General features: G+C 39.7%; 1 protein-coding gene across 1 annotated transcript; it reads left to right on the top strand.

Annotated features, from left to right (window-relative positions):
• The first annotated feature begins 22,172 nt into the window (after positions 1-22,172).
• ADAMTS5 (ADAM metallopeptidase with thrombospondin type 1 motif 5) lies at positions 22,173-66,636 on the top strand. The gene is made up of 8 exons (XM_015881917.3): positions 22,173-23,865; positions 34,866-34,998; positions 50,370-50,537; positions 55,680-55,963; positions 57,420-57,603; positions 58,012-58,187; positions 59,039-59,214; positions 62,652-66,636. Exons 1-8 carry the CDS (start codon positions 22,912-22,914, stop codon positions 63,220-63,222), a joined length of 2,646 nt encoding a protein of 881 aa, XP_015737403.2. The 5' UTR covers positions 22,173-22,911; the 3' UTR covers positions 63,223-66,636.
• Positions 66,637-72,089: the final 5,453 nt, after the last annotated feature.

The raw sequence follows: 72,089 nt of genomic DNA, 5'->3' as shown, positions 1-72,089 counted from the left end.
TTGAACTGACAAAGCTACTCTGCCATACTCCAGCACTAGGAGGTTAACATGAATCCAGAAGGATTGATTATTTTAGTTCTCACAGTAAAATCCAGTTGCTGAATGGTTGTACCCTATATTTTTCATTTACTTTTCAGGATAAATGTTCTCAGAAGTTGTACCTATTCTATGCACATCCTGTCTTCTCACAAAGTCTCCTCTTTCATCCATATCAGAAAAACCTGTTGTGCATAAAACCAAGGATATGAGAGGCTTACAGGAGATTGGAGATATTTGGTTATTTTCATTTTGTTGGGTTTTAAATTCAATTGACACTTGCTCAGTAAAGCAATAGGGCCTGTGTTTTCTTGAATTAGGGATTTAAGAATGAATGTTCTTTTAGTCAGCTACATCTTTTCTGAGTAAACTTTACCCAAGTGCTCTGAGTCCTTCCAAAAGATCAGACACTGGTTATGTGGGATTTCATCCTGATTCTTGACAGATATTCTTGGTACAGTGTAATAATATCTGCAGGAATTTTCAAACCTCTACCTCCTGATGTCTGTCAACAAGTAGCCTGTGCACAAAAGCCCCTTGGCACATGCAAACTCGGAACAAAATAGGGAGCCTGAATGCCTGAATTTCAGTCATGCCTGTGTATGCAGCTGTGTTCTTTCTGCCCATAGACAATGCAGGGAAATTCTGAGGGGAAAAAATGCTAATAAAAGGAAAAAAAATTCTCTGACATACTCCTTTGAAGGTGAGAATGAATGAGAACTAGCAGCAAGTCTACATTACTTATGCCAAGCTGAATACAAAGAGAGAGTATTATATCACCAAAGCAGAGCACAGCCATGTATCTGGTTAATAGGCAGATAACAGAGGAACAGGGGAAGTTCAAGATTTCCTGACTTTTATCAGTACATAGGAGAAGATTGTTCCTTGTGCAATTAACTGAGTGAAGAATACTCTCTTGAGCACACCTACAATCTCAGCTTGAAACAAGCAGCCTTGAAAGAGAATCCTCTTAAAGAGAATTTGCTGAGAGGAGTTTGTATTAGCTCCCACTTGAATTGAAATCTATTCCACCTGCTATCTGGCAGAAAGGCAATGTGCATAATTAAAAGCAGACATTTCCAATACTCTGGGTACTAACCAGGGTTTTGAATACCAAGAGTAGAGAAGGGATCTATCTCATCTATGCACTGTTTCCACTCTTTACAGACTCTGGAGAGATTAAATAGCAATATTTGGTTATTATTAATCCATTTTACTATGGAAAGAGCATCTCGAATAATTTTTGGTGCCAAGAATCTGTTGTTTCAAGCAATTCACTAAGAAGGCTCAGACACTGTGAGCCCTCCCTAGTTAAGCTTCCATGGTTTAATTTATTCCAGACTGGACCAGGAATGGCGGGAAAGAGAAAATTCAGCATTTTGTTATTCAGTTTAGTGGTAGTAAGAAATTGTTCTTCTTTTCCGTTTCAGAAAAGAAGCTGATTGCTACAGAGTAAGCTCTTCTTATGGAAAAGGTTTGGTTGGTATCACACCCAAATTTGTATTTCAGGTAACTACTTCCATAATACATTTTCTTCAACAAAACCATGAAATTAGAAACTACAGATTTATAGATATTTCACCAAAAATGTAGTCCATGTTTGCTTCTAATTTGTCTGTTCTGAATAACTGATAATGTTACTGAGCAGGAGAGATTAATGTATTCAAATATATATTTTAATAGGATAAATAGCAGCAATTGAAAGCAAATGAAAATATAATTGCTGGCCCACTTTAAGTTTTACATATTAGAATAACCATTCAACAAAATTTATCTTTGGATCAGAAATGGAAAAGCACTTTATACATTGAAAAATGCAAAATATTTGAAGAAATCATTCTTAAGATGGTTGCTTACTGGCTATACGGTAACAGAATCCTTTTTTTTTCCTAAGAATGCAAGAGCTAATCACCAAGTAATAAAACTGTATAAAACTAAAACTGTATAAAACTGTGTAAAACTACTATAAAATTGAACTTTTTTTTTTTTTAAAGTATTCTCCTCTCACCTTAGAAACATTATATTTCCACTATTTTCTCCGTATGAAAGAAATTCATGCGTAATCTTCTACTTAGTTATTTGATTTTTCTGTCTTGCTTATTTTAACCACAAAAAATACTGTCTTTTTGTTAGAGGGTCTGACTCTGAAATTCATAAACCCTATAATAAAACAGCATTGATTTTAAACAGTTATTCATATGAGCATATGTCTTTTCACATGAACAGGGTTGTCGAATCAGGCCAGAATCTTTCAGGTCACCTGTAGGACTGGAGATGGATAAATGCATGAACCAGTAAACCTTGTTGCATTATTGCCTTCATTTTTAATCTCCTTTTGTGCTATAAGTTTACAAGGTATAAAGACACCCTATGAGAACTTACAGACAGTGTTTCAATAAACATAGATCCTGACTGACCAATCCTTCTACATATGCGTAAATCCAGTTCATTTCCTCTAGTATCTGATTTCAACTGAGCTTAAAATCTGTCAAGGAACTAGCTAGCCCTCTGTACAACCAGGCCAAGAGAAGCGAAGCAGATTTGAGTTACTCTGTAAATGAGTAACTATAATTATACAGATAATAATAGAGGCTTAAATATGTGAAATATCAGAGAGAAACTGTCCTACTTACTCCTCTTTTGCTCCACCATTGTGGGTCACTTTCTTCTACAGCCTCATTTTTCTCCACACTGACAACTTGGAAATTTCACATACCCAAATGCTATCCAAAAGCAGCACAATTTTAAAACTCACAGTGGTTCATTCCCTGCTCAAATACTAGGGAGCTGTGAAAAAGTGGTCAGTGACAATAAAGAGAAGAGTGTTTCTTCTGGCAATTTGGGACTGCACTGAGCACTGCAAACATTTGTAACATTTGTCTTCTGACCTCACTGCCACTGCTGCAATAGCACTGGGCAGTCAACAAGCAGAGCAACCTTTGGCAGCCCAGATGCTCTTAGACGTATCCAAACAAGAGTCAAGGTTTATGTAGCTGCACAAGTGGGGAGAATGCTGATGTTTCTTTTATGGTGTATTTTAAATGCTGGGACTTATTGCAAGACTGTGCTATGTCTCTATGTATGTGAACTGTAAATTAGTTGTCTGTATATGAGACTCAAAAATAAGTGGCTGGCTAACAGAAGAGTTCCTGAGTTTTATGAGATCAATAAAACTTGTTGTTGTACAGAGCACTTGGCTTTCACTGGTAGCCTCTTACATCAGCTTTAATCAGGTTTCTCCCTGCATCATGGTGTGGGAGGCAGTACTGTAAGTTTTTTCAACAGCTGTAACAGAAAGTCCAGTGTGAGCCCAGACTTAGCAGCCCATTGGAGTAAATGGAGTTCATGGATGTGCGTGAGTGCTTTGCTGAACCAGGGCAAGCATGGGTGACACTACCCTAGAAGCCATGCACTCAGTCTCACTTGCTTTGATGAGATTTTCACAGTATGAGGCTTTTTTACCTTTCGTGTTCATTTTTTGTTTTTCAATGAAGAATAAGCTATCCAAAACAAAAATGTGTGATATCCTCTTGTATATGGAAAAGTTCATAAGTAAGAACAGATGCTTCTAATGCAGAAGCATTAGAAAGGCATTTTGAAAGCAGCAGTTAGAGACTCTTCATAGTTCTCTCCTTTTCCTGGATGATGAAATTGTTGAGCACTGAGACCTGAAGCAGGAAGGCCCACTAACGAGTTCCTTTCTTTATAAAGTAGAAACTAAAGGGGAATGTGATCCAGATCCTCTCTTTGGCACATTCCACCACACACCTTGAGCTTGAGCTCAAAACCACCAAGGTCAGCTGGATGACTCCTCTGGAGCTGAGGGAATATTGTATCTGGTGCAGACTTGGAAATGTCAAGGAGGCATTCCCAGTTTTTTAAGGACGTGGGTTACTCTCATTAATCATGGCCTCAGAAACAGAAGAGAGAAGCTACATTTAAATTAAAAATTTCAAGAAAACTGGAAAAGAGGGATAGAACAAACAGTGGGTCCTTTTGAATTCACTTTCCAACCAATTGGACAATGGGATACATAAGTTCCATTTTAAAGGGGGGAAAAAAAGGAGATCCAGGACTACGGGCCAGTCAGTGTCAACTCTGTGCCTGACAAGATGATGGAGCAGATCCTCCTGAAAGCCCTACTAAGGCACATGGGAAAAAAAGATGAGGTAATTGGTGGTAATCAACATGGCTGCACCAAAGGAAAGTCACACTTGACAAACTTGGCGGCCTTTTATGATGGAGTTACAGCATCAGTGGATGAAGGAAAAGCAACTGACATCATCTACCTGAATTTGTGCAAAGTATTTGATTCTGTCCCACATGACATCCTGGTCACCAAATTGGAGAAAAATTGATTTGATGAATAGACCACTTGCTGGATGAGGAATTGGCTGGGTGGTCACACTCACAGAGTTGTAGTCAATGATTCAGTGTCCAAGTGGAGACCATTGACAACTGGTGATCTTCAGGGATCAGTGTTGGGACCAGTGTTATTTAACATCCTTGTAGGCACCCTCAAGTGCACACTCAGCAAGTTTGACAACAACACCAAGCTGAGGGGTGCAGTTGACATGCTAGAGGAAGGGGATACCATCCAGAAGGACCTGAACAGGCTTGAGAGGTAGGCCCAAGACAAACTTATGAAGTTCAACAAGGCTAAGTGCAAGGTCCTGCAGATGGGTTAGGCCAGTCCCAAGCACAGATACAAGTTGGGTGGAAAATGGCTTGAGAGCAGCCTTGAGGAAGAGGGCTGTCAGCTAACGAAAGACTGAACATGAACTGGCAATGTCTGCTTGCAGCCCAGAAGACATGCCATATCCTGGATTGCATTAAGAGAAGTGTGACCATCATGTCAAGGGCGATGATTCTGCCTCTCTACTCTGCTCCAGTGAGACTCCACCTGAAATACTATGTCTAGTTCTGGGGCCCCCAACACAAGAAGGACATGGAGTTGTCAGAGCAGGACCAGAGGAGGGCCACAAAGATGATCAGAGGGCTGAAGCGCCTCCCTACAGGGACAGACTGAGAGATCTGAAATTTTTCAACCTGGAGAACAGAAGGCTCTGGAGGAACTTTATAGCAGCCTTCCAGTTGCTATAGGGAAGGGAGCCTATAGGAAAGCTGGAGAGGGACTTTTTAGATGGGAAAGTAGAGACAGGACAAGGTGAAATGGCTTTAAACTGGAAGAGGGTAGATTTAGACTAAATATTACAAAGAAATTCTTTACTTTGAATGTGATGAGACACGGGAACAGGTTGCCCAGTGAGACTCTGGATGCCCCCTCCCTGGAAGCATTCAAGGCCAGGCTGGATGGGGCTTTGAGCAACCTGATCTAGAGGGAGGAATCCCTGCCTATAGCATGGGGGATTGGAAGTACATGATCTTAAAAGGTCCCTTCCAGCCAAAATTGTCCTATGAGTCTATGATTCTATCTATCTCATTTTTCATTTCATCAAAATGTAAAGCAGGGCCTAAGATGAAGAAGGATATAGTGCTAGCTTCCTTCTTACTGTGAATAATGGTATTATATCTTTATATTTCATTTTTTTAAAGCAAAACTAAAATGAGAGAACAGGGAGAAAAGATCCTTACAAGTAGCACTCACGTGCTCATGGTCTCTCAGACAGCTAGCACAGTGGGTGCCTCCCTTGTCCTGTGGGATGGATCTCCTCCAATTTCTCTACCAAAACAAAAAAAAAAACAGAATAAGGTTCTGGACAGGCTGACCATATACCAAAGTCAGTGTAGTTGGGTTTGAGTTGATAGCTAGTGAGATAGATTTATTTACTGCATTATAAAATAAAACATGGTTCAAGATGGAATGTGACAAATTGCTCTCCCTTTTACTAAAAGTAAAACTTATATTTTGAGGTATGTGAAAATTCTTCTTTTTAATATTATATGGCCATTTAAATTACCCTATTTAGCTGGATAAAAACTGTTTTAGCTGAAACTCCAGGTTAGGTGAGTCAGTAAATATTTGTAAGACTAACATCAGCAAAGGAAAAATTATGCAGGGCAAGTTTGCTTTTGTTTGGGCAAACAGAATGATAAAAATAAAATTGTGTCACATAAAATTAATGCTTAGTGAAATCTTACTTTTTCAGTTACTGTTATTAGGCAAAGCTGTATATTTGTCTGCAAAGTCCTAATATCAAATGCACAAAACAATATAACTTTTTTCAGTAGCATACAATAATATCAATAGATTCAATAGGCACATGTTTTTAGATGAGTACCTGCATAACTAAGAAAACCTGTGCTTGAAGTTTCTTGGGTACCAAAGAGTTCTTTTGTTCCAAGACGCAAACAAAGAATAGTAGGAGGCATGAAAAGATAAAATACTCTATCTGAGGTCTTCCAAAAGATCTAAAAAGTCTGTCTTTTTCATAGGTTTTCCAAAGTCATCTCTGATTTGGAACAATAAATCCACATCGCTGGAATTTTCCAAAGTATACCAATCCAAAGTATTGCTGGACGTATTCCTAAATTATTTGGGATTTTAGAAAACACCACAGCCATTTCTCAATGACTTTCAATGGCATTTAGAATTTTCAGAAAGGCCTCAGGCACTTATTTGGAATGTGAGCATGGAAACCTGTGAAAAAGGTTTTGTTGCAATTTCCCAAAAGCTGTCATATGCATAATTTGCAGGCACTCCAACTCCCACTTATTTCAAGCTTGGACACTTCTGGAGTTTGGATCATCTTCTGTCACAATCAGCAAATCCTCAATAAATCCAAGAACTAAAACAAAAGAAAAGACAATTGGAGTTCTGCAAGATTCCTCGTTTCTCCCAGCTTTGAAGCCCAGGATGTCCAGCCAGGATGTCTAGCTGAAATTCTGCTGGCCTGCCTGCTCATTTCTTTGTCTGTGAATCTACAGGACAGAAGGGCAAAATTCTGACTCCACACACAGCAAAAAATCAGAAGACAAGGCTCAGAACAGCATGAGGTACCTGGGGGATCTATCATAGATAAACAGTGAGGCCAGGTGATCATTAGATGCATTAGTATTGCCTTCTGTTACTGCTCACTGGAGCTGCCCTGCACCTGTACCTGTGGTGCAGCAGGACCTGTGCAGCACCTGCTGTGGCCATGACTGCAGCCCATCCTGTTCTGGTTCCATAGGCCTGCCAGTGGTTTGGGAGGAAATGAACTTACAGTAATGGAAGTTACAGTGTTCCCAGGTCAGCCTGATGTATCCATACTTGACTACTTCCTGAGGCAACTTTCTACCCCTATTAAAATGAAAGCAGCTTCACAGTTGGCCTCACCTTGCCTCTAGGCTAGACTTCCCATGTGCGTCTGGCCACAGTGCCTGATGTTAAAATGCCAGACTTTTTCATCTGCCTAGCTTGAAAAGCAGAGTACTGTAAATGTTCCTGTGGTGCAATGCCACACCACAAGTGACTGTGAGAGTCCCAGATGCTGTGACAAAGATGCTGTGCCTAGTGCCAGTCCTTTCATGAATAATTTCACCTGCTATTAGCCTGATTTCATATTTATCTACTAAATCTGTCTAGCTTCCTGCTGTGATGATTTGATGGCTAGAGGAGTAGAGAAACTAGCAATAAAAAAGCATAGCAGTGGTGGGATATAAAAAGCTAGCTTTTGAAAATGCATGTTTACCAAGCCTGGTACTAAAGCCATAATGTCTATGGGCTTTTGTGTATACTCCAGAGGCAATGCATATTTCAAGAATGCAGTGCTGCGGGCATTCAGCTTGGAGAGCTTTCTGGTTTCCAGACCAAAAGCTGCAGTCTATTAAGCCTATAGAAGCAGAAATTTGCCTTGCCAGGTACCAAATCTGTATTTATTTTTCACTGAGGAATTTCTGCTGGTTTAATGCTAAACAGGAAAAATCCCCACTCTTAAAATATAAAAATTAAAAAAATAAAAATAAAAATAGAAGACAACCATCAGCAATTTCACCATATTGTGAAAGCTTTCTGTTTGTCTGTTTTTATTACAATTAGTTTCAATCCCAGCAAGAAGTAGGTCCTGTCTTCACAGAACCACAGACTTGCATGGGTTGGGGGGGACCTCTATAGATCATCTGGTCCAACCCCACTACCAAAGTTGTTCCCTGCAGCAGACTGCACGTTTCAGCATCCAGGCATGTCTTGAATATCTCCAGAGAAGGAAACCCCACAGTCTCTCTGGGAAGCCTGTTCCAGTGCTCCATCACTCTGACAGTAAAGAAGTTCTTCCTTGGGTTTGTATAGAACTTCCTGTGTTCCACTTTCTCTCTCATTGCTCCTTGTTCTATTGCTGTCCATCCCCACTGACTTGACTTCTGCTCCCTCCCCAGTCCCTTGGAGTTAAGCTGGCAGCAACCATCAGTGCTTCCCTGCAGGACATGTCTGAAGGCAAACAGCCTCAAAGACATTGGAAGAAGGTGAAAAGAAGCAACCAAGCCTCCTGGCCAGGGCAGCAGAAGGTCACATTACTGATGTCTCCCAAGCAGAAAACGCTGTATCTGCGACAGAGACAATTGGGAACCTAGAGGCAGCACCTGTTAGTGGCATTTTAACAATTCTGGATAGTGTATCAAAGGCACTTGAAAGGTCACAGAGGTCTCCCAGACTTTTGAGCAGTTTCTTTCCTTTCTTCAGTGGAGGCAGTCAGAAGCAAAAGAGGAGGGAAAGCAAATACAGGTTGAACATTCACAGTCACTAGATACTGTTAATAATCATTAAGCAGTCACCTGAGTCAGGAAAATACCAGCTGTCTCAGCCACTGATTAAAACGCTACCTAGCAGTCTTTTGGAGTCCTCCCTATTTACAGAACGTTTGGTTTTGGGTGAGTTTTTCCAAAGGTTAAGGCTGTATCAACATAATGTAACAGATATAGATATCCATAGGTCTGGCTTGTTAGAAAGTAAATAAATAAATAAATCAGAGGAGTTATAATATGCAGTTATTTAAGCAAAAAATAAATAAATAAATAAAATAAAAAGAATTTTCATAATCGTTCAGTAAACTTCATGCAGAATGACTTCCCACCAGCATTTTCATCCTGCTCCTGTAAAAGTGTGTTGAAAAAAAAAAAAAAAAAAAAAAAAAAAAAGAAAAGGCTTAATGATAGCTTCAAATTCCATCTTGGTAAGGTAAGTAGGCTGCCAACAACAAGGAACTTTACCTGGGGTATCTTTCTAAGCCTCAAACAAAACAAAGGCTATCTTATCTTCCCATCAGTTTACATGCTGTAATTCAGAAGGCTTCCATACTTTGTTTTGTTTGAAGAAGTAAAAAAGGTTTTACAGGAATTTCCCTTATTTTAAAGTGACCTAATTAGTCTCACAGTTTGGATAAATTTAAAAAACAAAAAACAGACAACAAACAGCAAACAAACAGAAAAACAAAGCCAAGTGCAGTGAGACATGGCTGTTCTTTACTTTGTTTACCCATCTGTTTCTCTGCACTGAGACTAAGGAGGGAACATGGCAGAACTATTTAATGCAAATGGTACTGAGAATATGGAACAAGTTACCATTGTTGGGAGTTAGTGAAGAGCATACATGTGTTCAAATTATTGGAGATTTTTTCCTCTGGTAAGGAGGATTGAGGGATGAAAACACAAGACCATGGGATTCAACAAAACTAAATAAAGGATTTGTTACCATATTTTGGAGCTGGTGTCTCTTTCCTGAAAAGATTTCACTTCCAATTCAGGTGCAAACTTGTTGTCTGCAGAGACCAAGAGACAAGAGTCTTCGACACTGCTTCTTCTGGGTGTGACACATGATTTCAGGCAAGGGGGCAAGGGGTTAGCATCTTATTGGATTATCAATTTTCTTAAGTTGTTTTCTCTTGTGATGCAGGACTTTTCTTATCTGTAAAAGTGCTCATTATTAGGAAAGGAGCCCTACAAGCTTCAGTTGAGGACTGGATTTTGTCCAGATATGAGTGGGTACAAAGAAATGAAAGATGGGATAAGAGTGGGGGTGGTAAGGGAGCTGTTTGAGCTACCCAAGGGAGTCTGCAGGGTGCAAGGAGCCACTATGAAGCTGAGTGTAGAATAAGCATCAGTTCAGTCGAAAAAAACTTGGGCAAGAGGAAGGGTTATGCTACATGCATAGCAGAAACTAGAGAAACACATACTCCCTTGGTTGTTTTTCTTCTGAGGTAAAAATCCTCTGACATTCATGGAGGCAACATGCCTCTGTATCACCTGAGGACTGAGGTTTACCTACAAGGCATCTTCTCAATCCAGATGACTGCAAGAGCTTTGATATTAGCTCAAGCACAAAACTGAGCTAACATGTCTGCAGAACTTCTAAATTAGAGCTGGCTTATGTCCAAGAAGCTTAGAGAAGAAGAAAAGGAGCCTCGGGTCTGTCTGAAATGTCCGTGTAGATGGATTCTCAGATAGGATGCTCTGAAGTGTTGCCTCTCGTGGTTACAGCTCGCATGTGGGTGGCTGAGTTCTCTGAATCACACATTGTAAAAACAGCAGTTTGACAGTTCCATTTACAATATAGATAGCTTTGGTTTTAGTATGAAAACCCTTCTTTTTGGAATTCCCCAGATCTGAGGGAAGGATTGGAGGAAAAAAAAGAAATCTGATGCAGAACTTGAAAGGAATTCATGTCTTTCCCACAACATTTACTACTGGGAAACATTACTAACTTTTACTATAAGAGCTATTGACCAATAACTCTTCTAGTGTTTCCCTGCTATCCCAGCAAAGTATAACTATGGAGGCTTGAAAATGAGAGATATTTGCTTTACAGCTCTGAAGAATGAAATTATTTACCCCATGTACAGATGCATAAATACACACACACTCTGCCCTTAAGTCTGCAGATAGTCTGAAACACAAAATAATGGCTGAGCTTACTAAAATTCATTGGGCCATGTGAATAGAGAGTGCTCATACCACAACATAATGAAAGCCATCAGAGCTCCAACTTCATGCGGCTTTCATGGATCAACAGTGTCTACTTACTTTGTTTTGGAATTTTGCCTCTGCCGCGTGCGTGTCACTGCTTTGGGAGAAATATGTGAAGGAGTCACTTTGGGTTTACAGGGACAGAACAGCAAGAACAACTGAGCTTAGTTGTTCCGAGTACTTGTTAAAACAGGTTTGGTCAAATGAGAGAGGAGAGAGGCCTATAAAGGCTATACAACAGAGAACAGTCTGATATGTCACTGCCTTGCCTTTTTATGCAGTCATTAATGCAGTCATGGGCAAACTGGGAGCAAGACTCTGTTGCATCATAATTCCCTGTCCTGTTGTAATGCAAACTATATCAACGTTAATAAATATACAGATCTAAAAAAATGGATATAGACACTCAGCCTTGACTCCCCAAGGGAAGTAGAAATGGAGAATACTGTGTAGGCAATGATATGTAATAAGGCTTTTTATTCGGAATATGCAAATTTTTCTTCTACCACTGAATATTTTTCCCCTTAATTCTTAAAACATGTCAGGAAGTGAGACGGCTATATTGCTCTTCACTAGAAATAGGTCTAAGTTTAGTAGATGAGTGGAGTGATGAACTGAAGCTCGCACAACAGTGTAGACAGACCTTCCAAGAGAAGCAAAACCTGCTATGAGAAATTACCAGGAGTACTTCAGAAGATGCAGAAAGGTAAGGATGGGTTATTCTGGTGTCTCTAAGGGGTACAGGAAGGAGAGAGGTTCTGTTTGAACCCTATCAGTAGAAGCATGTAAGTAGGAGCAGACAAAACAGAGATGGGATGAGGTCATGTCTCTATCAGTGCTACTCAGGAAGCCTGATTATGCTCAGTGGGACCCCAGCAGAAATATTCAAAACAGTCACTAACGTTCTAGCAGAGAGATGAATAGAAGAAGAAAGTCACTGTAAGACAGAAACCTATTAATCAGCCTTATAACAGTGTAGTTACTTAGTGTGGTTCATGTGGATATGCCTATGCATAGAAAATATGCAGCAAATTTTGACTGTTGAAAACTGATAGACCTCAACATGTGATTGTAAAGAAGTGCTCATTATCAAGCAAGACTTTGCTTCTGCTTACGAAAGACAATTGTTCTTGACACAATACAGTATGGTATATTTATCATCATTGACCTAGAAATACACATTGAATCATAAAATAAGTTCAGGAGGCAGTATAAACTTTAGAACAGGCTAGTTGTTGACATGAATTTAGGATCCTGAAGAATAAGTACTGAACAAAGCAATACATCTGGACACAAAGAAGGTGAGCCCTGGACTTGGAAGAGGAACATGCTCTCCAGAGAAGCAGAGATCCTGAAGAAGCTCTAAAGAGAGGAAGAAGTTGCAGCAGTTAATAGCCCATGTGAGTTCCCAGTGTGATGCTCTGCCCAACACAATTACAGCAAGCTAAGTTGTACGTATGTTTTACACTGGTGTGAAATGTATTGCCATACCCAAATACAATAGCCACAACTCAGAGGGGATTTTTCTGAAATGAAGGAGGCTAAGAGAGGGACCTTGAGGATGACTGCAGCTTTGATAAATCAATGTTTATGTAGGCACAAGGTTTTTATTGCCTTTTAGCCTCCCCCCCAAAAAAGGTTAGTCATGTCTGCTATCTGTAGTTTTACTAAGAGAAAAGGTAGCAGATTATTCAGACTAACAGGCAAAAGATTAATGAAGTGTAATTACTGGGCACAGAAGCTAAATGAATTCAGACTAAAACCTGAACCTTTTAAACAATTAAGGTTACTTATTAAACTTATTACCAAAGGCTGTCATTTCTTCCCTAGAAATATTAAAGTCCTGATTCTAAACCTTCTTAGAAAAAATCTGTTCCAACTAGGGACAAGATCAGAAAAGTCCATTGTCATCATTACACTGTGGATCAAGTTGACTACTCTGGGTGTGAGAATGTGGCCACTCTCAAGCCCAAACATACGCTGATTCCAAACAATGTCTGCACACTCCTGCATACATATACCTGGAGTCTCAGTTTTAAGACCTTCCCAGTCACATCAGGGGAAGATGTTCATGTACAAAGTACCCCTTAATGTCCTTCTGCCCTCTCACTGCCTGGAACATAGCAGACTGACCACATTAGTAGTTGGCAAAGCTGATGACAAGATGACGTACAGGTGCCAAAGACAAACATGGTGCTTACAGTCAGCCTTCCTTGTGCAGCAGCAACCAAAGCTGTATGGTGATCACACTCGTCAGTTCTCCTGGATGAAAAAGGTGGGGTTTTGTTGAGAAGGGTAATGGGTAGGAGAAGAAGGTTTGTTTTGTTCCTTATTTTGTTTAGTTATGTTTGTTGTTTTGTTGTTTTTTTTTAAGCACGTCAACATATGGTTTCTGTGTTTTGAAGTAATGACCTCCTGATCTGTGAGAGAACAGTTTTCCTACACAGGGGAAGGGTGAGTTTTATGAACCATAGAAAGTCATGCTGTTCATTGGCAAGGGCTTGATTACACACATTTTTCAGTTCATATTGGAGAATATAAAACCTAACAAATGTCAAGGAGGAAAGAAGGCTGCCTGGTGTGGTTATGATCTGGACCATGACATGCATGTTTCAAAATGTTCTCTTGGGAGAAAAAAAAATAAAAATCTGAAAATAACAGACAGGGGAACAGAGATGCAGAAGGGTTCTGAGAGAGGGCAGGTAATTTGGGAAACAGTCTTGAAGCTTTCTGTAACTTGGATTAAATAGAAGAGCAGAGATTTGGGTTGCCCTTACTCTAACACCCTGGTTTTTATACTGTGTTTAAAGATAAGCTGCCTCCATGGGTGCATGTCTTTTGTGCACTGCTTTGTAAATCTATTCCAGGTCAGTTGAGGTAGGAATGACATTTTGTAGAATGATGCATAGTGAAGGTATGATTGTTGTCTAGCAGAGCTGCTTTGATTTTTGTCTTTCTGGAGTTTCTGACACATGGATTTTGATGGTACTTGCTACTCAAACCAACTTAAGATTAAGTTATTCTTTGCTTTGCCTATATGAGATATCTTCTGGGCACACCATTTTTTTATTTATCTGAAAATTTCTTTGCAGCATAGCAACTGAAGGTTGTCAGGACTCATACTTGATGGTATTCTGGGTGTCCAGCAGAGTGGGATATAATTTCCTGCTGTACATTACAGTATCATGTATAACAGCTCCAATGAGATTTGCCCACTCCTTTTACACCCCACCCCCGATCCCCCTGGAGCAATGGTGAAAATGGAGTCATGATACTTAGGGATTTCCACCATTTCACTTCCTGAAATGGAAACCATAATGAAATACCACGCACACTTATAGTACTGTACGGACAGGAAAACTAGACAAAGTCTTCCATTGTACCAGTCCAGTTGCTACTGGAGGGGATCTGCCCACTTTGGTGTGACAGGATGTACTGCATATTTTGTAGTTTTGCCCAGTGCTCCAACCCCTGTGGGCTAACCCTTTTCAACACAAGCAATAAAAGAAGAAAAGATTGAGGCCCTTCTCTTATACCACTTGTATTTTAGAGGGATATTAAATACAAAGAGTTTCACTCTTGGTGGAAATTGTCCAACTGACTCCAGGATACTGTGTAATCATTAGGAACTGGAAAAACTCAAACTGCCTGTCTGTAGTGGCTTGGATAAGACCTGCTGGGTGCATTCCAGAAATGAATATTGCAGCTGTGATGAGACTTATGTTAGATCTCTTCTTTCAGGGTGAATTGTGCCCTTATGCCCAAGGCCAGTATAAGCCTTATGCACCTCTTGAGACCCATCTAAGCCCCCAAAATAAGCTGAACAACGCATTTAAATGTTACGTGGACCTCCTTGCCCTTTTGGCGGAAATATATGCATTACAGGATATGTGCAGATCATTAAAATGTGCACTTTTCACCATTAAGGACTGCAAAGTGTATTCAAAAAGCTACCTCCCTCTCTCACAAATGTGTTCCCTTATAATTTCTTTGTAAATCATCCAAGCCTGCAGAAGTGTCTAAGATATTTGATCAGAGAAGGGATATTGTGTAGCATTTGGCTGACACTGCAGCTTGTTTGTGTCCTGGTGTTTCTCAACAGTAGCAGTATGACTGTTTGCTTTTGCAAGGAGTGCATTTGGAGGAAGAGCAGTGCAAAACAGGATAGACCTTGCACACCAAGCAAAGCATATCTTCTGGTTTAGTTTTATCCCTAAGAGATCCCATTCGTATGCTCTACTTAGTAAGCATCAGAGCATAGTAAGTGGAAATGAGTGGGAGAGTAACTCCAAAGCATATTCACCACCCTACCGCAGATGCACCACGTGCACCTTCTTGTGCCTTCTCAGACAAAGGGCAAAACAAAGCTCACAGAATGCTCTTACATGTGGGTTGCTGTTAAAAACATGTCTGTGGGGGCAGAAGCAGACTCTTCCCTGTTGTGCCAGAGGTTGTATTTTGAATGAGGACAAGTAACAGGAAGGTCTGCACCAGGCAGCGGTGCCACCTGACAGCACTTCCAACAATTCCTGCTTCTGAGAACCTGCTAAAATTCTCTCTCCCCATGTTCAGGGCAACCAGGATTTAGATGGAAAAATCTGTGCACACGGCAACCAGAACTTGATATCTTAAGTGGTGCTGTGTGTGTATTAATGCCAGGTGAGATCTGGCAATTGAATGTTTGTTTTAAATTTCTCTTTAATCTCCCTTTCAGTTTTAACTTTGAAGTCTAGGTAAGTACATTTTCTGGTTTATGCCTCAGATGACATGGAAAAAGATATTCCACCTACAGTACTGGAATATCATTTATAGGTGTGTGAATTCATAAAGCTGTGCCTCTAACAGTTTGCCCACATGGAACTATCCCAATTTGCATTAACTGAGAATTTGATTATATAATATGTGTATTTAAAATTAATATATATATATATAAATAAAAATTAAAAACTTATTTCAGACATTTATTTTATTATAATAACTGCCACAGTATTTCAGACCCACCTATTTCAGGACACGTGCAAGAACATATGCACAGCCTACGCACAAAAAAAAGAATGAACAAGATTTGGGTAGAGGGGAAGGGATGGTTATTTGCCTGATAAACTGATACTGAATTGAGTTTTGTTTAGACACAGCTCATTGAAGCAGAGAGGGCAGGGAGAAACTGAACATATGAATCTGTGGAAAAATATTTAAAGGAATAATGATAGAAAGGGGGTAAGTTTTAGAGGAGTATGAGTATACTCAGATTTATTTAAGTTCTGTTTTTCTACTACAGATGTTCTGCTAACTAGAGCAGAGATGTTCAGAGACCACATATTGGCTGTAAAATTCTAGATCTGACATTAATTAAATGTCTGCTGCTCTTCATATGAACTAGACTCCAGACTTTTTCAGGCCTTCTAGTCTTCTGAAGGAACAGCTGTAGAATGCATCATGTGCATATCTTGCACTCTTGTGTGTGTGTTTTTGTAGCAAGTGTCACTTTTTTATAAGGAAAGTTTAACATCTTACCCTTCTGACTATTTTGCTCCTGTTCAGGAAAAAAAGAAAAAGAAAAAGAAAAAGAAAAAGAAAAAGAAAAAGAAAAAGAAAAAGAAAAAGAAAAAGAAAAAGAAAAAGAAAAAGAAAAAGAAAAAGAAAAAGAAAAAGAAAAAGAAAAAAGAAAAAAGAAAAAGAAAAAGAAAAAGAAAAAGAAAAAGAAAAAGAAAAAGAAAAAGAAAAAGAAAAAGAAAAAGAAAAAAAAGGATAGTCTGATACTATGCTAACATCTGATACTTCCTGCAGAATGCTACCTCCACCCAACCTGTGTTTTAAAACAAAATTCAAGGTAGGTTCAATGGTCACGATCATTCATTCATGTTATGGTTTACGCGAGTTCACTCACTGCATCAGTTGTAGGAAGGTGAAGGGCCCCATTCCACCTAGGAAATATAATTTGTCATTTGTGTCTTCTTTTCCTCCTTGACTGGACATTGTCACAGCTCCTTTTGATCAGCAAACATGTTTCTCCCCTGGATCCTGCTGTCAGGGCAAGAGGTACCCTTTTGTTATGTGATACATTTTTATATATGATTAATCTTACAGAAATCTCACTAGCTCCCCTTTTTTCCTTCCTCATTAAGTGGATAACCTAACAATTTGATTTCTAGCCAGGCCCCAGACAGTTTCCTTTTTTGAGTTGATACTGTACCCATGAATCCACAATATTCTTGTGTTGTTACACTGAAACAATATCACCATCTAAAGTGTGCCCAACCCAGTTTTAACACCCTTTAAGGCTGCCTCCTTAGTCCTTATAGAAGAATGAAGTTGATGTCATATGTAAAGTTTTTAGCTTGCTGGAACTGTTATGCACTTGATACATTACTTACACATGCCACTTATAAAAACATAAACCCCAAGCCAAAGGCGTCTCCTTCATTCCCACATGGCTGTAGTTGAAGATGTCATTGACCATAAAGAAGCAAGTAAACCATTTTGCCTTAAAGCTGTGGCTGTGCAAAAAGCATTTCTTGCTAAATAGAACTACTTTAAGTTCGTGATTTTATTGTAATGGAAGACATTTTTATTGTAATACTAAACAGTTAAAGCAACAAAGGTTGGTGGTCATAAGCAGTCATAGCTTGTCAGGGACATGAAGGTATGATCTGGATAATGCCACTCAGGAGCTCACATACCTGGGAACACCAGTCTGTGTCTTTTCATAGAGTTATGGAATTATAGAACTGCAGAATGGTTTGGGTTGGAAGGGAGCTCAAAGCCCACGTCACCCCAACCCCTGTGTGGGCAGGGCTGCCCCCCACCAGCTCAGGCTGCCCAGGGTCCCATCCAACCAGGCCTTGAGCACCTCCAAGGATGAGGCACCACAGCTTCTCTGGGTAGCTGTGCCAGTGCCTGGCAGCCCTCTGAAGAAAGAATTTCCTCCTAGCATCTAACCTAGATTTCCTCTCTTTTAGTTTCAAGCCATTCCCCATTGTGCTATCACTATCTATCCATGTATAAAGTTGGATATTCAGGCTAAACAAGCCCAGCTCCTTCAGCTTGTCTTCAGAGGAGAGGTGCTCCAGCCCTCTTATCATCTTTGTGCCCTCCTCCAGAGCCGTTCCAACATCTCCACATCTTTCCTGTGCTGGAGGCCCCAGAGCTAAACACAGTGGTCCAGGTGGAGTCTCATGAGAGTAGAACAGAGGGTGGACAATTTTCTCCCTTGCTCTACTGGCCACCGCTCTTGTGATGCAGCCCAGGATGCAGTTGGCCTTCCAGGCTGTAAGAGCACACTGCTGGCTTCTGTCATGCTTTTCATCCACTAGAAACCCCAAGTCCTTCTACACAGAGCTGCTCTCAGTCAGCAGCCTTACTCCTCCCAGTCTGCTTTCACTATGCATTTCATTATGAATATACTTTTTAATTCTTTGGGTTTTCTGAGGTATGTGTTATTTGATGCTTAGATAAATAATTTAGGGTCTACAAAAACTTGGACCTGAGCTCCATAGAAAAGATAATCTGTTTAGAGGAAATGACAGCCCTGAAAATGAGAGAATGTGCAGCCAAGAGAAAATTTCTTGCTACTGCATTTGCCATTGTCACATCCAGTATGAGAATGATAGGTTAGCTCAATGTGCAGAACCACTCAGTTCCCGACTCATTTGGTAAGGCTGGCAGGAAGGATACACCAGTAATGGTGATGTTGGCTCACTTATCAACCACAAACCTACATCAGTGTCAGAAAGCAAGAGATAGACTCAGTCAAAACAGCTACCGGGAGGTCTCCATTCTAAATGGGTTTCCAAGAGCATTAAAGCCACAGAAATACACACAGTTCAAAGTAAGGGACGGTGTTGACTATGCTGTTTTTCTAGAGGGGGAGTCAAAGACTATACAGCTTAGTCCAAACACTGGCTTATCTAGACTTTTTCAGAAAACTAACCAAAAATATTCATTTGTAAATGTTCCTTGCAAAAATGATTTATAATGAGTACTTAATTTAATAATGAGCAGTTGAGAAATAAGCGTATTCAGTGGTTTTAATGCATCACCATAGGAAATATCTAAAAATAATAGACTTAATATTATAATCATGTCTGGGTTGCTAAAAATCCTGTCAAGGCCAAGAAAATGTGGCAGATTTGAAAGGAGGTGAAATATCACTGATAGATTTGTGGGAGATAAAGATTTGAACAGCTTCCTGTTGCAAGTGAGCTTGATCCTGCTGAATGGGACTGAAAATGTCCCATAAAGCAAACAAAGACTCTCTGTTCTCAGGAGAGACCAAGTAGCCCCATGTTAGGAAGCATGTTGCAACAGGTAGATTCAAGGACAGGAATTTCCCAAAATCCGCGTCCAGTTCCCACCCTTTGACTGTGTTCTTTATGCTAATTTAGAATATATTTAGATGATGGATTTCTTGGGTTTCATTCAATCTTCCTACAACTTGATAGAAAAAAATAAGTATGTCCCATAGCAATTCATCTCACTGTGCAATTAGATAGAAACATCAGGCATTCCTAACACTCAAACAACAAATCCTGAAGAGAAATTAATTCTACAGGAGTTAGTTAAGCTTAATTAAGAATTAAGTCTCATGGACAAAACCATGGACTGATGTACAGCCTTAATGTAAGCAGCTTGCAGATCTGGAGACTCAAGGAGACTGCATCTTTTCACATCAGGATTGAATTTGGTCCAAAGTGCACAAAACTCGTGTTGTGTCTTAAAGATAATTGAGGATTTGTGGCTCTCTATCTCTCAGTTGGGAAAGGTCAGATTTCTGATTTCCAGGTCAGAACTGTTTGACAAGGATTTAGTGCCATCCACAACTCAGGACATGTTAACAGGCTTTCTTGTTTAAAGGGAATGCTGTAGCTGTAAAAAGGGTCTAAGAGGGCAAACTTGGGGGGAAAAAGAAGACAACTTGTTTAAGTGATTTATCCTTCAAGATTCTCAAGCTAGAAGAGGTATCCCCCTGTTAGATGAGGCATGATTGAATTGACCTAACTTTCCACTCTTGCACTAATGAGTTACTACAGTTTTGAAATCTATACAGGAAAGACTTCATAATCCATGGAGTAATCTGAACAGGTTAATCTGCATCTTCCTGGAAAGCCTGGATCCTTGATTAGTGAAATGCAGCATTGTGGACATTTAGCCAGCCTTTTTGTCTCCTTTGGGAAATCAAGGACAAGACAACAGGCAAGCACTGAGATGCACCATTCAATTACTTCTGACCCTTCTAAGCATTTCTCTTTTTCCTAGGCTATCTAGCTGGACATTTGGAATTACGCTGTAGCAGAGGAGAACATTACACTGGCCTCTTGTGAGCTATATGCCTATTCATGGACAAACTAACGCTTTTTTAATGAGAGTTTCTGAGGTTGCTATCCAAACTACATTCCTTATCCCAGATCTCATCCTTAGCATAACTCCCAAAGGCATTTGGGAGTTTGGACACAGACATATATGTGAATCCAGGGCTTGATCTGGTCTCATTGAAGTCAATAAAAACATCGTTGCTGAAGAGATATCCATGAGGCTCAAAGGAAAAGTAAGAGCCATCCAAGAAAAAGCGAAAGGTGAATTACAGGTTCTTCTTTTCATCAAAGCACGCCTTACACTTCTGTCTCTTTCTCCCCCTTTTAAAACAGAAAAAGAATCATCTCTTTTAACTTTAGAGTTACTTTAAAATAACCAAGAAAATATTTAAATTTGAAAAAAAATTGAAGAGTTCTGGATGGATGCCCCAAAAACGTCAAGTGACCTCCCAGATATAGGACTGAACTATGGAATTTACCGACTCTGGTGAAGAATTTTTGGTGATGACAAATTGCTGAAGTGCAGAAAAACAAGCACCGGGTGTCTGAGCAAGGAACTTTTGTTTGCATGTCTCCTTGTTTCCAGAAGAAAGAGAAAAAAAAATGGGAAAGAAAAAAAAAAAAAAAAAAAAAAAAAAAAGAATAAAGAACACCTGCAAACCTTCGGTGCGTTAAATATTTCATAAGCATAACCTCAGGGCGATCTAATTACAGATCGGGCATATGTTAATGCGTAATTTACCCGGGAATATTAATTTGCGAAGTGCTCGTGGTGTGAGTTAACCCGTTCTTTACAATAGCGCGTTGGACTCCGAGAGCAGCCTCCAACGCTCCTCCCTCTGAGCTGCTCTCTGCACAGCGCAGCACCGCCGGCCCGCTCAGCGCGGTGCCGGTGCGCGCATCACTCCGTGCGTCCCGCGGAGGGCTGCGGAGCCGATAGAGGCTGGGAGGAGACGGGGAAGCCGCATCCTTCCGTGCGTCCTGCAAGCCAGAGAGCACCTGCTCCGGGCACCCGTCTCCACGGGACTCAAAGGCACAAGGAAGAGGAAACAGCGGGGATTTCTGTGCTGTCCCCTCTGCCTGCAGGCAGTGTCAGCGCGGAAAGAGCCGATGACAAAGTGCACCCGGACATCTGCCCTTTGCGGTGTCCCCGTCTGGCGCGGGGATAGGGAAGGAAGGAGAGGGGACCGAGCGCGTGTCGGTCAGCGGGGGGGGGGGGGGGGGGAGGGGAGCCGAGCATCTGAAGTCACTCGTAAGGTCACAGAGAGCATTAACTCTTCCCCGCCCTCCCTCCTCCTCCTCCTCGGGGGCTCGGGGTAATGGCAGCTCGCCGCAGTGAAATGACAGCTTGCCGACCCATAATGACAGGCTGGGCTCTGCGGGCCGCGGGGACAAAGGGAGGAAGCCCAGTGCCGCCTCCGCTAGCCCTGGGGCAGGGGCAGAACCCACGGGCAGAGCGGGGCAGCGTGGGGCAGGGGGCTCTCCCGGAGCGCTGCGGGACGCTCCCTCCCCTCCGAGCCCCGCAGCTCCCAGCCTGGGCTGCAGCGGAGGGGAAACTTGGCAGGACTCGAGGTGATCCCTCGCGAAGTATCGCACACCGTGCAGTTCTGCGGCTTTAAGTGATCCAAAGGAAACGCGGTGTTTTTCAGACACAAACATTTTCTGCCGGTCTCTCCCCTCCCCGGCTTCCTCCCTCCTGCCTCCCTCTCCCTCGCTCCCTCTCTCTCCTTTCTCCTCCCCCCCGCCCCTCAAGTTTCTCTGTCTGATTAAATGAGAAGGAAGTGTGGGAGTGGTGGTTTTGAAGCTCTCCCTTTAAGAGGCAGCCTGCAGTGACGAATTGTTGAAATTGCCATTGCAGGATGGCATTCCGCTATAAATTCATTGTTCCACCTCCTCTCATCTTCACATTTCTCTCCCTTCTCCTCTTGTTCACATCGGCAGACTGGGGATAACAACAACAACAACAGAAAGGAGAAGGGGAGGAGGGGGCTCGTACCAAAATCCGGGACGTTTTCCGCTTCTTCGGCTTTTTTTTTCTTTCTTTTTTTTTCTTTTTCTTTTTTTTTTTTTTTTTCTTTCCCTTTTTAACCATCATCTCACCGGAGACGATCGAAGCGGTGTTTGGTGCCTGAATTTCTCCTCTCCCCTTCTTCTCCTTCTCTTCCAAACCGAAGGGGGCAGAGGAAGGAAGGAGCCGCCGGAGCCGGGGAGCGCGGAGCCGCAGCAGAGCTGCCCTCGTCCCGCTGCTGCCGCTGATGGGGATGAGCCGCTGACTCCAGCAGAGAAGTGCAAGAGGAGCGGGAAGCGCTCAAACTTCTCTGCACGCCGGCTCCGAGCCTCTCTCCTCCTTTCCCTCTCTCCCCCCTCCGCCTCCCCAGCAGCGGGGATTTGCGATTTTCGCCTCTCTCTCTCCTTCCATGTGCTCCTGGCTCTTCCCTGCAGAGAAACACAAAGTTCACACGCGAGCGGCTTTTGTTGACATCCTTCCCTCTCCCGCTCACACTTGACTCACGCTCAGGAGGCAGAACTTTCTTCTCCTTCGTTATTCCCCCCCCGCCTCCTTCTCCCTTCTCTCCTCGCCCTCCGCACTCCGCAGCCCGACTCCTTCCCCCCCGCTCCCCGTCCTCTGCGACCACCACCGCCGCTCATCCCTGCTGCCGGGGGCATGCTCCCCGCGCCGCTCTCCCTGCTGCTGGTCGCCCTCCTGCCCTTCGCCCCGGCCCATCCGCCGCCACCTGCCGCCGCCGGAGCTCCGCCGCCGCCGCCCCCCGGGGCCGCCCCAACGACGCCGCCGCCCCGGCCCGGCCCTCCCCCGGGGCCGCCCCGCGGGGCCAGCGGCGTCGTGCGGCGCCTCGACCCGACCTACGCGGGGGGCGGCAGGGCGGGCTTCGTGCTCTACGCCGGCGGCCGCCGCTTCCTCCTCGACCTGGAACGCGACGAGGCGCCGGGGGCGCCGCGGAACGGCGGGCCGCCTCGCTGCTACTATCGCGGCACGGTGGACGGCAACCCGCGTTCCTTGGCCGTCTTCAACCTCTGCGGCGGCCTCGACGGCTTTTTCGCCGTCGGGCGCGCCCGCTACACCGTGAAGCCGGCGCGGCGCGGCGGGGAGGAGAAGGATGAGGAAGAGGAGGGCGGCCCGCGGATCTACGGCGAGGGCCCGGCCCGCGCCCCGCACTTCTTCCGCAGGGAGCGCTTCAGCTTCGAGACGCTGCCCGCCCGCCCCAGCTGCGAGACCCGCGGTCCGGCCGGCGCGGCGACGGCTCCTGAGAGCGGGCGACGGAAGCGGAGGCGGCGTCGCTCGGTGTCGCGGGCCCGGCAGGTGGAGCTGCTGTTGGTGGCCGACGCGTCCATGGCGCGCAAGTACGGGAAGGGGCTGCAGCACTACCTGCTCACCTTGGCCTCCATCGCCTCGCGGCTCTACGCGCACGCCAGCCTGGAGAACCACGTGCGGCTGGCCGTAGTGAAGGTGGTTGTCCTGGGCGAGAAGGAGAAAGGGCTGGAGGTCAACCGCAACGCCGCCACCACCCTCAAGAACTTCTGCAAGTGGCAGCACCAGCACAACCGCCTCGATGACGACCACGACGAGCACTACGACGCCGCCATCCTCTTCACCCGCGAGGTAGGAATCAGCTAGGGCCCGGCATCCGTGCATGGCACTTCATGGGGCTGTGGCGGTGCGGCCGCTGTCCAGCACATGCTTGGTCTGGCGGCTGCTGCCTGCCCACGTCCTTGTCCCTGTGGTTGGGGAGTGCTGCGGCCCGGGGGTCGGCACCCAGATGTGCATCTACTGGAATGGAAGTGGGGCTGGAAAACCAACATGTCGTGTATGTGTTGGTGTGTCTCCCCTTCCCTGCAAGGCCATTCATTTCAGCATGGCACTGGGACCACTGCCAGGGCAGAGAGGCAGTGGTTTGCCAGATCTAAAGCCATCTTCCTTGTTCCCCCTGGGAGGTGACGCTGTGTCCTTTCCCATTGAGCTTGTCACACACAGCCCCTCTCAGGAAGAGATCTGCTCTGCAAGGGGACCACTCCCCAACCCATATTGGTCCCCCAGTGAACCTGCTTAGCTGTTAGCAAACCCATGCAGGGCACTATAAAAGCACATGAGACTTCCTCACTGAGGGGATTGACAGGCTATTTCCATCACGACAGGCCAGCTCTGCTGCTCTGGAAGCTGGCTGCTGCTCTGTGGTTGAAGGGTAGGGCGCGAATGGAAACCACAGGCAAACAGAGCTGCAGAAGTGGAGTGAGCTGGGCTGGTGGTGAGGGGATGCAGCATCCTGCTCCGCTGTGAGACATGAGTGTCCCAACCACCCGTAGGTCAGAACCCACCAGCCTGAGCCACACGGATCTGTGCCTTGTTCCCTACCCACTCACTGATTAATTGCATCGCCAGAGGTCATTACGGGACATTGCTGTAGTAGACATGTGGTAGAGTTTATGCAATGAAGTCCTTCTGTAAGACTCTGCCCTCAGCGGTCTGGGTTTGGTGTTTTTTTTAATTTTTTTTTTTTTCTTCCTCAAGTATGAAAAAAATAACGGCATGACTTTCCGTTGGTTCGAGTACTCCTGCTTTTCTACATTGCCAGAGCCTGCCAAAAAGGATGCTTTAGATGGTTTGTGGAAGGAGTTGCTCCAGAAGGGGGGGGGGCGGGGAGAGAAAAAAGTGCCTGGCTTGCTTTTATAGCTGTAAATAGTTGAAACATTAGGTTCTGTGTCGGTCAGGCGTCCCTTGTGCAACTGGAGCCTTTTTTAGCAGTTTAAAACCCATCATTCCAATTTGCAAGCTTTCATTTTTTTTATCATTACAATCTGAATGAAAGCAGGCTACCTAGGGTGGGTCATAGTGTTCTCTCTTTTTGCTATAAACATCCCTTCCAATGGCTTATTGGTTAAGCTTGGGCCAGAATCCATCACTCTTTCACTAAAGGATGCATGTCTCTGCCAGAATTCCCATTTATTTCCTTGGGATTTATTGTGGTTCAGAAACTCCTACGGTGGTAGGCTGTGAGTTCTAGCTTAATGATTTGACTTCTTTAGATTAGGGTAGGATGTGGCTTTAAAGTGCACTTGCTTTGCAGATGCTTATCCATGATTTTTGCATGGATGCCCTCATTCCAGAACAAGAGTGCTGATCAGTAACTGGCTTTGAATTACTCCTGAGCAACACATCTTCCATGGGCAGAGTTGCTGCTTTCAGATGCATGCAGTACATCAACTAAGTGTCATCATTCCCCTGGTCTCCTCCCACTCTTAAGATGCAAATATTGTTTGTGTTGTTGCTTGGGGACGTAAGTACTCTGGAAAAGAAAGGTACATGCCTGTTTTCCTGGTTTACATGTACTGCATGCAACAGAGCAATTCAGGCTAACACAGTCTGTTCTGATGACTGGCTGCATGCACAGGCGCGTTGTTTGGCATTGCACATCAGTATTTGGCTCAGGAAGGACAGGATTGTAGTTTCTTGCTACATGTGTTTATGATGTTCTTTGCAGGGAATCCACACGATCTTTATATGCTTACAGTCAGAATGTCAACATGAATCTATTTGCTCATCTTAGAATGTAAACACAAAAAAGGGTTAAAGAATGAAAAAGGAGCAGGGATATTTCCTGCAGAAAACTGCCCCACTTTGAGCTCGAGCAAGATTTTTTCCAGTTTAGCTTTTCAATGAGAGTGGCAGCAGTTGGCAGGAGGATCCCACTTTTACAACTATGTTTTGAATGTATGAAGCGCGTTGCTTAGCTACGAGACGCCGAGCCATGGCTGCCTGTTTTGATGGGCTCTGAATACCGTCATGCTAATTTTTGAACATCCAGATGTCTTCCGCTAAATGGCTTGTTTTTGAGGCATGGAGTGAATGTATGAGGTACATTTTCCGTCTTTGTTTACTAACTGAGGCCACCTCAAACTTTGTGTCTCTACGTCAACAGGATAATATTTGCACATAGTTTGTCAGCTGAGCCCGCATCCTCAGCTGTATGTAACTGTTGACATGAAGCTAGAATCTCAGTTATGTGTGCCTGTTGCCATACAAGGCTCCAAAGTAATAATTATCTCTATTCTGTAGTGACACTGACTCAGATCTTATTTTGACTTGAAATGTTTGCTCACAGTTCAGCACCACCACTTCTTCCTCTTCTATCATCATTAATTGTTTCAAGATAAATTAATAACCACTGATAGACCAAGGATGCTGGAAGCTCTCTTGTATGGTAAAATTAGTATGAGAGGTCTAAATTACTATAATCATCATTCATGCTGGAAATATTTCCCATGCAAGAAAATCTTTTGAAGGAGGTTCACCAATTCTGGGTCATAATATGTATCTAATTTGGCAAGTGTTTCAAAGCAATTGTGCTGCAGAGCATAACAAATAGTAAATGAATATGTACCTGAGTTCCATTTGGCGTGATACAGATGATGGTGTAAAAGCTGTCTTGATGCTCTGTACTGCTATCAATCAGCAGGGGCAAGGGCAGCATAACCCTATCTATCCCTTAGTGTCAGTGAATCGCAGCTGCAGCTACCAGAAAAGCTACCATAACAGATCTGGTTACTGTTACACCTATAACCATCAATGAACGCGGGAATTATCTGTCACTCAATTGGGTTCCACAGTGATTATTTTGAATTCCCCAAATCTAATTTTCCTTGTAATGCCGATCTGTTACTCAGTCTGTATGGCGTGTATCAAATATGAAAGGGGTCTGACTTATCAGTATTAAGATGTAATAGAAAGGTATCTTAGTTTCAGTTGGGATGGAATAGCTTTCTTCAGAGTATCTGGTATGATGCAATTTTTTGATTCTAGTAGAAAAACAATGTTGATAAAACTCTGATTCATATAGTTGCTGTTCAGCAATGCTGTGCAGAACAAAGGCCATTCTCAGTAAAGGGTCCAAGGAGCTGGGAGGGAACAGAATTAGGACAACTGACTTCAACTGGCCAAAGGGATATTCCATACTTTTATGACATCATGCATAAGGAGTTTTGAAGGGAGTGGGAGTTCATGTTCTTTGCGGCTTGAGAAGCTAGCTGGCAATCAGTCAGAGTGTGGTAAATGGCTGCTTGCGCTCTGCGTGTTATACACATTCTTATATATATGTATAGTCATTACTATTTTCCATTTTTCCAACTAAGGAAGCAGTTCTATCTCAACCCATAAATATTTTTATTTTTTATTTATTTTTTTTCCTGACTTTCTACCTCATCCCATTGAGAATGTGGGAGTGAATGGACAGCTGTGTGGTGCTGACCCACCTGCTGGGTTAAACCACAATAAATAACATGAAAGTTCTTGTTAAAGTGGTTTGGCCTTGACAACCAAGAGAGTACATGAATCCCCTGCTGCTGGACTACTTTGTGGTAGAGTCCCTGACAGCAGATGTAAATCATTAGGTCATATGCATCTTCAGAGCATCATCCTCAGTGTGGAGATGCTAGGACTTGATCATCTGGTGGCCAGGTGAGACCCCACTCTGCTTTGTGGTACAGGTGTGGCTGTGTGGTGGGAAGGAAGAAGAGCTCATAAGCCCTGTACCCTCAGATATTAGCTCACTTTGTTCTCCACGTATGCAAAGTCAACAGCAAATTTCATCTGCTTCAAACGTTCTTCTCATTAACAGTTCTCTGAAGTTGGAAGCAGGTTATCTTCAGTCTTCAGGTTTTTATCAGTGCAACGAATACGTGCCAGATTATTTATCACAGCACAAAAACGTATTAGTTGTGACTTGCAAACTGTACTTGAACTCAGACTGCTCTTTTCTGAGATTTTGTCTGCTCTGTAATTATCCTTGAGATTTCATCCAATCTATTTCATTAGTGACCCTTAGTTAAATTTCGAGTGAACTATTCAGTGCATTTGGACAAAATCCAGTTCTCTTCCTTTCCCTTTCCTCATACCCTGAATCATGTGAAAATTAAAACAAAACAAAAAGATGTTTCTCACAGTAGATGTAGGTACCAAAAACAAGAACAAATGCATTCCGAAGTGCTTGCTAGCGTCATCCACTCTAGTACCAGCAAAACTGATTCCAAGAAGTTCACACTGGAGCCAAAGGCCACTGTCCTGCCTTTTTCCACACAGTAATTACATGGATCTTATGTGTGTGATTTAGTTTAACTGTCAATCTGACAGTGCTGTTGAAATTTAACAGTGAGCTTTGGATTACCTCGACTCAATAGATGGTTATTTCATTGAGTGGAGCACATGCTTTATTTGGCTCTACTTCTCTCTCTCTCTCTCTCTCTCCCCATATATATACATATATAAAATAATCTCCTCACAATTCTTAATCTGTAACCATAACAATTGTCAATAAAATATATTTCATTAATGTTTATTACTATTACTTTGAAGAAATTTTGATGTGATATGTTCACCAGCTCTGTAGGTTTTTAACCATTTTTTGCTACAAATCCGATACATTTTAGTTGATGCCCCAAGGGAAAATAAAGTGGGGCATTATTTGAGTGGGAGGAGTAGTATGTATGATTCATGCTAATCTACAGAAGCTGTGTGGAGTTTCCATGCAAAAGATCTATGGGGCAGGCAAGTTAAATCAAACATCTTTCCCTGCTCACCAGTCATCTTTATCACAACCAAAATTTGTTTGCCCTTCCTCTCTCCATGCAGAGTCCAAAAGATTTTGGTGCATTTTGTTGTTGTTGTTGCTTTTAATACTCTCTGTTTTACATACTGCCACTGCATTTTTTTTTTTAATTTTTTTTTTTTTAATATATATTTTAGGAGGAAAAGAAGTTTTGTTACTTTGTCACAAAAGCTTAAGTCTAATTTGGACTCTGTTTCTAGAGGTTCACTGCAGAGTGTCCTGCGATGACAGATGCTTAGGGTCCCTGTGTCATACAAGGGAAGAGTAAGAGCATGTCTTAAGTAAGCACTTCGTGTGAGGAGGTCCCAACAGGACATCACCAAACCATTGAATCTTCTGGAATTTCTCATTACCTGGAATTCAGAAAGACAATTCACTGTTTTTGAGATTCAAATACCCCTGACTTATTTCTTGTTTTAATGTAGTAATCTGAAAGAAAGCTGACCTCTGTTTATAGGTTGAACTACTTTGGTTTGGTAATAAAGGCAGGTATCGCCACTCCATTTTCTCCCAAAAGTTAACCAGACTTCATTTTTCCTCTCAAAATGTGGTGGGGAGGGTGAAGCAGTATCTCAGTGGGCATAGTTAGAGTCTTTCTTTCCTTGATGTTGATGGCTAGGCCTTGTACTGGTGCCCCTACCTTGTACATCCACACCAACAAGTCCTAGCAGGACTTTTTCAGGAGCAGGACTTTTCACAGCAGGCTCTCTCCAGAGCAGCGTTGCACCATTTTTGGCATGTACAGTCTCTCTTTTTAACTGTCATAGTATCAGCTGAAGTGTAAAATAAACCATTCCCTCATTATTTTTTTTCACCAGTTGGCCCTTGTTTCCAGTACACATTTTGAAGTATGTCAATTCCACTCTTGCACTCCTTTTGCCTTCTGGACTTTACACACTCCTTGGGTGATACTGGTAATCTTTTCTGTTTGGATGAGCATTAGTCTTTCTATCTCCTTTTTATTAATGTTTGTATCCAAGTGTTCTGTTCTGTGTTGCCGTGACATTAATAAACTTCCACCCACTTTCCAAGGTTGAGTGCGAAAGGATGGATTTGTGGGTCCTGAGTATGTTGCAACCCCACCCTCCTTTTACAGACCTAGAGTGAGAACACTTGTGCGGGAAGTTGGAAAGCTGTGTTTAATTCCTTCCTCTGCTTGAGGGATTTTAGGCCTACATCACCCACCTCCCAGGAGAGGTCCTTAACCAGTAGGTTGTAAGCTGTTCCAGGTGTTAAGGAAACTTTCCACCTCTCTGACCAAAGCTATGTCACTATTTAGCAAGTAATTCAAGATACATGTGGTGAGAAGGAGAGAAATCATGACCTGAAGCTGCTGACTGGTGTGTGCTGCTTAGAGCAAGAGAGCCTGTGCTCCCAAAGCATACAGAAGAGTGTTTCCATAATTTACTGAAAGGCTGTTAAATGTAAAATAACAGAAGCAGACTGAGGAACAGCAACCAAAAATGAAGTCCCTTCACCAGGTGCTGTAAGCACTAACTGCAGTCTGGGCTATGGAAACCTTTGGCACATGGGCTGCAACAGGAGGAGCCCCAGCTCCCCGCACACATAGCCACATGCGTACCTTCATTGTAGGCTATAGTCTGATGCTTATGGGACTTTCTTCAAAGGAATTTGAAGTTGAAACTTCTGGGCAGAGGCTTTGCTGGACCATTGTAATTAAAACCAGAAAAGCAAGCAAACGGACGTGGTGATGTAAAAGCTGTTAGCTGTGATTTAAAATATGGTGATGTGCAACTATGTCCAATAGAATGTCCAGTCCTGTTGGTGTCTCTTAGATCTGATCTGAGAACATGTGTAGGCTTGGGTTCCTACAGGGGAAAAGACTGAGAAACACTAAATGTCTCTGCTTTAGTGTAAGCTAAATGCTAAGCTGCTCAAGGCTGTAAAACTGTTGTACTTGTCCATTAGGGGGTCCATAAGGTCACAAACTACAAGTCCTGTGCAGGATAGATAACTCAAAGACGGGGGAACACAGGTCAGTTTTGTTCTTCTGCATTTACATTCCACCAAACAGTGCACATTGGTGTTTAAATACTGTCTTGGATCCAGTCCATAGGCTCTGGTCTGCTATCAGGTTTCACTTAACAGTTTATTCTCATTTTTAACCTTACCGCACAAATCAAAGATTTTCAGGTAAAATAAATTAACTACTTCAGCAGGAAGCCAGTACAGTTATCTTCATTTACTACTATGTGCTATGTATATCTGGCAAACATCCAACTGCTCTTGATATACTTATGAATGCCAGGAAATCTTGGCCTTTAATAAGCTGTCTAATTAACTACTGGTCTTATGATGTACAGCTCATTTTTCCTGTTGTTCCTTTGCCAAAGCTTAAGGCTTAACATCTATTGTCTCCTGTGTAGCAAACGCATTTTCTATTCATTCTTCCATTTTGAAACTACTGTAATGTAGATGAAAGGCTAGATGCTGCATTCTTTCTTCAGAAATATCAAGAAACACATATTCTTAGAAGTTTCTGCTGCAGCTTGGAGGCAATTAAACGAGTGTACAGATCTGAATAAGAGTCTGACTTTTTAAATGAAAGCTATACACCACAGCAAAATAGTTCTTAGAAGATGATCTTAAGTATCATGACACTTCATAAAGTTTTTCAAACTAGGAGTTTGAAGAACTGAGGGGTCCCAAGCAGATTTTTTTAAAGTTGCATCATTATATCAAGGCCTTTTTTTTTTCCTTTTTCTTTCTTTTCTTTTATTTATTTATTTAAGAAAATGCTGCTTTCTAGAGAAATAAGAACTTTTAATGTACTCCCAGAAAATCAGTTTGGAAAAGTCTGTGACTGCCTTCCAAAACTGCTTGAGAAAACTAAAAATATAGATATCGATGCTATTAACAGATCATTTGTGGCCAACATGGCTAGAGAAACTCTAAGTCGAAGGAAAATTTACCATAAAGATGTAAACGATTGAAAGTGCAAACAGGTGTATTCTTTGTTACATCAATGAAAGTTGTGCTGTGGGGAAAGGCCATTAACTTGGAAATGATGAGTTAAGTAGGAAAACATCCAATAGCAAAATTTTCAGACTATTCATCTCAGAGATGCCACTTCAGTTGCATCTGTGTTAACTAATATGGGATGCTGTGAGTAGAAATATTGTAAATCATGCACGGACAAGAGAAATTAAGAGATTGTTGAGGACATAGTGGAGCCACATCCTGGGTAATCTGCTTGGTTATGGACAAATTAGCTTAAAAAGTCATCCTCACGCAGTCACTGAGGACTCAGCTCTGCAGAAGGCTCTGTGCGTGTTCTTTGTTCAGAGCTTGGTCAATGCACACACTGCTCTAGTAGCAGATGGGCAATCTGTAGACATCTCTCCAATGACTGTTAACATCCCTCTGTGATTCTATGAATAACAACTTCACACAAACAAGCTAATACCAGAAAATATTTCCTGTCCTAAGACCATTTACAACCCTGCTCTGCTACTGCCCAGCTGGAATTCAGTAACTGGCAGCAGGACTCCTCAAAGCATCTTGCTCAGTCTGCTGGGGAGGCCCTCCAGATGTGGTGACTTAGTCGACTGCTGGAAATGCAGTTGTGCTGTATCAACCCACTGCTTTCTGTCCACAGTGTGTATGCTCTCTTCTCCTCTCTTTTCCCTTATGGGGATCTCTGATCCCACACTACCACCTTACTTCAATCTGGGGGCAACTGTTTACCAACTTCCTGTGCGGTTTTGATGGGGCTAGCTAGTAAGCAGGGTATTCTAGGGGTGACCATTAAGTAGTAAAGTCCATTGAGAAATTTATCTGACCCGAAGTTCAATTATTCCTAAAGAAAGCATAGAGCCTGCTTTGTTATGCCTAGATAGCTGTTATGCAAATAAGCTTGAAGGCTACTAGTAAGATGTTGAAATGTTTGGATATGTGTCATACTCTGGGAAATTATGGTAATGGAGGAACAACAACCTGATGAAGTGACTGGAATTCGCAGGAAAACTGGGACATGTAATATGGTGTAATGTCAGTAACACATAATGTATGAAAAGTAACCAAACATTGCTATTTCCTTTCGTGCCTGCATATGTGCATAGCTATTTTCTGATGTTTAATGAAGGTGGCATAATGCATAGCTTAGGAAATTTTTAGGATGGTATTACTAACCAGCCAAAAGTCAGAACGGATACTTATTGTCAACATCCTGGTTATAATTTTTCAAAATCCAGAGATCCCATCAGAAGTAGCTCTAAGGAAACTTATGAGATTGCCTGTCTGGAAAGACTGTATTATTTTAATTACACTTCTGTTGTCAAATCTGAATTATCATTTTGAGCTCTGATTGTGTATGTTGTTACAGCTCCATGGCCATATCACTGACTTAGCTTCTTCTTATATGCAAATGAAAACAAGTCTTGCAATTTATGCATGAGGCATATGGGTGCTGATATAATTGTACCATACTGAGAGGAGTACTTATGTAAGCATCTAAGTGATGAAAACACCACAGGCATAAGAGAGGACCAAATGGCACAAAATCTGCATGTGGAGACGAGGTCTCAATTAGTGTCTTTTATACTATTCTTGGCACTATCAACATGGAAGCAGTTCAGACCTCCTTTACTAAGCAACTTTCTGTCTCATTTATGTGCTTTTCTGTACCTGTATAAGAATTTCAGTTCAGCTCCCTGTGTGGATCCAGTTAAAATTGAGCTAGTATAAAGGTACCTTACTTCCTGTACAGTTTACAGTCATTTATTTAGACCAATTATATCACCACTGAAAGGTATTTATACTGGTACAATCCCATGCATTTTTCTGAGTTTTGTTTCCTGAATTATGCTGTTCTGGGTAAGCCACTTTAAACTACCCTATGTAAAATGTACTCATAGATTGAAAGGGCCATGCTCAGAAGTGGTGCATAAAGGGATAAATAGAAATGAAGCCAAGAAAAGTAATAGGAATTTAAGTATTGCATCTTTCTTTCTGAATGTGCCCTAGATCAGGAGCACTACAGTATGGGTTAATTATGAAACGTTTAAGTTCTTACAAAGTAGACCTGGAAGGAAGAAGAGAGTCTTAAAAATGAAGGGAAAAAAAATGGAACTCTGATCATTTTGATAATAAGAATTGATAATACTGCCTTGAAATTGATGTTTTCACTCAACAACTATCAATAATCTTAAGAGTGCTCCAACTGGCATGGTCCCAACTTTACCTCAACCAAAAAAAATCATATGTCTGACCAAAGCTTCATTTTTTAATAGTGGTAGTAGTGGTGGTGGTAGTAGTAGCATCCTGGAACGGAAAAAAAAAAAAGCTTGTGCTAGCTGCATGGTTTCTGGAGACACTCCATGTCTACAAGTAGAAAGCATGTGACCTAGTTGCACTATTTGAACTAAGTATCAAGGGGGTTTTACACTCTTCTGTCCTTAACTCCTTAAGCAACCTCTGAGAATTGCTTACATATTTGGTATATTGGGTAATATGCGTTATTAATCATCATACTACTTGATGGGTGTGACATGAGGTTTAACATATAACAATCTCATTTCTTTAGGTACAAGTAGGAGATTTGCCTTTTGAAAAGAACGGCAATCTGTAGTTCAATAATTGATTAGGAATGTGATGCTTAATCTATGCACTTTTTTTCACCTTTAGTAAATAAATATATTGTCTCTTCTGCTTTTATTTCTTCAGAAATGTTTCTATGGCATGTGTTTTATACACTAGTTCAATGCAACTTTGAGTATCTGCATGCATTGCAGAAATACAAATTTAAATAACAATGAATTATAGATTAATTAATCCATTAAATTCAGTGAAATTTATCCCAGTGACTGTAGCAGGGATTGGATTGGATAATCATACTTTTAAACTGCATTGAGATCTTTAGATGTGAGCTTATATGACTGTTTTATCCAGGTTCCGCTGTTTGCAAAGGGCTGGTGGCTTTAGCCTGTTGTTACTTATGGGTGTAAAAATTTATTTTAATGATTTTTTTTTTCTTCCTGGACAGGATTTATGTGGGCATCATTCATGTGATACTCTGGGAATGGCAGACGTTGGGACCATATGCTCTCCTGAGCGCAGCTGTGCAGTGATTGAAGATGACGGCCTCCATGCAGCTTTTACAGTGGCTCACGAAATTGGTATGCAGTGCCTTTTCTGTTCGCTTGCCAAATCAAACACTTGTAACAGCTGCATTAGTAACCAAAATACTTTGCAATTAATTCCAGATTTCCCTTGGTCCAGTTACTCACTTGGGGATTAAGGCTGTATACATATGCACTTCAGGGTTAACTAATAAGGGATCAGAAGGCAAGTGAAGGCGCACAGTAGGTGTTTCCTTTCTGACAGTGTCGTTTTTAAGCAGCAGTTGAAGTGAAAATTCAAAGGCTGCTGCTACTGTCCAAAAATGTCAATACATGTCCCTCCTGAGAAGGTGGTTGGCTTATCTATTATATTTTGCATGCATTTAGTGTATACGCAGTGGAAAATAACTCACTGTTTTGAACTACTTGCATGCTGTATTGTTATGAAACTTTACATGGGACAATATATTGCCTGCAGAGAAGGCTTTTGTGGAAAAGAGCAAAATCTTTTTCTAAGAATACTGAAATGCTACTTTTATGGTAAAATGTAGTATTAATGTGAATCCTAAGATAAGTGAAATAATATTTAGGTGTTAACAATTTGTTCAGTTTCAGTTTAACTCAATTTCAATCTCTGTGTTAGTGGACAGCAGTTTCATGTAGGAGTTCTACTCACACACTTAAGAACGATCTAAGATGATAGAATTTGTGACAGTAGAAAGTTTGTATTCTGGGACATTACATCTGGCATGATATATTCCTTGAAGGAGACTGCTGCCATCTTGGCTATTTTTAACTTTCTAATATTTCATGACCTGTGTTCACTAGAAATATATTCAGAATGAAGGCTATTCGCTTTGGTGAGTGAACAGCAATTTAAAAGGGAAGAACATTCTTTTTTTTTTCTTTTTTTTTTTCTTTTTTCTTTTTTTTTTTTTTCAACACTCTTGGAAGGAAATAACAAGGAAAGGAGAACTTTCAGAGGGAGCCAATTTCTGAATTGCCTTGTACCTCTTGCCAAACCAAAGTAAAGTTTGCTTTGGGAATATCATTGCAGTAGTTCAATTTTCAAGTAACTAGCAGGTAGAGCCGAAGAGTTCTGTGCCGGATATATACCTGGCTCAGCAACCGGAGGTCACCAAGTATGAAAAATCAGCTGGCATGTTAATGTCCAGATCATTCAACCATTAGTGAGCTTAAGCCTACAGCTTTTACAGTGCCACAAAGAAATGAGATCAGCTGTGGATGGATGGGGTTCATGTGTTGAATGAAAGCATATGATGTTATGGTAGAATGAGTCCCCAAACCAGAAATTTTATTTTAATAAACAGGGTGGTATGTTAATAAGAGAAAAAGAGATCTGAATTACTGTTTTAGAGCATTTGGAGGAACATATGGCAACATATCAAATACAGTTTAAAAACAGATGTGTGTAGTGGTATCATCCCTGGATGCTATAAAGCTAATAACCCATCACAAGTGGAACAAAAAGATGGACAAAGTTAATCTACCACTCAAAGGCCAGTCTGCTGGAGATGCTCTTCTATCATCTGATAGACCAAAGGGATGTCTGCTGCTGATAGTTTGTGGGCATTGGTGAGGTTGGAATCTTGAGTGACGGACCTCCTTGGGATGCCAGTCTTGGTATATATCTGTTGTGCGAAGCAGTGGGCAAGGTGTCTTGACTGCAATTCTATCAACAGTAGATACATGTGCAAACAGATTACAAATGAAAGAACATAGATCAGTTAAGATAGGGGTGAGGAGTACATATTATTACCTTGAATTCCACTCAAAGGAAATGTAAACACAAGTGAACTATTTTTAGTGATCTAGAAGCACTTTTTTTGAAAAAGAGCCATTTTCATACCTAGAAGTTTACAGGAATCCATAAAAGCTATAATTTTCAATGTAAAAAAGGCATGGTTTGAAGCAGTTGGTTAAATAAGTACCCTAATGGACCAAATAACTTTAGTTTGAGGTTGTTTCAAATAACATCTCTCTTTTCCTTCTCGCCATAAGATTTTGAGAAAGAAAGGGTGTCAAATCACAGAATGACCTTGGTGTGTGTGGCCTAAAGTGGGAGAAGTTGGGAAGAAAACACAGCTAAAATTGAGTGTGTACTTAGGTTAAATTAAAGGTCAAAAGGATGAAAAATAAAAGTGTGGCATGGATACCCTTTAGTTAAGCACTTTAGGGAAAACTTGGCTTTATTTTATTTGGAGACCAGATTTCTTACTTCAATCCAGGAATCTTAAAGTTCCCCCTGTCCTGTGGGCAGGGTGTAGCTTTAATTTTACGGCAGCTTAGTTATTCAGTGGAGTTCATTTTGCAGGGTAGGGGATGTCCTGAAAGACAGAAAGAATTCTTGCAGCTCAGCCTAAGCTGCTCCTTTCTGACAATGGGAAGAATGAGGTGAGTCACTAAGCATACGTAGTTACTGTCTGTCTGCAGAATATACTCTACCATGTGTGCATCTGTAGTTGATGCAGCATCATTAGTATGGACTTGATCTGAAGGAAGACTGTGTCCCTGCTTTGATTTCAAGGTGATCTGAATGCTCCTGTTTCCACTTTGAGTGTGCCAAGAGCTTTCTTGAGGATCATGTTCGTTCTCTGGAAGGTAACCAAAGTAAGTGGAGCTGCAGCTCAACCAAGCAGGACAATGCACAACCCAAGGGCTCATATTGAATACATTAACAGGAAGCCAAAAAGCACTCTGCTGCTGAATAGAGGCTGCTGCTTCAATTGGTTTCTACCGCATCATGTATTAGATGTTTATTTTATTCCTTTTAAATAAAGTAGATGGATTTTGACCAGTAGTTTTTGAGGGGGAGAATATGAATGAGCAGCAACAACAAGCAAGATCTCTAAAGAAGAGAAAACAAAAGCAGAGAAAGATACAGATACAGCCAAATTCATAGCACACTAGTTGGATGACAAGTTGTGGGGACCTGTATATGAAGAGCAATGGGATAGAACTGGAATCAGGTCCTAGTTTTGTGTAGTAAAATCAGGAACCGTTTGTCTAGTGTCAAGTGCAGAAAATAATACAGCAAAAAACAATACTGGTGAGGATATCTTTTAGCTTTGAAAGCATTAATACGCCCTCAGAATAAAGGGAGATAATATTAACAGTACAAGTGTAATTTTAAAAACGGATCTTGTCAAAGCATTCAACCACAAATGGTAAATCCAAATACTGTTTGTTTTTTTTTCAGAGGGGATGTGTTATTGTCAATTTAGACAGAAGTAGCTTTGCTGCCAAAAAGTTGCCTTCTGTACCATTGCCTCAGATCATGAGTTCAGTTCCATGTTGTGGCATAGAGGTGTCTTTTGCGATATTAGACAACTGCTTCATGGTACACCTCCATAGCACTGCAGATGTATCAGAAATAGGTTAGGCAAAGCATACAGATATTCTCCGAGTATTTGTTATCATCAGCCTATGGACTATAACAAAAGGATGCTTTGTTATTTCATGGATTTCTCTGCATCACCTGGAGAAAAGTGTTAGATAACTCACAATTGCTCATAATCTCAACATTAACTTAATAGTTTTCATAGGTCAGGGCTGGTGTACTGCTACTCCTGGTCTGATGGGAGACATCTCTGCCTTTAGCAATGGGGTAGAAATTAAGTGATGCTGAAGGTCCCTTCCAACCCAAACTATTCTATGATTTCTTATTAAAATAACTATCAGGAAACAAAAATGACTAGATTTATTTCTCACTCTAATACTATATCATGTCTGGTTAGAGATTTTGTTACTTTTACAATGTTAAATTGTAAGCCAGCCTGTGCATTCCCTGAAGATGTCTGGTATAACATAATGGAAATACACAGTCAATCAATTTCAAGTCATGTTTAACATCTCTTGTGGTGATCCCATATATGCAATATGTTGAAATGCTTCATTTAGTATCCCAGTTTTGTATTTTGTTGTGCAGTACCCTCCAAAAGTTTCTCTTGACTTCAGTCCCTCTCGTACTGGAGTTCTGCAAGTTTCAGTGCAAAAAAAAACCACCAGCCTAAAGGGTTTTATCATATATAAAAGGAAATAAGATTTCAGGAGAAAAGAAGTAGAGCTACTGATCATTTTATCAGTAGGCAATTGCGATGCAGAGATTTGGTGACTTTCCCAGAATCAAAAGGAAGTCTTAAGGAATGACAAGGATTAAACTTGCCTCTTGGGTTTCAGTCTAGTCCTTAAATACAAAAGCATCCTTCCTGTAGTCTATAAGCAGCCAAGGCTCCAATTTAGCTCAGTGAACATTACACGAATATAATAATTTATATGTATCTTTATTCTTTCCATCAATCTTGAAGATCTTTTTTAGGAGCAGATATAGAGAATACCCTGCCTTTTTGTTCAGTGGTAACGTTCATTTGACCTTTTTGCGAAGTTCCTATTTCTCTGTTTTGTAATCACTCTGGCATGCTATTACTCCTTGTATCCTCCTGAGTAATATGGTTTACTGATGTTCTTTCCAAGTATTTTATTTTTAGATTGTAGCTTAAAATTGCTACATGGAACTAATTAAACCTCTGGTCATTAATTTTCTTTATCTTTTACATGTGACTTTAGAACCAGAAAGACTGAAGGGGAGTCATAAAAGCAGTCTCCAAATATATTCAATAATTGTTGTGAAAATGTATGTAATAAATCATTCTCCTTGTCGACTTGGGACAGCACAAGGGGTAACAGCCTTTGCACTGCAGCAAGGGAGCTTTCCTTTAAGCATTAGCCAAAGTCATTTAACCATAAAGACAGTTCAGCTCAGGAATGAATTGCCTGGGGAGGCTATGAAGTTTCCATCACTGGAGGCTCGCAGGAGTCAGCTGGCCAAACAGCCATGGCTTAGGGGATGCTGATCCTACCTTATGGCAGAGGGATGGACAAGATGACTTTTCAAGCCCTCTTCTCAGCCTCATTTCTTATGGCTGTGTTATGCTTTTCCAACTACTTCTCCATCTGCATTACACAGCTGAACACCTAAAATCAAGGAACAGTACAGAAACTAAAACCGGAGAATATGTTTAAAGGAAAATCTTTTTAAGCTTGCCATCATCCTGTGGCATCTACGATCGCTAGAGAATGAAAATAACGTGGATGCTGTCAACAACGTGCAGTGCTTTATTGAAGAGCGTTATTTTATGCAAAGAGAACAATTCAAAAGTGAGATGTGACTCCTGGAGTCCTTATTAAAGCAGTTCACTGAAAGACATCAGAATACAATCAGACTGAATTCTGTATGGGTTCAGATATTTTTTCAGAACCGTAGCTTGCATTAGGGTTGTAGGCCTCCATAGAAGGAGAGGCATGCCTACCATACCTAACCTGTGTAACCCTTATAAAGATCATCATGACTCTGACCTATCTCCAGGATAAACTGAAACCAAGAACAGTGTGTATGATATTTAAGTAGTAGTTTTGCCTTTGATGTATGTAGGAGAACAAAAAAAAAAAAAAAAAATCTCATGTTTTACCACGTGTTCATTTTGTGTACTCTCAAAGTAATTAAATACACAGTCATCTTTTCTTTGCCATTGCTGAATATGTAGCCCTTTGATTTCAAGGCTGTCAAGATAAAGCAGATAACAGCAAGCTTCAGATTTGTCAAATGCAAATCTTTTTTAGACTTTCATTTCAAGGGGGATAGATTGCCAAAGGCATAGAATATCATAGGAACATGAAAAAATAGTGAAGGATATTTGACTTTAATATTATGTTTCTTTCATGACAGACAAAGTTTAGGCAAACATCCATGTAATCATAATTAGGCAGAGTTACATTCTTAAAACAAAAAAAAAAAAAAAAGGAGTTAGAGAGAGTAATCCAAATCTATTCTGATGACATACATCAAGAATATTATTTGATTCCTTCTCTTTGAACCTTTTTCAAGTTTTTATTTAAACATCTGCTAGCAAGAGCACTTGTATTAAGCCCTTATGAACTTGATTTAAGCCCTTCCCTTCAGTTAAGAAAAAAGATGAGCAATCTGAAGAGTAGGGCAGAAGCTTTACATGATGTTTCAAAATGCAAAAATCAGCTGTACAAAAATTTACTGCTTAAAATTTTGACTAAAATCTCTTGGCTTACCCAACAGTATTGTGATAAGTTTATAAAGGTGCATGCAATACATATATTTTCCAATTACAACACACATGATGCTTAAAACTAACATTTTTTAGTGAAGCTGAGCCATTTTATATTGGCCTTTGTGTGGAAAAATGGAGACATAGAAGGGGGAAAGTTATGTGATGTAGAAAAATTAAATCCTTGTTTTCTAAGTATGCTTGAGCTTTTCTTTATGTATCCTGTACTTCTAAGTCTGACTAGATTAGGGATCTTTGCCTACTTAGCAAATGTGAAGCAGTCCAGACAGAGAAGAGAGAGGGTTGACAACAGAACTCTCAATCAAGGACTTCAGGAAGCAACTTAAACACAGCAGCAGCAGTTTTCAGAGGTTCTCAGGAGCTGCACTGATCTTTGTGTAGGTGCGACCTCATGAAGAATCGGATTAAACAACACTGTGTTTTGAAAAGTTGCTGTGGATCATGAAACATCATGACGTGAGGAGAAGTAGGTATAATTATATATTATTGTCTCTGCATCCATAAGGGAATTGAGAACGAAACTGGGTTTTGCCTAATGTTTCAGAACACTTGGTATCAACAAAAGTTCAGTTTGGCTGTGCACAGTGCCCGAACCCCCCAGTCTTCCATATAGCATAATTGGGTTTTGCCTATTGTTTCAGAACATTTATCAATAAAAGTTCACTTTGGCTGTGTGTAGTGCCTGAATCTCTCTGTCTTCCATATAGCAGATTAAAGTAGGGATTGCTTTCCTCCTTGTCAGATAAACACTACTGATATGATCATGTAGTTTTTGCGCAGACAATACTTCAAGCAGAATTATGCCAGAAATAGACAGTAGGCAATGTAATGTATTCAGTCTTGCACTATCCTAGGGTTCATTCATTTCCTATGAGCTACAGCAAATTATACTCCTTGTGAGTTACCCTGAGTTGGACAGGCGTGAAATTGGAATCACTATATCCCACTTCTTCATTAGAATTTTCACTTCTCTTGTACACGGCACACAGAATAGCAGATGCAGAATGGACCTACAAGATGACATCTTTTAATGATCATTTGAGTAGATGTGGACACAGTAGTTTCTAATTGCCTAATCTGCTTTGCCTGGACAGAATTTTGTCTGCAAATTGTCTTTCTGGGCTTGTGCATCTGTGATCTCCCACAGAAGTCTGTTATAACAAGCCATTTCTGTAGACGTTTGTTTTGTGTAAAGTCTGCAGGACTGGTGTATGAATGTCTGATTGTGGCTTTTTTTATGTATGCTCCTGAAGAGGAACTGCACTTCAGACTATTGTTTCTTTCAGCCTGAGGAATTCTTTTAAGCTAGAAATATTAAAAACTGCTTTTGTGCTGTAGATTTAAAAGAGAGAGTGATTTTTTTTTTTCTTTTGTAAATAATGGATAACAGTCAAGGAAAAGAACATTGGAAAGAAAGTTCAAGTATGAAGAAAGGGGAAGAGCCAGTTTTACATTCTGTGCATGTTTTTTGTAAGTTTATGTAATTCAAAACACTGCTGTTTTGTAAAAAAAAAGCACAATTTCATCAATCATTATTGCTTAGGTTCATCATTTGTTACGCAAAATTCTCATTGCTTCATAAGGATTTCCATCTATGACTGACATCAGTATGTGGTTCTTAATTACAAGCCAAGTACTTGCACAAGTTGGAAAAACAGTCTATGCACAAAGAAATGGTAATCTGTTGTTAGAAAAGGAGAGAGCAAAAGAATTGTGCAGAATTCATGGCTGGGTGATTAAACCAAAGAATGTTGAGCCAGAAGGTTCCTGAATCGTGATTCCAGGAGATGCTGTGACTCACTGGGTAACCTTGGGTAAATCACTTGACCTTCTTTTGTACCTCAGTCATCTTCACTGAAAATTAGGTGAAAGGCTTGATCTGACTGAAAAATACATGCTTAATTGGCACTAAGCTTTTCAAAGAAAACAAATTACAGTGCCTGCAGGATTTTTTAGCATAGTGTGTTGCTTTGCATGTGGTGCAAGAGCTATACTTTGATATGCTCTTGAGTCTAAGTACTGGAGGTCTCCATATTATCATAAACAAGGGTGATTTTTTTCCAGAAGACTGAACAACTATGATTTATAATCTAGCAAAATCTGAGCTTTACTTGCTGTACATTGATACTTCTTTTGCTTTTTGTATTCCTATACTTGAGATATCCATGGAAAATGAGGTTATATGACTTCTGCACACTACTGACTCAGCGATCCTTTACAGACAGTCTCACAACACATTTTAAGAAAATTCGGAAATATTCACATTGTTGTTTTGCTTCCCAGTACTCCTGGGAAGAAAATAGCTGCAATATAATGTGCCTTACAACACATCCAACATAGCTCTGATGTGCTCCTGATGTACCTGCAGAGTGTTTTGTATTCTGATATTTAGCAAAGATAGAAGTTTTAGATGACTTGTTAGAAATGTTTTCAAGTATTCCCACTTCATTTCAGAAATACGCACCCTACTCCTCAAAGTGCAGAAATTCTTTCTAATCCCACTGGACTTATTTCCTGTTGGTCTGCAGTAGGTACTGGCCTTCAGTAGTTGGTATTGGGACCTTGTACAGTGCGAGGTCCACTGTCAGGAACGCAGAAAGTAAAGGTCCAGGGGTTGATGACTGCTGTTGACTCTTTATTTCTTACTTGAGCATCTGAACAGAGTGCACTGAGATTCCCTTGAGGACTGCACTCCAGATTATATTAGGGCCCAGAGCCTTCAAGTTGCTTTCATACTGTTTTAATTAATTCACTCATGCAGCCACACTTGCTCTCAAATAAGAGGAAGAAAGGCTGTTCAGGAAGACTGACAGTCCTTTTAGCTGGTTGGTCTTTTTGCGTTATGAGAAGGAAACTACAAGGCTAGCTCTTCTTCACTTGCATGAGGGCAAACCCCTGCCTCCTCTCCATCTGTTCCTTTTACCGTTTTGTGCATTCCTACAGGATAACTTAACTAAACACCATCCTGCTGATAAATATATATTATGTCATTTTCACTCAGTGAGAACTGTCAACACCAGTAAGATGCTTCATTAAGTAGAAAACATCAGATGATCTACTAGCCCTTTCTCAATCAGTCATCATTTTACACAGCTGCCAGGAGCCCTTTTTCTTCATTTTTTTTCAGTAGCCTGGTATGAAGTTCATAGTAGTGCGGCAATGTGAGGTACTAAATTTGGCATCCTTCTTAAAAGCTTTCATTTTAAGATTTGTATTTCTTATATCTCATAGCCTTTGCCCAAAGCTTTCACTGGAATTTTGCTTACATGTAGGATCACATGAAGGATCACCCATAACCTTCTCACTTTGGTTCTTATAACGGGAAGCACCCTACCAATAACACATTACTGTCCTAGTCAATATTTCATAATACCAGTGTGTTCATGAGTGATGGTGGGGAGGGGACTTTTCAAATAGAAAGAGAAATGCTCATTGTCTTGTTCTTAGATGCAAAAGGATGAAAGGCACAGGTGTAGAAACACTTTGTTTCTCCTACCTCTGTTCTAAAAAGAGCATACCCTGGAGATTACAGATTGTTGCGGTATTTTGAATTTTGATTATTTCTAATAAAAAGCCAAAACAGTTTTGAGAGTCATCAGAAGCTTGTTGTAATCTAAGTCTGAGCATAATGTTTTAAAACCAGAAGTTAAGATAGAGAGAGATTTAGGTTGTGATAAGAATTAATTAGGAATTTCAGTTCTACAGACTTATTTGAAAGTTGTAAACATGCATTCAAAGTTAACAAGCAAATCAATATGTACAGATGATAGAATTCCTGCATTAAATGCTTTGAACAGTTATTACCCTCACTAATATAAGTGGCAGCTTATTTAAAAGCTCAAATACTGTCAGAGTTCTAGTTTTTGGTTATTCACTACCTTGGGAACCTCTCAAAAAGCATAAGTATGCCAGGTAAGTGATTAATTCTCATCACACTGTAGAACAAAGGCCCAGTTTAATAACCCAAATTAGGCAACTGTTAATGAGGTATGTCCTCAGTTCACCCCATTTATCACTGTGAAGATAAGAGTTACAGTGAACTCTAATTAAAGGTGAAGCCAGTAGCTGGACACTTTCCAAAAGATGACCCTGTTTCAGTTTCTTGTATTCTTGCCAAAGTATTTGGGTTGAAATGTTCTGTGTAGAATAGTTGCCTGAGAAGTGTTTCATTTTATTGATTGATTCTGAACTACAGAGACTGTCCAACTGTTTCTGAGGGGGGAGATCAATTTGCAAACATTTTATACAGAAACTCAGAGCTTCTCTGTTCAAAGTGATGGGCTTGAAATTCAGCTGCAAGCTTCGTAGTTTATGAATGATATTCTTTTGTCTATGTGAAGGAGGAAAAAAAGAAGACCAATTTCAGTATGCAGTGCAGGACTTAAATTCTGTACAGTCAGTACATCTCAGAGGTGATGCTACTCAGGTCTTTTTGGAGTGTTGTTGCCTCAGCAGGCTGCTCATTAATAGACAGATCCACAGTGCTTCACCTCCAGCTGTGCCGATTCCTGCCTTGTGCTCAATTTATGGGACATGAGAAAGGATGGTGGGCAGGAGACGAAAGAGAAGGACAGAGACTATATCATGTTGAGGCATGGAAGCCAGGCACCGCCTGAAGCACAACAAAATCCCTGTCCCACTCCAGGGCATTCACTTTGGCAGATGTAGGATTTCTGTAGTTTAATGTACTGTGACCACATTGCCCTGACATTAGGCAGTTGAAGCTCAGTGCATGGACTGCTGCAGGAGCTGAAAAACACATGTAGGAAAGAAAAAGAGTTCTTTCTGACTCAGGGACTGATGTTGTTGCAAGGAAGATGCCACACACACAGAAAGTGGGTAAAGTGAACATTATAAGTAGCAGAGAGTCTCATAGATGATGAAGCTGAGCAAACAGAAGCATCCTTATTTATTGACATTGCCTGTTATTATGTCATTGATTTTAAGTTGATGTGGGACTTCTGTCAGAAAGATTATGCAGGAGAAGAATGTATATAGAGAGTGAAGTACTTTCAATAGGAATATTATTGCAGTATGATACTAAATCCTTTGTATCACTGAGTTTTGGATTGTTTTGGGTGGTGCTACGAAATGTTGAGCACTCTGAAGTGTAAGCTCTCAGACTGCTGATTCATGCCCAGATACTACTCATATTCTACACCAAACACAGATTCCATGCCATAAAGTTACTCAGATGTACCTGGTTTAGTGAGCATGGTGGTGATGGGTTGATGATTGGATTGGATAATCTGCAAGGTCTCTTCCAATCTTTATGAGTCTATGATTCTGCCTATTAGAAGTCTTCTAGCTTTTGTTATTCTCACACAACTGTTTAGTACCAATCCCAGTGGCTTAAAGTGATACTTCGTTTTCATTATCAGGACCTTGTTCCTTTATTTCATAAACATGCTGCAGTTAAGTAATATCTTGCAGTGTTACAACTATGAGCTCTCTTAGGACAATAAATGCAAAAAAATCTTCCTGCAGCCTTTAAGCATTAGGTGTGTCTCAGGGATGGTTGCTATAGCAGGACTGAGGTCTAAGCCTGGTATTTTCATGTTCAATGAACTAGTTTTATGAAAATACTTCTGCTTAATTGGTTGGAAGTGCGTGCATATTCAAGTGGATTTTGAATTAAATCACAAGAAACTCCAGAGCAAATCAGCAAAGCAATGTGTTTACAGACCTTATTTAAGTACAGAACCACACCGTATATATAAGGGTACCTCAGCAAAAGTTAGTGGATGTGTCTAAAGCCCTGTCCAGAAAATGTTTGCTTAAGTTAGCAGTAAATTTGCTACAAATAATTATTTAATGTCATTAGAGAACAGTTCTAGTTATTTTACTACTAGCCACGTGTTGAGGTTCATTAACACGTTGGCTATGCTTCTCAGATATGACCTGGTGCCATTCACTGCATTACAGTGCAAGCATAATGATAACATTCTGTATAAAGGCAGCCAAAACCAACATCATCTTCATATTTCCTGAAAACTCTCATCATCAGTGTATTTAGATTTTGGCAAAGTCAGAGGTAGTATTCTTCACTGGCACAGTAGCTGAACATTCATTAAACATTTAGCTTATGACACTTCCACATAAGTTGTTCAGTAGGTTAGAAGTGATGCTCTGTTTATTTTGGTTACTCTGCCAGAGAAACACACGTGTCTGAAATAATAATTATTTTTCTCTGCATCAGCATTTGGCTAAAAAAAAGGGATGCCATCTCTTCAGAGCATGTATTCATCTAACACTATGTCAGATTGAAACTTGACATGTAGCTACTGCATGTCAGTACAGAATAAAAGCAGCATTATCTGGTTCATATTGTATCACCAAAGGAAAATGTTATTACCTACAAGAAAAAAATAGGCTCAAATTGTGCACATAAAATACATCAGTAATAAGACTTGCCTTCTGTATGAAAATCTGAATTCTGTTCTTGCAAGAGTTTAATGGTGCCGCACAGCAGTAGTAAATACCAACAAGGAAAAGGCTTCTCTGGAAGTAGTGCCTCCTATTTTATTATGTTGACCCACAATGTCAGAGGTGGATGTTGATGGTATGGCAGGAGGGACTGAACCTTCCCACCAGTATTCCATTACATTTTGCTGCCATGTGACATAAGATAGCAGAGGAGCAGTCTGACGGAATGGCACCTGACGTGGAAATGCAAATTAAGCAAAGGTGTGTAACTGAATTCCTCCATGCAGAAAAAATTACACCAATTGGCTTTCCTTGACACTTCCTGAACATTTTTGGAGACAGAAGAGTGGATGTGAGTGCAGGGAGGCAGTGTGTGGGGCATTTCAACAGTGACAGCAGTGGTATGAAAGACAAGCTGTGTTCCAGACAGCTATGCATAGTTGTCCCACCACAGAATGAAGAGCATCTTGGTGAGCTCATTCACGTGAACTGGTGGATTACAACCACAGAACTGCATATGGAGTGGAGTATGAGCTTCAGTGCATTGAAAAAGATGGTGGCAATGTTAGAATATTGCAGAGTTTGTGCCACATCCTACTGATGCTCACACAGGAGCAGAAAGACCTCTGCATAGAAATTTTCCAGGACCTGTTGAACCAATACAAGGCTAAAGGTGATGGTTTCCTGGATCACATCATTACAGGTGACAAGATGAAGTGTCACCAGTATGAGCCAAAGTCAAAACGGCAGTCCATGGATTGACAACATGTGAATTACTCATCAAAGACAAAGCTCAAGATGCAGCTCTGAGTGGGTAAAGTGATATGCACTGTCTTTTGGTATAGGAAATAGGTTGGACCTTCTGGATTTCCTGGTAACCAGACAAACCATCAATTTTGATCATGACATTGTGTCACTAAGCTGAAGGCTCAAATTACAAGAGTCAGGTCAGAGAAGAAGACAACCTTTCTTGTGCAACATCATAACTCCAGGCTTGATGCCAGTTTGTAAACCTCAGAGTACTTTGCTGATCTTGACTGTGCCATCTTATTATACTCACCGAATAGTCTACATTTGGTGCCTTCTGACTTTCATTTGTTTGGGCCAATGAAAGACAGTCTGTGTGGGCATCATTTTCCTCCCAACAATTCCATCAGAGCAGTGTTGACATAGTGGGTCACCTCCATTAGCACAGATTTTTACAAGCATGACACATAAAATCTTGTTTGTCTCTGACAGAAATGCATAGCTAATGGTGATTACTGTGTTAAGAAATAGATTTTTGTAGCTGAGCATTTGCTCCATCAAATAGTGTTGTTGTGCTCTTTGTATCTGTTCGAGTTTCTGTGGAAGTAAATTGCAGGCATTGCTTTCAGAGCAGTACGACTGGCTGCTCTTAGTCATCATTGGTTCAAATGAGTTGACAGATCAAGGTTCTCTTTTCACATGTCCTGGAGGTCCATTCTCAAATCAGGAACACAGTGTCACTGGGAGCTGGTCTTCTCCAGCCTTATTGCATACTTCTAGTCAGATAGCTACTTTCACAGTTTCAGATGCAGCTAGACAGTGAGTGCTGCCTTTATCTTCTTCCCCTTGACCTCTGTTCCAAAACAGATGAAAACAACATATCATAAATTTTATATACAGCAAATAGATTTTAACTTATTTTCTACTTTTTTTCCAGCCTGTATTGTAGTCATTGTTATTGTTTTTACTGTTGTCGTGGCTGTTACTATGGATATCAGAACATGGTATTCTGCCATCCGTATTCCTTCTTTTGTCATCTTTCAAATAGTATTCAGCAGTTATACCAAAACATAAAACCTAGAGTATGTAGAAGACTTTTAGTTATTGCAGAATAATAAAATGTGTCTCTTCAACCCCACAAGCTATTTGAGTGCATCAGATTTGTTTCTCTGCAGTGGCTCTGAAGGGTGGTCTTTGCCCTTATTAGAGCTCTCTAATTCTGGATGTCTGACTAACCACCTCAAGGGTGACATTGAAGGTTGTGAAAATTAAGTTCAGGCTTGAGCTCCCTGCAGCTTTGGTACCCATTTAGTCTTACATCTCTTGGACAGTAAATTGGTTGTGAGGTAAACTGGTGCACATGTGGAAATTGACGTTAAACCTGATGTTTACAGAGAGAGCAGTATGTTGCCTGCCCAGAGGCTAGAGACAGCAGGAATCAATGAATTACAGTAAAGATTTCTGTTATATAGGGCCTAATCTAGCAGTGGAATGAGCTCCCCTGAATATCCAGGATTTTTGCGAGTTACATTGTGTCCTGCTTTGTGTTCACATTGTTTTGTGTTCTGTAGTATAAATACCCAATAACACATACATTTAAAAATAAAAAGCAGAAAAACCCTAACCAAAAAAAAAAAAAAATCCCACAAAATAAGACATTGTACATTGTACAGTCTACTGGAAAACATTATTCAGATTGTTTGATGTACTGTAGAGGGTACTTGCACATCAACAAGGACTTTTGCATTCATTTAGAGAGATACTGTAAAGTCTTTCTAAACAATAGCAGAAAATCTTTGTTAAGTATTAATTTTTATTACTGCAGATTGTTTGGAAAACATTGAGAACTAAATTCATGACACAAAAGTAAGTACAGTTCACTTTTGTCTTCATCAGGTATAAATCAGCTCAGTTTGGTGACACATCATCTGATGGCACTACATCCTTGCTGTATGCAGTGACGTAAACTCTTTTATCCTCAAGCAGAGATACCACATTTCAAGTGGCATGCTGTGGGCTGCTGTTAGAAATTTGAGAGCAAATAATGCATTTCTTTTTACTTTGACTGTGGGCTCCTGCTATTAAACTCGATTATGAGTCATTGTTTCATTTAATGTATTCATTTGGTTTCAATAGGGCACTTGCTTGGGCTTTCCCATGATGACTCCAAATTTTGTGAAGAGAACTTTGGCTCCATGGAAGATAAACGTCTCATGTCCTCCATCTTGACTAGCATTGATGCTTCCAAGCCTTGGTCCAAATGCACATCAGCAACTATAACAGAATTTTTTGATGATGGTCACGGTATGTATTATGACACCTCTCATCAATTACGTTACTTTTTTCTGTGATATGTTTTTCAAATAATTTATACAAGCTTTTCCATTCCTTTCTTGTCTTGAGACTATCTTGAAAGTGCTTGCAAAACAAGGTGAAGATCTAATAGTCTGGCACAGTTTCATGCCCACATTGTTTGGTTCAAGTGCAAATAAAAAGTTGATGGAGTGCATGTTGGTAGTATGTTGGTTTCAGACAGAGAGTTTGGGGTTTTTTTAAGTACAAAATTAGTCTTGTCTTCCCAAATGCTACAGATAATACTTTTAATAGGGGACAAAAGGAGATTTCCTCACAGAAACTAAAATGGTTAATATGGTCTACTTAGCATTGCGCTGCAGATATGAGCAGAGGGTATGTGCTCTTACCATTAACAGCATTTGTTCTGTTTATAAAGACATTATATTCATTTTGTTTGTGTAGAGGGGCTGTAAACAAGTATTAAGACCCCTCTGTGTGGTCTATGACAGAAGACTGCTTCTGCTCCAGGAGCTTACCCTCCAAGCCATGTAACTAATATGTATTAAATATGTCGTTTACCCTTTGGAGAATAAGTACAAAATTTTCATTTTTTCCAACAAGTAGTAATATAAATTATAGTCTGAACTCTTAAATGAATTTTAAAGTTTTCGTTGTGCTTCCAAAGCAACTGCAGTTCTTAAGCCTTTCAAATTCCAAAATGCTGAGATAAAAATGACATAATTAAGTGAATGGATCAAGTTGTTATGGTAACTGAAATACTTATGGATAAAAAGTATGATATGCCTGCTGAATGTAAAGTTTTTTGCTTTTAAGTATTTTGTTGGCTAATTTCAGTGCTCTCTTAAATATTTTCTCCTGTTTTCTCCTATCTGGAGAATGACTTCATTTTTTTTTTCTCTCAGTTTTATTAGATTCATTAATCTATACTGTCCTATTTTAATGCCCATAATGCTCTGGAATTGTCTTAATATTACTGAGAGAGTTTCTACATCTGAAGAGCCCTTTCCTTTTTGAGTTCAGTTACATTAACTCCCTTTTATCTCACCTGGGAGTTTCACAGTGTGTATTCACTGACCCTATATAGAGTAGAATCTATTCTGCAAGTGTAAGAATGTCATTCTGTACTTTTTTTTTTTTTTTTTTTTTTTTTTTTTTTTTTTTTTTTTTTCCCAGTAGAATAGTGTAGCAGCTTCAAATCCTTCAGAGCTGCATTGTGGTCTCCTTGTTCAGCCTGTGCTGACATCTTGTACAAGAACTTTAGCAGTCCTCCATTTCTGATGCTTTTCACAAAGTCATGTATTCTTTGCTGCACAAGAGGTGCTTAGGATCTGTCAGCTTACTAACAAATGGGTTAGGGTATATTGCCATTTCTGATACTCATGAGTAGTTACCACTCAAGCATGTAGTCCCAAAGATTTATTAATGGGATGAAATAATTCACAGAAAATGTGAGCCTCTGCTCTTATCTGTTTTATTAGTTATGCTATTGATATGCTTTCACAAATACGGTGTTTAGGAAGTGTTTTTTCTTGATAGATTAGGCCTTCGTAGACCTTGTCTAAATCACAGTGTTCCTCTTCTGTTGAAGTTTATCAATATTTAGGTGTTAATTTTAAGTCAAAGATTTGTCCCGACAGAATACAAACACTATCTATGAAATAAGGACCCAGGCCAATGATTTAAACTGCATTTTGTTTGAATTATTCTGCTGAAGCTACGTGTTTTATTTTAGGAATGGAACTCCTTCTGGTATTATTTTCTAGCCAGGGAATGAATCCATAGCTGTAATTTCCATTTGTAATGTACACCAAGTGTACCAAAGCCCAAAGAACCCTGGTAGAGCATGACGACACTTTTCAGGCTGCTTTGGACTGATAATAGGACAGTGCAAACGTGCCATATTTCCACGTTTCTTTCAGAATGAGCATGTGTCTGCTTTTTGAGTTGTTCGTTTTTTTTTCCCTTAGTTGTGAACGATGTATTGCCATGTAGTTACAGTGCCTTCCCTCTCTTTTTCATTTTGAGAAGGTGCTCTGTTGCCATCTTCCCATTGAAAGAGGAAAGTCATATATCTTTCAAGTACTGCTACCAGAGAAAAATAAGTTTAACCATTCAGGTGTAATTCTGAGTGGTGCCATAGACAAAATGTAGGCAAACACACAAAATAGTAAATACAACAGAAGAGTGAGAGAATACAGACCTTCATATACTAGCCTTTCTTTTAAGATGTTTTCACTGAATTTTGTGCAGTCACAGGAATCTGCTTCTTTCATACAAAGCATAAGCAGTCTGCACAGAGCCTTTGGTTTGAATGGGAATGAGTTTATGAACTGTGCTTTGTGACAAACCAGGCATGGCAGTATTGGTGTGGAGAAGCAGATGAATGAAGTGCTTCATATGCTGCTCCTTATGGCTAAGCATAATGAAATGTGAATGTCCAGAAACCTGGATCTGTGAGCACTATTCCGTTATAAAACAGCCAGTATTTTTTCAAACCTTTCTGTTTCCCACATAGATATAGATATTCACGTGTACTGCTTCAACAGAAAGAATCAAAGGGTTGCAGAGTGGCTTAGATAGGAAAAGACCTTAAAGATCATCTATTTCCAACTCCCCTGCTGTAGGCAGGGCTGCTGCCAGCTGGATTGAGTTGCTCAGTGCCTAATCCAACATGACCTTGAAAGCCTCCCTAATCTTAACTCAAATTTTGTAGCAGCCTTTTGTTAGGTGCTGAGGTTCCTATTTTGTACATTTGGTAAGTTATGTTGGGATGTGGGCTCATCACATAAAAGGTACACTATATGTAGTTTGCTATGTAGGTAACTGTACTTAAAGTGGGTGCTTAATTCTCATCATAGCATGGAGGGATCTAATTAACGACATCAGTGATTTGACCGATGCCATCAGTTGTACTAGTGGTTTTGAATTACACCACAAACACGTATTTGTACTAAGCAGTGAAACATCTGACTGCTGACTGAATTGCAGACATCAGCATTACATCCAGTTATGATCAGCTAGATAAATTTCAGTAGAAATGCCTCATCCAAGGTCAACCAGGAGGTCTGGGAATGATCAAGGTGCAGATTCCCAGTCTCCTGAGACCTACTCTGAGAACTGTAATCATCCTTGTCATCATATCACTATTTATTTTATGCTTATAGGATGACCCCAGACAGCAATTTGACATTTAGGAAGAAAATGCTCAATTAGTGTCCAGAAGACAGTGACATTTATTACCATCTGCTTTTAGCCAACCCTTTGTAAGGTACTAATTGCCTTTATTGTCATGCCAACCACTAGACCGTGGTATGACTGCCTATAGTTTATTGTGTTTAGTCTGACAATTTAGTGTTCTTTGTAGCCTGAAAAAAGGAATATTTCTATTTTAATTAATTTATATCCTGGTTATCTGCTTCCTGAACAGATTTTATTCTGCCTTCCAAGTCTGTATTGCACATATCACCAAGGAGAGAGAATGAGAATGAGTTGGCTTGATTAACTTTGTCATCAGTCAAGAATGTTGCATTAGTCCAGGACACCCAGATGTTCTTTGGTACTCAGGACAAAAAATGGGAGTAGTAGTGTATGTGTGCTCTGTATGCTGTAATGTAGTGAATTGCTGTTCTTTGCCTCTACCTAATATATTTTTTGAGAGCAACTACTGCTGGTGGTTTTGTTTTCAGAAACTCCAGGGAAAGAAAAAACACATCTGTGCATCCTCACTCTTCACCATGTCTTGAATGTTTTATACTGTAAAATAATTTGAATGCTAGGATACAGTTAATTTTCTATTTAGTGGTACCCAGATCATCAGTTAGCATTTGCACATCTTGTCTTAGTAAAAAATGTTAGCATAATCCAAATCAAAAGTAAGGCTAAGGTAAATCGTGGTCAGCAAAGAACAAATACAACAACAAGTTTAACAATGTGATAGTTATTTGGTAGTCAGTGATGATACAGTTGATTTGAATAATTGGTCTTTGTCTTAAGAGTAAAGAAGGAGAAACTTCAAAGCTGGAGGGAAGACACAAGCCATAGAGTCATAGAGTATTTGGTGTGACTTTAATCCATTTAGTTTCAATAGTGAAATTCTTAGAGACCATTTTTTCACCCATGATTCATCTGAAGAATACCAGTATAGGTTGCAAAGTATGTAAATTGAGGTAAGTTATTTTGGCCAAAGATAAGTGAAGTTTGACAAGACCACAAACCCCTTTCAAGGTATAATAAAATATTATTGTAAAATAGGTTATATAATAGTTCTGTATGTCAACAACCAAATTTTTCAGTAGTAAACAAAATCTGTTAGTAGATCCTATAGAAGCAAAATGGGAATTCTCATTTTTAGAGCATGCCAGACAAATTCTAACTTCTGCAATATATATCAGCACACATATTCAGTTCTGTAATTTATATTTATTCTGGTTTTTTTTTCTTGTCTTTCTGGGGTGGCTTTCTTGTGCATTTTTATATAAAATTTATAGCCCTCTACAAACTGATTCCAGAAACACCCAACTACCACTCTTTACAAGGGAAGCCCAGTCTAGATTTACCGCCAACAATAGATTTGATATTTATTTTGTATTTTTCCTTTGATCTGTTTGCTTGTGTGTGTGTGGTTTTGGAGGGGAAGGCATTTATTTTTTTATTTCTCTTTAAGTGCCTCACAGTCTGCATTTTGTAATTTGAATATCAGACTTCTCTTTAGAAACATTACCATTTGTGATGTTCTGGCTCAAAATTCAAACGACCGCTTTGCTTACTTTACCAGGACTCCTCTTGATCATTTTGTAAAACACAAATTGATAGAGTAGAATGTGTTCTGAGTCAAGTGAAATAAAAGAAAGTAGAATGGAAGACCAAAGGGACCTGAATAAAACTTATTTACACTTATTTTCTTGGATTGGAAATACCTTGACACCTGCTTTGCTTCAGGGAGAGACCACAGTCGCTTTAAGATGAGCTCATACAAAACCTGTTGACACCTTAGAGACCATTTTCAATGACATCAGTGTCCTTCAAATGAGGTCCACTATCACAACTGGTCTCCCTAATTTGAATGACAGATTTGCAGCACTGCAGAAAAAAATAGTTAATGAGTAATAATAGGTTGGATTGTTCTTTTAGGTAACTGTTTGCTGGACCAACCAAGAAAGCAGATCCTGGGCCCTGAGGAGCTTCCGGGACAAACCTATGATGCCATTCGTCAGTGCAAATTGGCATTTGGACCTGAATATACAGTGTGTCCTGGGATGGATGTGTGCTCTCGCTTGTGGTGTGCAGTTGTTCGTCAAGGTCAGATGGTGTGTCTGACTAAGAAGCTGCCTGCTGTGGAAGGAACACCATGTGGAAAAGGGAGGATCTGTCTCCAGGGAAAATGTGTTGACAAAACCAAGAAGAAATACTACTCGGTAAGTTACCAGCTGTGATTCTAGGGAAATTTAGAAGGCGTAATCCTGAAAGTAAGAGTGAAAGGCACTTTATTATGAAAGTCAGATTGAAAGCTGCTGTATTTTTAGCAAGTAATTGGAGTGTTAGTGGTGAAGGATACAGGAAAAATGCTACTGAGTTTCAGGAAGCATGTTTTCTTCTTGAAGTTTGGAAGCCTACAGTCCTGGAAAACTGAGACCATCACTTCAGAATAGAGGACACCCATTCAATAAGACAGGTCTCAGGATGCACGGAAAGATTGTCAAGGAATGATTCACAGCTTCCTGACTTCTTGGCAATGGACTCTCAGGCAAATTAGATATGAAAACTTAGTTTACAGCCCGCACGTGGAAGTCTCCAGGGAGCTAACTCTCATGAAGAGAAAAATTGAAGAAGTTCATCCTGGATATAAATTCTAGAGCAGCCAAGCTTGTACCTACAGTGAAGGAGTTCCCTCTGTCAGTTAAATACCCCCAAAGAGGCTTGTGAAAGTCCACCAGGTTGGAATTGTCAGCTGCACAGTTCAGATGCTTTGAAATTAACTGGGAAGACAATAGCACTGCTCCTTCTGTTGTACCTATAGGAGGAATACAGAAATGTAGAGCTCTGTGAAGATAATTACAAAATACAAGAGCCATTCAAATCAAGCAGCAGACTTTATAACGCTCTTTTTTTTTTCTTTTTACGGACTGGTATATTTCTTGGCACAATATCTGTTAATTGTTGGAATATGCTATAGAGTCAAACTGGCGGAGCTGCAATATATATCTGAAGGCTCAATCTCTTGCCAGTACTCTTGAAATGTTAAGCTGCTGCTTCAGAAGGAGCTTCGTCTTTACTTTCACTGCCCAAATTTTTGATTTTTGTGTTCGTTTACTGCCTTAAAAACAATCTGAAATACAGTCTGAATTATTTAAAAAGTGAAAAGCAGAAGCAATTGCCTAATCTTAGACTTAGAATACTGTTAATGTAATTTGGGTGTATGGTGAAACTATGAATATTTAGTCATATTTGTAGTATATGTGTGAAGTAGGTAACTGGAAACAAAACTCATCAACGTAAAGTCAGAATTCAGGTATCCTTAAGAATGCTTGCTTATGTTAATTAGATCTCATAATACAGAGCAGTATCTACTTAGAATAATAATTGCATTTATTATTCATAGATAGTCTTATGAATATGCTCTGGAGCCAGATCCTCTGGAGATGGATTACCAGGCCTGTTGGTGGCAAATTAGTGCCAAACCAGATGCCATAATTCTGCAGATAATATAAATTAATTTTGCCGGTAGAAAGAAGGCTCCTAACACCTTTTTATCCCTGCTAAAACGACCAAGGAAGCACCTTCAGTTGGGGAAAACATTAGCAATGTCTTTGAGATTTTGCACCTAATCACATTTGGATGATGTCCTTACCTTCCACTTCTCATATATTTCAGGCATCAAGCCATGGTAACTGGGGGTCATGGGGACCCTGGGGACAGTGCTCCCGTACATGTGGTGGAGGTGTTCAGTTTGCTTATCGTCACTGCAATAACCCAGCTCCTAGAAACAACGGCCGGTACTGCACTGGCAAGAGGGCCATCTATCGATCTTGCAATGTCACACCTTGCCCAGCAAATGGTATGTTAGCTGATGCAACATCTGTGTTCATGGATAGTAAATGTTGAACTTCTACTGAGAAAGGAAACATCCAAGATCTGTGCTTACCAAGGAAGACTTTCATCACTAATACAATGTGATAATTATTCTCTTATCCCTACTCTGACCTCATCAGTAAAGGACATCAAAAGTAAAGAAATTTCAGTCCTAGAAGATGAATCATAAAGCTAAATCCAGTCTTTCATAGCTTATTGTGTCATTAGAAGGTTTCCAAACTCTAAAAGAATGAAGGATTTGAAAGGCTATTCTAAATAAAGAGGTGAAATATCATAACTTAAAAAGTTGTGTAAAAAAGAAATTTCTGTGTGTACATAATGATATCTGCAGCATGGTCTGAAATGGTCACTAATAATGTTAATCATTCTACAGCTAAATCTTTTCGACAAGAGCAGTGTGAAGCAAGGAATGGTTATCAGTCTGATGCAAAGGGTGTCAAAACGTTTGTTGAATGGGTCCCCAAGTATGCTGGAGTGCTTCCTGGAGATGTTTGCAAGCTCACCTGCCGAGCCAAAGGAACGGGCTATTATGTGGTATTTTCCCAAAAGGTAATGGCATCTCCAATCATGATTTCATGTTCCAGATAAATAGTGTCCTGTATCTTAAAAAACAGTTCCCTACAACAAGGGAGAATGCATTAATCATATGATTTAAAGATTTAACTGTGTGATTAGATGCAATGGTTACATCCAGTTGTTACACATTAGTACCAGAACTGACCTCTAAAATTAGACAAGTTTTTCCACACCTCAGTATATGAGTCCATAAAAATACAGGCCTGCAAGAGCACTCTGCAGTGGTTTCTTTTCAGTTGTGCTTAAAGGACTTTTACCTGGAGACTCATCTGTGAGTCTGGGGGCTTCTGGATGAGAGAGAGAACCACAGCTGATGTATAAATTTTCTCCTGAATGATTTTAAGGATGTCTGGATTAACTCATACAAAACCAATTAATAAAAACTAATTTGCCAATTAGTATAGATGTGACTTCTGGTCAGTTTGTCATAACAGATACAATTTGAACTGAAATATCTCCCGCACTTATGCTGGCAGTTTTCTGCCTTTAACGGTTACATATGCATTAATGGAGTGAACTGAAATTAACAAGTGAAAAGCATACAAGTACTATTACTATTAGCAAAACGTTGCTAATGACCTTGTCATAAATGTCTGGGTCACTTTAGTGCTTTACTTCACACCGCTTTCAGCCCTTTGCTAAATTTCATCTGCTGTAGCACTGGGAATGTTAGAGAAACTCAGTCTGGGTTGTCAGGGTGGAAACTGTTCTGTATGGGTGACATAAATAAGGTTTTTTGCCAGTCGGATTCACAAAAGCAGTTTTGCAGTTTTTGTTTTTTTTTTCCTGTGGTTGTTTTAACTAACAGGCATTTGATTACCTAGGTAACTGATGGTACTGAATGTCGGCCGTACAGTAATTCAGTCTGTGTCCGGGGAAAATGCATCCGAACTGGCTGTGATGGCATCATTGGTTCGAAGCTCCAGTACGACAAATGCGGAGTGTGTGGTGGAGATAATTCAAGCTGCACAAAAGTCATGGGAACCTTCACCAAAAAGAGGTATTGATCATGAGTATTAGTAAATGTATCTTGTGCAAATAGTAGCTATATTTGTGTGCTTCCCTCCTCTAAATGCAATTTACTTTCATATGAAAATTAAGTAAACGCATACATTGCCAGTGCTTTATTGCACTGTTCAGATGTTTACAGCTGGCCTCTTAAAATACCCTGGAAGTGGCAAATAATCACCTAAGAAAACACTGCACCCAGTTCATTTCTGACATAAAGTACCAAGGATACAGGTGAGCACCCAGTCACAGGAAGTCTGCCTACAGTAAAGTACAAAATCTACTGTTTTCCAGTCTTGCTGTGCCAGGTGGTGTGTGGTTTTTAGAGGAGAGAGTGAAGGGAAGACAGTGATTAATCAGAAAGCTATTGGTGTCAGCGGTATATCTAGATATATCTGAAACTCAAGGTTTCCCAGGTGATGCTGTGTTGACAGGGCACACGTTAGGAATGTATTTAATATCATCTAGTAGTTATCATCATTTAGCAACAGATTCCTTGCATAGTTAGTAAAGAGAAGCAGGCAGCATTAGTGCACAGCTGTAAAAGTAATCCTTGGTAGCTGAAAGTGATTATACGCTAAAATACCTTTTCACACTGCTGAGTATACAGGGAGCTTAGGTAACTGACTAGGCAATATGTCAGAAGTACACGCAGGCTTATATGTGACATTTTCTATATCCCTTACTGTTCACTGTGATAATATTGGTCTCCAGGTGGACAAATATTTTTTTTAAGTTAAAACATTTATAGCAGTCATCCATAACCCATTTTTCTGTCAGAGTTCAGCTTTTAAGTATGATACAACTTAATATAAGTAAAACAAAAGCAACTCCCCCATGGTTTTTCCTGACTCTGCAAAGCAGAAGCAAACTTTGTACCAAGATTACCAATGTCGAGTAAGTCTGCCTTCTGTCTGTATTCTTGTTCCCCTTAGAGTTTATATAAGAGTTAGGATTTCTTAACCACTGTTTGTATAGATAGCAGGTTCTCACTGGACAGCTGTAATGACCCACTCTTAGAAACTTCCTTTCAGCCAAACATTTATACGCAGCACACAACATCTTTTAAAATGTACATCGAATTTATGTCTAACAAATTCTTGCATACACGCAAAACACCACTAGAATTTGAAATCTGACTCCTGAAAGGACCTTTTATTTCTATACATTTTGACACACTGAGTAATAGTAGTCAAAAACTTCAAAAGAGAGTTTGTTCTATAAAATAACCATAACCAATCTTCTTCTTGATAAACCAATGATAATTCACCCAAGAATGCTGAAATACCTCTTCTAAAAAGAATGACTTTCCATCCAACTTAGTACTTATATAAACCAAATCTTTTATAATTTGTAAATATTGAATGAATACTGAACATTAAATATTGAATGAAAATTCTGAAATGCCTGAACAAAGAAGACTGTGTGACATACACTTCCTGTGCTTCAATAGTAACCCTTATGTTGCAGTCCTGGTTCCAGGAGAAGTGCTAGAGAGACCCCATGAATTTTAGAGAGGCCAGATTTACAGTGTAGATATAATTGGTAACAGTGAGATTCTACTTTAATCATTCCAGTGAAGGTGCCATCTTACTCCTCAAATCATGGCTTTAACTGAAATGAGACCAGTTGGAGTGTAAAATACTAATTTGACCTTGCTGCATTCAGGGTGTTGTCACACTTAGTAATAATCAAGCTGTAAGTAATGTGTGTGTTCTAACTTGATTTTGATTGAGTTTATTTTTTTATTGGGAAATTGATTGATATAATTCCTTTATGCAAGTAATTGATTTTAAAAAGAAACCCTACGTTAAAATAGTAAAATCATAATTGTCTATAAATAACTTTTGCATATTAAAAAAAAAAAAAAAAAAAAAACAGTAAAATTATCTTTCTCCTCTGAAAAATATCAGCATAGCAGCTCCCATTTTGCTGCCCACTACCAAACTATGGCAACCTGAACATTAAGTGTGCAGGGAAACTATTAAATGCACAAGAGCAAAACTAGTGTTTTCTGTCAAAAACAATTGCCACCACAACATTTGCTTGTTCTTTTTTTCTCTTTAAAAAAAGCCCAATGTTCTGGAAAACACTTTCCTAATAACTTTTTAAAAGGGCCATAAAGTTAAATAGTCAGAAATTGGGAAAGAGGGGCTGCACATGCTTCTTTTTGCGCATGGAATGTTGCATTCTCTAGCATTTCTTTTTTTTTTTTTTTTTTTTGAACAGATGATTTTGTAACTTTAATAATGTGTTTTAACAGAGTCATTTTGGCAACTGTTAAGTAAAAGCATTTCTTCAGTGCTGTGGAGCAGAGACACCCAACTTGTTATTTGCACAATATTCATTCCTTCAGGTTTATAGTGGTGATAAATTAAAGAAGTTTTAGTAGTTGTCCTGTAAGTGCTTGAAATAGCATGGGAATGGAACAAGCATTTAATCTGTAATCTCTGTAGTCTCTACTTGTGAAACCACTGTTTGTGAAAGTGGTAGGCCAATTCCAGGGGACTGTCGCTCTCCTGCATTGTATGTGTATTTTCTCATTTCCTTTCCTATACCCGTCTCAGCACTGGGCGCTTAATATACAAGGTACTTGCAGAATGGTTTCATCACTGGTTTAGAAATGAAAATAAGTGTTACCAAAATCCAGCTGGTAGCCTGCAGCTACATATAGTGTTCAGCCTTCTGAGTGTATCACTATGGTTAGAACAAATTATATACTTGAGATAGTAAAAGCTCTGGTACACTTGCAGGTTTTGAATGCTTGTCACTTTCAGTAGAAAAGTGAAATATCTCTTCCTAAGTTTGCATTAAAGCTTTTCATAAGTACTTACTAAGAGAACTTTGTGCTTCAAATTAAGCATTTGAGTGCACCTTCTATTAGACGCTGAACAATTCATCTTTAGCTTTATGAATTTCAAAGTAAACAATTTTTTTCTCTGTGATCAAGATCATTTTTAAATGTTCCCAAGGTACCTCTATCCAGCTGTTACTCTGCTCATGCTTTCCTTAATCATTATGGCAAAGACAGCAAGAAACAGCTGTAACCAATGCATATCTCATTATCTTTCCTTGGCACGGAAAACTTGCATCATATTTCATATCTCCCACCCTTTGCTGAAGTATATAAACTATCTGTTATTTTTCATTCCTCTTGGATTTCACTCGTGAAAAATCATTCCTAAAGCTGAAGATTAAGCAGTTTGAATTAAGCACAGTAGAAATTTCTTCAAGAACATAGCGTTACAAATGACAAATAATTGAACCTGATTAAATTAATCTCAAATGTGCCTCAAGCCAGATGGATTTGGGGCCTGAATGAAAATGAAGCAAGTTGCATCTTACCAGTGACTTCATTAGGCTTTGCACTAAGATTTGAGGTTTATTTCACAGCAGCTACTGAATACTTCTTTTTGTTCCCCTCTGCAGTAAGGGCTACACAGATATAGTGAAAATCCCGGAAGGAGCAACTCACATCAAAGTTCGGCAATTCAAGACTAAGGACCAGAGCAGGTTTACTGCCTACCTGGCCTTGAAAAAGAAGAACGGTGAGTACCTTGTCAATGGAAAATATATGATCTCCACTTCAGAAACAATCATCGATATCAATGGGACTGTCATGAACTATAGTGGCTGGAGTCACAAAGATGATTTCTTGCATGCAATGGGACACTCTGCCACAAAGGAGGTTCTTATAGTGCAGATACTTGCAACTGACCCAACTCAACCAGTGGACGTCCGTTACAGTTTCTTTGTGCCAAAGAAGCAAGGGCAAATGACTAACTCTGTCTCTGGCAGTGGCAGCAGCAGCAAAGTAACTCCACAGCTCACGCAACCCCGGTGGGTGACGGGGCCATGGCTTTCTTGTTCTCGAACATGTGACACAGGATGGCACACCAGAACTGTCCAGTGCAAAGATGGACATGGAAAACTAGCTAAAGGATGTCTTCTCTCTCAGAGACCATCAGCATTTAAACAGTGCTTGTTGAAAAAGTGTTAACCTGTGGTTGTGATCTTCTTTAAAAGAGGTTTGATGAAGCCATTGTTGACATACTGGTATTAGGTCTGCCCAGACAGAGAGAAGCAAAGGCTTCGGTGTATTTGCATAAAGTCTCAAATTATGGGCAGAATCTGCCTATTTGGACCAAATGAAGATGTGCACTGCTTTGAAAAATAGTAGGGTGATCTTGATCTGTTTAAAAAAAAGAAGAAAAAAAAAAGAAAAAAAAAGCATTAAAGTTGTTATAAGCCCTCTATGTCTGCAAAAATATAAAATAATGAAAAAGAAGAAAATCTAGGAAATGGAGGATCCTGGGATTTTTGAAGGTTACAGAATCATCTCCCCTTTTTCACCTACCTCTAATACAGTATGTCCTTAGAAAATATCACATGTACCCACGATACCATGGAAGCTTATTTTATACTATTTTGTAAATATATTTGATTTGGTATGTCACTTTATATCACTTGGTTCTACTAAAAAAAAATCAAAAGACAAGCTATATAAGCGAAATGATTGACCAAAGTATATCTGCAGCCCTTCTGGACTTAGTCCAGTCTTCAGAAATGGCTGCAGATGTTTTACTGGAAAATGAAGGGCTTGCTGCTGGTTTTAAAAAGTAATTTGATTTTGACAAAGGGAAATGAATGTTTGTTCTAGGGATTTCCTGATAGCAGATCATAATTCTATGACAAACACTGTGTTTCCACCAAGGAATTCTCAGAGGAGCACTGCAAGAGTTTGCAGACCAGGGATCCCCATAGGTACACTGCTCATGTACCAACACTGTCAGCAGCTCCCTACCATAAAAGTATGTCAGACACGTATAGGAGGAATATTTATCTACCAGAAAGAATATGTGTACCTTTTGCTTGGTAAACACTCCACTAGTTCCAGCTTTGTCACAGTGTGGAATCCCTGTTGCTGATGAACAATAGCTGCTAGCTCCTTCTTTCCAAAAAACAAAGGCATACTGTATTTTGTAGAAACTAGTTAGAAAACCAAAAATTACAGGTATGATAAACAAGTGTCTTCTAACTCAGATATTCTGAGGCTATGTTCAACTGCTTTCTTTGTTATTTTCTCTACGGCTTCCAACTTGAATATAACAATGTGTAATGTACCTTCATCTTTTGAAGAGGCTATAAAGGTCAAAAAAACACAGCAAGCAGTTAATATTTTATCACCATTTTGTCCATCATGTCTAACTCTGGTATTCATCTTACCAGCAAAAGTTTGTAACTGTTTGTCTTTTTTGTTTGATTTTTTTGGTTGTTTGATTTCCACGTTTTGTACATCTACCACATTTGGAAGGAAGAGATGTCAGTAGGAAGTCAAACCACATCAGGATGTGGAGGACTTACCCAACATCAATAAGACTGTTTCCACAGTATAGGCAGAAGCTAGTAATATTTCCCTTGTCAGCAGCTTCTGAATCCCATTATTATCTGGCGGAAGTTAGTGACTGAGGAAGGACATTTCACCAAATGCAGGTAACAGGTGGGGAGTCCTGACACCAACGTGTGTTAGAATTGCTTCCTTTCTTATCAGCAGGCTCTGAATTAAACCCTAGAATGACAGGTTTGTACCTGTCATGATGAAGGTGGTAGAACTCCATCCATCTTTTATTTCTCAGTTTGTCCACACAGGAGAGTGTGAGTGCAGGAAGATTTTCAGACACAGCTATGAGTCATTGGTACTTAAAACTACACTTCCCCAGGCTATTCAGAAAATCCCAGTCATGAAATCAGTAAAGAAATCTTGTTTGTGTTGCAAGAAGGGCAGGTCTCACTCCAGGCTGACACAAACATGTTTTTGCAACTCTGGCATGTTTGTTTGAATTCTAGAAAGCATGTGATGATTTTAAAACAGCACAGAGTTGCTACATCAAGAAGTTGAAACCTGGAGAAATATCTGTTTTTGTACTCTATTCTAAGTAAACACTAGTAGGGACAGGGCATCCTTTTTAAAAAGGAACTACAAAGGAATGTTATTAGTCATCTTCAGCTTTCGAGAATGGTGCGACCTTCCAATAAAAGTGCAAAACATGGATCTTGAGGAAAATTAGCTGCTTAATAACTGATGCCAACCTAAGAACTTAAATCAAGGCTCTGAATATTTGCAGATTTCTGGAACTGCTTATGTCTTCTCTACATTACAACATAAGATCATGTTTGAAGTGTCTTATTTTCCTTTCAAGTAAACCAATTTTTATACTTGTATTTGTATAAACACGTGTTGTAGGGCTCTTAAGGAAGATCATAACAAGTAGAAACCATCATGAGTGGAAAGATAAGGAACAGATTTAATGTTTGTCTAGGCCTACAGCTGCTGAATTAATTGGCATTTATTTTTCCTGTGTTGTATCAGAATAGAGACAGAATGTGCAAGTATTTGTGTTTGCATTATAGAAATAATTTATTATGTAGTCAACAAAATGAGTAAGGCTTTTGGATGTTATTCAGACTCCAGGAGAGTAATACCATAAACGGGTATAAATTTAAATCTTCTTTAGATCAAGACTATCTTTTTCATAGAAAGAGTCTATTTTTAAAAAGTAAACAAATGTGAAAGCAAACCAGTATGCTGATTCTTTTCTATTTTTGCCGATGTAGTAGTGAAGGAAATGTGCAAGAACTTGCTTTTATGTAAAATCATAGAATTGTTTGAGTTGGAAGGGACCTTTAAGACTCATCTGGTCCAACTTCCCTGCAATGAAAAGGGACATCTCCAGATTGATCAAAGCCCCCTCCAGCCTAATGGAAAGGGAACAGACCAAGGAAGCCATCCTAAAAGTGTGAGGTCGAGCAGCCTGCTATACCCAACATTTGCTTCTTAGCTTATCTTTGTAACCAAACTGCAATTCCCGACTTTGCTTATTTCACTTATAGCTATTTCATGTAGCTGATGAATGAAAAATTGGTGCAAGGTATGTGAATTTGTCATTACAGTTTGTGCTCCAAACTAAATTCCTCGTTGGTCATACAGTTACATCATTGTTTACATTACTACTGAGTCTTGCCAAACAAGATTCATAAAACACTTCCAATGGATAGAGGTACTGTCTCAGGAGCTCAGAATATAGAAATAAACAAGCTTCAGCATTAAATTCACTGTGGACTGTTGGGGACACATCTCCAGTGCCTTAGATTGGACCCCCTTGGAATCTGTGGGTTTTTATCTGCGTGTCAAATGAGACAGTGTAATTAGGAAAAGCCTATAATCTGCAGTTTGATTGCATGAAGTTCAGCTTATCTGCCTTCCTGTGGAAACAGTTTTATCACAAGGGGAGAGGGAATAATCTTGTGGATTAATTACAATTGTATTTACAAAAAAAAAGAAAAAGAAAAAAAAAAAGAAAAAAAAGCACAGCACTGAAAAAAAAATAAAGTAATTTATTTGTTTTTACAACTAGTATGTGAATGGATGTAATGAATTTATTTATTCTTATTTAACAAAAATATCAATTGTGCAAATTCTATATTTAAAATGTTTGCTATCATCTCTCTCTCTTTCTTGCTCTCTTAATTTATGCTTCAAATTTGTGTTGAAAGTGAGTTTACATAATGTATGGCACTGGTTACTTTTTGTTTGTTTTCATTTAGAAAGCTTTCTGCATGGAACAGGAGTATATGTGTATACGTGTGCACACTGTATAGATGTATATTCCTTTTCTGCTGCCATCTTTCTTAGAGAAGTTCATGACACCCTATGCTCAAAGCTCCTTGTTACACTTCGGCTCTAAAATATCTCAGTCAAAGAGGTCTGTGGACAAACAAAGAAAAGCACCCAGGTTCTAAAGATTAGACTTGCTTCATAAAGGCAGGTGCAGTTTCTGCTCTGCTCCTTTGTAGTTCACCACTCAGGTTGATTGAGAGTCTTAGCATTTGCACCAATGGGAGCAAGCTCAGGCTTGCAGTAAATGGCAGTCCTCTCCATGTGAATGAAGTTTCTCTAAGTTTCAGGGTGGCAAGTGACTATTCTCTTATGCAGCTTCTTATATTTAAGTGAAATCACTACAGAGAAATTGTTTTGTGTGCCTCTCTGCAATTACAGATTAAATGATGTACAATTTGGTTTATGAAAAGTGAACCATTATAAAAGCTACCTTTTCAATCTTTTCACCGTTTATATACTTATAGATCTATTTATTATAGCTATAAAATGTCAAAAGCACAATTTGTAAGGCTTTGCAGTGTTTTTCTTTGTTTTACTCTAGCTCTTTGCACCATGTCCAACAATGAGATGCAAATAAAAAGCCAGCCAAGCATGCATTCCCAGTATTTCCTTGAAAATAACAGTATCTGATTACTTTCAGTTTTTGTCTAGTCCAAATTCTGCTTAGCTTTAGGGAAACTGTACTGGGCTGCAAGGTAAAAAATAATAAGAATAATAAAAAAATAAAAATAAAAATACAATATAGATAAACCCATACTATCAATTAACTTATTAATACAAATTATTTTTCTAACCGCTTCACTGTAAGGGTAGCACTACAGACAGCAAAAAGTCTATTTTAAACTATGGAAAGATGTGACCATACTCACACAAGGTACATTCCATCTCATCCTCTGTACCCAATGTTTGCCATGGCCCTATGGAACACCCAGAGCCAACCATGCGGCTTCAGATGAAGTTATGAAGGCCAGTGGGCAATGCTGCCTCCATTAAAGCCCACTCGAAAACACCAGGAAAAGACAATAAGCCTTTGCTTTTGATGGTCTTTGGGGAGGGCTTTAAAGAAGCTTTGTACAGCTGAAACATTGAAAATTGTAGGTTTTCATAAAAATGTTTAGGTAGGTGACTGTTTCTCCTTGTGTTCACTAATGCTGCGCTGTTCTTTGTCAGTGAGGAAGACGGAGCCCATGGCGAGAAGCAAAGTTAGATTCTTCAAGCCTGGGCTGCAATTTTCAGGAAAAAGTAATAATAATGATAATAATAACATTACTGATTTTGAGGCCTTTGTTCCTTTTCTTAATTAAATGATTTGTTTTTATAGAGTTGCACCCATACTTGTCACTAGTAACATTTTCAATAGTTTTGGGTTTTTTTTGTTTTTTTTTTTTTAACTGTGGGTACATGGAATGCTAGTTTGTAAGATAAAGCTAATTCAGCATTCTTGTCTGAAATGGCATTGCCAGTGCAAATATTTCTGGCTTATTGCACATGCTATTAATGACTTAAGCTGAGACAAATTTTCAGGTCCTCTACTGGCACCTCATGCTGTAGCTCTGGGGTTTACAAGATTATATTACAAGTGACAGTTTTCAGTGATAGCGTGTGATACTTGAAAAGACCCAAACACATTGTTAATGTTGGTGAGTGGCTGGAGAACTTCCTTCCAGATACCCTGTACCAAACATTCAATAGTGTCTAGCTCTTCTGCACACTGAAGTTATAGATTGAAACCAAAACTCTCAGCATTGTTTGCCCTGAGATTTGTCTGTAGAGTTTCACAGTAGCTGTAAGAATATTTCAAGTATTTTCCAATGTATCAGCTAAAATCTAACATAGTCTGTGCTGAAACATATAGGTGTACACACAGAACTTAACCATGCCTACATGGAAATGTGTATTTAGTTTGTTTGTGTTTGTGTATACATGTGTATGTATAACGATATCCACATTTGTATGCAGACAAATGAGTATTTGGGTCTCCAGTAATCACTTTCACAGGGCAGAATAGTTACACTGGTTTCAGCTATACCTACATAAATTCAGAGTAACTTTATTACATCGCTTGCCTTTGCAGGAGCTGCTTCAGAGTCATACCACTTTTAAGTAACAGCATAACTTCTCTTTTTAATGTATAGGAACTGGTTTACAACTTATTGTATGAACTGTGAAATTTTCAGGTAGTTTTATCATATGAAACGTAATCCTTGACAGTCAAGCATATATGCATTGATAAAAACTCATGAGATAAGGGAGATAGTATACTCCAGATAAGTTGGTGACAATGTGTTGCCCTGTGTAGCAATGATTAAATTTCACTTCTATTGTCAGGTCATTGTGTAATATCAGATAAGATAAAACAAGAGAGGTGTTCTAGGGAGGATGAACAGGATAGCGCAGCTTTCATTTTTTCTTAATTTATTGCATGTGCCTCTTTGTACACTCCATTGGTTTCACTTTGTGCATTACAGATAACTTGACTGAAATACCAATACCCAGTGAAAACCAGGATGTGTCACATGACTTTTTTTCTTAATTTTTCCATATGTCTGATCAAAGAGAATTAACAGATTTAGAGCACTACTATGTCAGCCAGTTTACACCATAAATAATGTTATGCGAAACATTAATTTTTTTGAACTGAATTGTACAAGGTCTACACTGTACTATGACACATTGAAGGCCAATATTTTGTTTTGTAAACTGTTACATATGTATAATTTACCAGTTGTAATCTTAAAACATTTGATTCTGTGATTTCAGTTAAAAGAAGTAATAAACTGTATCATAGGTCCAAACACTGGTTTCATATGTTATATCTGTGGGCTGCTGTTTGCCATTTGTCTCCCACTAAAAAGAGAGAACCTAAAAGAGACTGAGCTGACACCTAAATTAAGGCATAAATATTATTTCTACTTTTAAACATTGCACTTTGTGCAGTATGTGGTGGGGTGAAGTTCTGTGGATGTGTTCGTATGAGTCATTAAATATTTCAGAAAAGTGCAGAAAACAGTATTCAGTGCCATTCCAGAGACCTAGAAAAAATTTGTTTGCTGCCATCCAACAGAAGTAGCATACACCAATGATCTCCTGAGTCTGTACAAAGCCCCAGTGAAATCCATGTGATTTCACAGAATCACAGAATTGTAGGGGTTGGAAGGGACCTCTAGAGATCATCGAGTCCAACCCCCCTGCCAAAGCAGGCTCCCTACACCATGTCACACAGGTAGGCGTCCAGGCGGGTCTTGAATATCTCCAGAGAAGGAGACTCCACCACCTCCCTGGGCAGCCTGTTCCAGTGCTCCGTCACCCTCACTGTAAAGAAGTTCTTCCGCACATTCATGCAGAACTTCCTATGCTGTACTTTCATCCCATTACCCCTAGTCCTATCCCCATGCACTACTGAAAAGAGACCAGACTCACCACTATGGCTCCCACACCTCAGGTATTTATAAACCTGGAAATTTTTATTTCATCCATGTCCAAAAGCTTCATTCAGCAGAATTAGACAGTGGATTAAGGTGGCCCAAATTCGATTAATAATTAGCAATACAAACTCATCTAAGAGTAGTAAAAATCTGCCAGGACAGGTGGCGAAAGTGTATGATGCATGCCTGTATGGTATCGTAGCACATGTACCCAAGAGAAGATTAAGGCAATAGCTAAGGGGATATGGCTGGTGCCACATAATTGCATACACACTGCTATTGAATTGTGGCTCTTAAGATGAAGTAGTTGATGGACTAGATGATCTTGGAGGTCTTCTCCAACCTTAATGTTTCTATGATTATACCATGACTTTCTAATAGAACCGGATTATTTTGAACTATAATTTTCATGCTGATTTCTTGTATATCCTTTCTAATTCAATAATACAAAGTCAGAGTTTTTCTTGTTCCCTAAAATGATGTGCTCCTTCCAAAAGAGAATGCAAATTCAACTCAAAAACTAAGTCTTATTACAAGTGTATGCCTGATCTATTGATAGTTGACATTTTGATGAATTTTGGACTTTCCCTTTTTATTTTTTTTATTTTTTATTTTGCCTTACAAATACTAAGTGATGTTGATTCTTATTTATAGAAACCGTTTTTTTTTTTCATGCCTAGGAATAGCTTTTCTTCTTGGGTTGTTCTTACAATGGCAGTGAAGTTTTGCATAGTGGCCAGTACCTATAGTAATAGGTCCGAGGCCTTTGGAAATATGTGTTTAATAATCCATGATACTACATACCAGTCCTTGAACCACCTTACAAGACAGCTGTCCTGCTAGTGCTTGGTGAAAGATACACAGTATATATGTGTACATATATATGTGTGTGTGTACATATATATATATATATATATACACACATATGCACACCCAAAATGTTAGATATTTGCATATATTATGCATGTATATAAAAATATTTCCAAAAATCTCATTTATACATTTACACTACATGTTTATAAGACTGTTCATACAATGTTCAACATCATTGAAGGATGCAGTGAAAACACTGTACAAGCATGCAGTTCTACCATTTATCCTGCTTAAAGGGCTTCAGGAAATGATTCATCTGCTCCACACTCTTCGCAGCAATAACAGACTAACATGTTTTCTTCCTTCCCAGCATTTCTCCTCAGCCAGGGTCCTGGGGCAAAGCAAAAACTGTACACACTCCTCAACTCCCTCTGCTCTTAAGCAGGTAGACATAGCAGTCATGCAAACTGCACATCTTTGTCCTCTACTTTTATGCATTATTTGTCATTGACAGAACTCCATATCTCAGAAATACTCCAGTACCTCCTCTGCATTTTTTTTTTCTTTCTGCAAAGCAATCTGCAATGTCACCATGTGGTTATGACAGGTCTTATCTTCCCAAAACCATGGTTTTATTTCTCATTTTAGAGTTTGCAGTAGCTCAGAGAAAGCCATTAATGAGAATGGAAATCCACTCCTCCACAAATCAAATGCAGCACAGACAGCAGTATAGATTTCCTCAAACATCCAAGGCTGTCATAATTCCATTACTGTGCAGAGACTGTTCAGTATCAGGAAGATGAACTCATTCTCTCTTAATGCATTTTCCATCTCTTCATAATGTGACATTTCACCTCTTCAGAAACTTTACAGAATGACATACAATGAGGGAGATTTCTATTCCCAAGACTGAATTTGTAGACCCAAATCTCATTTTTAGGTTAGAATACA

The sequence above is a fragment of the Coturnix japonica genome, chromosome 1 (assembly GCF_054131305.1).
Source record: "Coturnix japonica strain WE chromosome 1, WE-NBRP24, whole genome shotgun sequence".
Taxonomy (NCBI): domain Eukaryota; kingdom Metazoa; phylum Chordata; class Aves; order Galliformes; family Phasianidae; genus Coturnix; species Coturnix japonica.
This window is presented reverse-complemented; position numbering and strand designations above follow the sequence as displayed.

Bases quoted from the DNA above. Each gene is read 5' to 3' on its own strand.
- ADAMTS5 (XM_015881917.3), top strand. From the start codon at position 22,912: ATGCTCCCCGCGCCGCTCTCCCTGCTGCTGGTCGCCCTCCTGCCCTTC. The intron at 23,866-34,865 runs GTAGGAATCAGC...CTTCCTGGACAG, and splicing joins CCATCCTCTTCACCCGCGAG to GATTTATGTGGGCATCATTC. The intron at 57,604-58,011 runs GTATGTTAGCTG...ATCATTCTACAG, and splicing joins CACACCTTGCCCAGCAAATG to CTAAATCTTTTCGACAAGAG.